General features: G+C 39.1%; 1 protein-coding gene across 1 annotated transcript; it reads left to right on the top strand.

Annotated features, from left to right (window-relative positions):
• Positions 1-24354: 24354 nt before the first annotated feature.
• Positions 24355-46208, top strand: FBXO30 (F-box protein 30). The gene is made up of 3 exons (XM_043592542.1): positions 24355-24563; positions 32663-34700; positions 39369-46208. Exons 2-3 carry the CDS (start codon positions 32679-32681, stop codon positions 39570-39572), a joined length of 2226 nt encoding a protein of 741 aa, XP_043448477.1. The 5' UTR covers positions 24355-24563; positions 32663-32678; the 3' UTR covers positions 39573-46208.
• The last annotated feature ends 10477 nt before the right edge of the window (positions 46209-56685 follow it).

Genomic DNA, 56685 nt, shown 5'->3' with positions numbered 1-56685 from the left:
TGCGTCGGGCTCTGGGTTGATGGCTCAGAGCCTGGAGCCTGCTTCCGATTCTGTGTCTCCCTCTCTCTCTCTCTGCCCCTCCCCCATTCATGCTCTCCCTCTCTTTGTCCCCAAAATAAACATTAAAAAAAATTAAAAAAAAAAAAAAGAATATATGCTTTCCATTTACCCAAACAAAAATTTGGAGGAAAAAAATGTATTCCGGAATTCGTCCTTTAGTGGAAGGATTTATGACCCCTAGTTTATGCTTAGACCGATCATAAGAATAATCTTAAATTCATTTGTCAATGCAGAATGCAGATACAATAAGAATCCTTACTTATTGTAGACAACTGGAATATTCCACTATTCAAAATGTGACTTTGTAGCATAACTCAACCTCAATTAAATCAGTCCATTTGTGAAAAGTTGGATTATATTTGATGATAAACCATAATGCTTTAAACACATTATAAAATGAAAAGAACAACTTTAAATTCAAATAACAGCCCTGCCTTAGTTTAAAACTAAGGTCTCCTTTCTGCTTAATTATAAATTTTTGATAAAAAATAATAATATACAATTGCTGAGAAGTCTGTTTTGCTTGCTGTTTGCTACGAGCATTGTGAGGCCTTTCCTGAACGTAACCCGCTGTGTAGTAGAATGGGTTGTAAACCTTCCTAAATGTAGTCTGATATGTGATGGAATGAGTGATTGTACATAAACTAACCGGCATTTCTCGCTTCTGTAAACCTGCTTGCTTAGCACATTCCTCACCTACCCTACCCCCTTCCCCCTTCCCCCTTCCCCCTTCCCCCTTCCCCCTTTCTCCTCCCACCACAAGTAACAGACAAAGCCTTCCCGCCAAAGGACAGACAAAGGACGCCCAATCAGAGAACAACAAATGTCCTTACTTTAAAATCAACCAATCAAGCACCTCATAATTTAAAACCTCCCCTGCGCTACTTGTCTCTGTCCATAAAAGCGCTGTACCAACCCTTGATTGTGGCCTCTTGCGTCACCGGCGACGAGTGCGCGGGGGACCAGGTTCGAACCTGCAATAAACGACCCTTGCCGCTTGGCTTTGACTTACGACTCTGGTGGACTTTTGTGGGAGGTTTCGGAACTTTGGGCATTACAAAAACTTATAAAGCTAAATGAGATTCCCTTTACTTATTTAAAAAATCAGATATTGCTTCATTATGTAAACAAATCAGATATTGATCTAGACTTGTTTGAACTCCTCTTTTGAAAATACCTTTAAAGGCTGTTTTTAAGCCACCACCAACACAGACTTCATTGCTTTTTAGCCATTTCTTAGCATTTTATGGGAAAAAAAAACAAAAGCAAAATTACTCATATTGATCATATATTAACCGCAAATTACTCTGTTTATTTTTTTTTAAAGTAAAATCCTTTTTCAAAGAACAAATATAAATCATACTTCTTCTTACTGCCCCTGAGAAGCTGTAAATACTGTCAGGTCACATGGTCTTGGGATGATGAGCTAGACACAAATAACTCAAAGACAGACCCGGATGACATAACGTCCCATGAGCTGATCAAAAGCCAAAGTAGGGGCTAGGGAAAGGTCTCAGACCATCTTGGAGGAGGCCCTTGACCTCTCTGGGCCTCAATTTCTTCACCTGTATTGTGAAAAAGCAGGTCTCAAGGATGTTCAAGATCTACTCTTGTTTTAACAAAGCCACTTACTTTCCTCTTCCATTGTAGAAGAAGAAATAAAAATAAATATTTCCAAGGTATAAAGTTGGAACATAAAGAAAAACCTAATCAGTATTTTTTTTTTCCATATTCACACAGAAGTTTGAGTTAGAGGAAATTAACAGCCAGGTGCAACCAAAAATGTGCTTAAGACATGCAGGTATGGTTGGAGTCCCTGGAGAAAAAGGACAAACAAAAAAATGGAATTCTTTGGGCCCTTTTCAATCTTAGATCTCCCCTTTAAACATCAAGTGCAAGGCTTTCCCCACAGGGGTCATTAAAACCTTCTGCATTACAATAGAAACCTTCTAGGTTCCCCCATCCCTCCCCAAACACACTTTTAAGCACATGTTGATCATATAAATTTAGCCCATTTGACTAAATATAATTACTGTCTTCTGAGACATTGTTTTTAATGGATAAGATAGACATTTTCAGTTTTGCAGACCATATACAATAGTGTTCCCTTTCTAAGCTGGAAAGACATATTACTAACATAGTAGGTATGACATCTATTCAGTTACATTCCTTATTTTCAAGTTAAATTCTTCATCTGGGTTCAAATCATTACACAAGAAAGAGTTGAGGGTATGGGACACCATTTATGGAAAATTCAACATGAAACTCTTCAGACCATATTCATTCATTCCTTTTAGTCAAATTCTAGACTTACAATTATCCAATCTGAAAATTGTTGAGGTGTCCTTCACATAATACCAGGTTTGATGTTTGCAAAACCCTGCTAGTGAAAGTGACAAATACAAACACAGACGAGTCTCCCCATGATATATGAAGCTCTGTAATAGAAGAAATCCCTAAATCCAGTTTGGGGACATTTAGAAAGTAGAGTCTGAACTGGAACCTGAAAAACGAATGAGGATTAGCCAGGTTTTGAGAGGGTTTGGGGGAAAGGGGAAAATGCTGGGATGGAAGGAATAGTATTTGCAAAGGTTGCAGAAGCGAGAGAGACCAGACAGTATTTAGGTATAAGTGTAGGGTTTAGAGGGATGAGGGCAGCTAATACTGAAAGGTAAGACTGGACAGGCAAGTAGGACCAGATCATGAAAGGACATGCTTGTTCAGCCTTAATTTCTAAACATTTCTCACATATATATTGAATCTTCATTTATTCTCCACAACAAGCATGCTTAGAAAGTGGACAGTCATTTCTGGGGTAGCTGGTTGGCTCAGTCGGTGAAGCATGCGACTCTTGATTTCAGGGTTGTGAGTTTGAGCTCTACGGTGGGTATGGAGATTACTTGGAAAATAAAATCTTGGGGCACCTGTGTAGTTCAGTTGGTTAAGCGCCCGACTCTTGATCTCAGTTCAGGTCACGGTTATGGTTATGGCTGGGCTCTGCACTGACAGTATGGAGCCTGCTTGGGATTCTCTCTTTCCTTTCTCTCTGCTCCTCCCCAGTTGGTGCTGTCTCTGTCTCTCTCTCTCAAAAAATAAATACACAAACTTTAAAAAAATAAAAGAATTTTTTTTTTAAAAAAAAGGAAGTGAATTGTCATTTCTATAAGAAGTTAAGGTTCAGAGTAAAGTGATTTGGTGGCATTTAATTAATAAAGTTGCTCTATATTCATTCATGAAACTGTTCCCTTGATGCTAAAAGGTTAAGTGGTTGGGAGAGGAATGTTAATAGCAGGTGCTCTTTTGCTTTTCATTCCTAAATCGCAGATTCCACACCCTTCTGCATAACCCATTAGGACATCCATCCGTGACTCTTGCAAGACTTTTAAATCTTAAACTGATTCCCCAGGGGTCGTTGGCAGAAATAAAAAGTGACTCATTCGACAGAATTAGGATCCTGAGATTCTTGCATCTATTTTTAAAGGTATTAGGTCTGGAAAATTCAAGTTATAATGGCAAAGCTACATGGGTAAGTTTAACTGAGAAAGAATGACAGACTTAATTTTTGGAAGGAAAAAACACTATTGGAAATAATGAATGAAAAAAATCTAGAAAATAAATCCAGATATCTAGATTCACTGAGATTTAGTTTTAATGTTTTATTTCTTTTTGAGGGAGCACAAGCTGGGGAGGGACAATGAGAGGGGGGCAGAGGATCCGAAGTGGGTGGGCTCTTTGCTGATAGCAGCAAGCCGGATGTGGGGCTTGAATTCATGAACTTCAAGATCGTGACCTGAGTCAAAGTCGTACACTCAACCCACTGAGCCACCCAGGTGCCCCTGAGATTTTTTTATATAGTGATCTGTACTCCGTATTATAGTCCAAATGTATCACAGCTCTCCTAGTAGCTAACTGGTAAGCTTCCCATCTAGGAAAGGCTTGGAGTTGAAAATGCAAAAAGAAATAAAAATCAAGTTCTGTTTTAAAACAAATGTGAGTGTGGGATACTGCACTTCAATTAAAAAGTAATGGGCATGTTGGAACTTTTTCAAAGTTAGGCTAGAAATCAATCTTCAACCATGTTAAGTAAAAAAAAAAAAAAGGAGGGAATTGATTTATCGTCTTTTAAAAATTTTTTTTAATGTTTATTTATTTTTGAGACAGAGAGAGACAGAGCATGAACGGGGGAGGGGCAGAGAGAGAGGGAGACACAGAATCAGAAGCAGGCTTCAGGCTCTGAGCCATCAGCCCAGAGCCTGACGAGGGGCTCAAACTCACGGAGGGCGAGATCGTGACCTGAGCTGAAGTCGGATGCTTAACCGACTGAGCCACCCAGGCGCCCCTGATTTATCATCTTAAACAACTGGACAGTCCACTGTGAGCAGCTACAGGAGACCACGTGTTTCCATCTCTCAATGTTCCTTCCTCTGTTGTCTTTGTTCTTAGGCTCTTTCTAATGGTTGGCAAAGATGGCACCTGGCCACTCAAGGCTCCATTATCCTGATGGCTTCAGATCCCAGGAAAAGGGAGCATCTCTCTGCTTGACAATTAGAATTACAATCAGTAACCCAGCCTGAAATACCTGTCATCCTGACATTTTGGGAACTGCCTAAATTAACAGGCTAGTGTCTGTTTCTGAGACTTATACATTGTGCTATACAACCAAAACCCACTAGCTTACTGCTGAAAATTCTTAGGATCACTCATAACTTTCTTTACATGAGGAACTTTCAATAAAATATTGACAAACATGTCCTGATACATAATTTAGAAAGAAAACGCTTTATTTCATTGCTGTTAAATGAATGTTTACCTAATCTATTCTTTTTCTTGAAGGTTTTTAAATTTAAGTTTATTTATTTATTTTGAAAGACAGAAAGAGGGCGCATGAGCAGGGGAGGGGCAGAGAGAGAATCCCAAATGGGTTCTGAGCCATTGAACAGAGTTCAACGTGGGGCTCGAACTCACGAACCATGAGATTATGACTTGAGCTGAAATCAAAAGTCGGAGGCTTAACCCACTGAGCCACTCAGGTGCCCCCCCCCCACCCTGCCCTCCGCCCTCTTACTGTTCTTATAGATAACTTTGAGACACAGGCATGGTGGGAAGGGGGAGAAAAGGCTGCAAAGACAGAGAACAGCCTGTATTTCATGTTAGATGTGAGAAAGAGAGGAAACACAAAAGAAACAAAGAAAGAAAAGAAAAAGAAGGGAATTGTGAAAGCTGGCACAGTATCAGACCCATAAACAAAATGCCTTCCAGAACAGATTGTATAAAAGGCATTTCACAAGTTAAACAATCCCCTAACTGTCAAGGTTGTGAAAGAGACCAGAAACCAAGAAAGGAAGCTGTCCCTCTGCAATGTTTTCAGCTCTAGAAACGGGCTTTTGTCTGGTGTTGCCTTCAGCAGTGAACACTGTGTATCAAGTTGAGGAAATATATATATATATATATATATATATATATGTATATATATATATATATATATATATATTTTTTTTTAATGCTGGTTTAGTTTTGAGAGAGAGAGAGAGAACAGGCGTGGGGGAGGACAGAGAGAGAGGGAGACACCAAATCTGAGGCAGGATCCAGGCTCTGAGCTGTCAGCACAGAGCCGGTGGAGGAGCTTGAACTCACAAACTGCAAGATCACGACCTGAGACAAAGTCGGACTCTTAACTGACTGAGCCACCCAGGTGCCCCTCCAGTTGAGGAAGTATGGACCTCATGGTTCTTTTTCACAGATAACAGGCAATGGGCTGTGCGGAATATGGGGTCTGAAAGACAGGGGTGTCTCTCACAAAACCCTACCAGAAGTGAGAACAGAAGCCTCAGCATGGAGTTACTGCCTGAAGGCTCATCTTTAGGGAGGCTAGAGCACAGCGTCCAACAAGTGTCAGACACAAGGCTACTACCCTTGTATGCCTGACCCGGCCATTCTCCATCTGAGGAACTAAGCTAGTGTGAGCCTTGTTGCATTTATTGTTCATACTCTGCTGCCTACTCCGGGAAAGAAATTGAGAATGCTTATTTATATAAAAGATAACCATAAAATGTGATCGCTGAAAGAATAAATTAATAAATGTTAAGTAGTTAAGGAGATAATAAGTAGATAGTTTAACCTAGTTTTATGCAGTTGAGCATTCAGTTTAGCTCTATTGTCACTAGACAAGGAGGGGGAAAGGAAAGAAAACAAAAACGATGGGGGAAGCTGAACAAAAAGAATCCACACAGTTTCTATCACTAGATACAAAAGAAATCAGCAATTCAGAAATGTCTTTATTTTTCCTGTAGGGCAAAATCCCAAGAGGGATACTTTAAGGATATTTCCGCAAAGGGATGTAAGTAATAATTATGCAGAGGATGCAGATACATAGATACAGCGTGTGTTACGAAAGCTGAAGGTAACTTGTTAAAGCTCTCAAAAGGTCCTTCTACGGGCAGGCAACAGAGTGATAATAGCTCCCACTTGTTACATGTTGATACTGCACTAGGGCCTTGCATACGTTTTCTCCAGCATTATGGGGTAGATGCTATAGATCTTCCACAAGTTACCTAAGAGGGACTTGAGAAAGACTGGGGAACTTGGCCAGTTGTATAGCTAAGACATGGATCCAGGTCTGCCTGATCTAAAAAGTCCATGTTCTTTCCACTTTACCCACCCCAGCATGTACAATTCTGTTGACTTGATATAGAGATAGAAGTAGAACAATCTGAAAAATGCTATTGTGTCCCTACATCTCTATTCACCACTGTCTGAGTCCAACTTTTGACACAATCAGGAGTACAAACAATTTGAGTTTGAGTTTGCTGAAAAATACCTGTGATACTGGTATCTTGCAGAAGAAAATTCAGATGTTTTCCAAACCAGATCTATAAGAGACCTAGCTGAATTTCCTCTAAATGAAAATTAGAACCAGATATACATCTTGCAAAATGAAGAGTAAGTCACATCCTTGTGCAAAGGAAGGCTGTGGGGCTGACTAGGACTAGAACAAAAGCTTTTCTTCGTAAGCAAGTTGATGCACAAGATTCCACACAACAAAGCTTGGAAGCAATATACATCAGCAAGGACTCTTGCTTGAAAGTGGCAGAAACCCACTTTGAACCAACATAGAAAAAAGAAAAAGAATTAGTCGTCTTACAAATGTAAAGAAGGCATGAACATCCAAACCACATGAAAAGCAAAGATTCCATTGGTTCTCAGGAAAGGATAGAACCAGGAATCAGTTGGGTCTCAGGAAAGGACAGAACCAGCAATTTCTGTTTCCAGATCTCTCCTCTGTCTTACTTATTCTGTCTTGCTTGCTATTTGCTCTGTGCCAGCTTTTTCTCACAGGAAGCTAGGTTTTCTCCATGAGGCAGGAAATGTAATCACTCGCAGTCCCCAAGTTTGACATCTCAATTCCATCATAGGATAGGACTGTCTCACCCGTACTACACTCCTGGCCCCAAGAAACAACCCAAGAAAGCCCTGAGCTGGGCAGTTTGGTTTAGTTGCCCATCCCTGGAGCACCCAACACTTCCTCAGAGGCAGAGTTGGTTAGATGACAGTATGAATGCAGTGGAAAGAAAAGCTATTTCCAGAAGATTGAGTTGCTTTTTCCAGAAGAAGGCGGTAGGTTGTTGGTGGAACAAACAGCAAATATACCCCACAAGATTGTCTTGTCTCAATGACTTCTAAAACCAGAGATTATGAACTGTCAAATTCTTCTATAAAGTAAACTTAATCTTTAATTTAACTGATGGATTAAATATTTCATTTGCTAATAACTTATTTTATTACAAAAAAGATTTGGAATCACTTAAAGGGATATATAAAAGACATAATCAACTATCAATCCAATGCTAATAAATCATAAGTTACAAATAATATGAAGGTAAGAAATGAAACACAAACATATAGGGAAAAAATAAAAGTAGAAATGAATTAATTGAAAAATGCAATCATATTGGCATTTTGAGCTACAGATTTTTCTTTATGGCAGGGAATGGGAAAAGGGAAACTGATTGGAAACACAATTCATGATATCCATAAAATAAAAACAAATTCATTTCTCAAGATGAGCAAGACTGTTTGTTATATGAGGATGAGAAAATAAATATTACTGAGGTGTTTCATGAAACAGAGAGTGTGTATTCTAGTAACATGAGTTCCACAGGAGGGTCGAGAGAGAAATTCTTAGTACAATCCCAGGGCATCATACCAAATACAACTCAGGAACAATTTTGCAGGGGATAAAACAATATATTCTGGAAATACATCTCTAAGCTCTTTTTACTTTATTTTTTTCATCTCTTAGCTCTTAAGCGATTTAATCCAGTGATAGATCTCATGCATTCATTCGATTAACAAATATTGTGAAGTACTTACTACTTGCCTGACACAGATGTTGGGATTACATTGAGAACAAAATATAAAGGAATGAATGAAATGTGTATCTTTGCAAAATCATCCACGGACAGACATTGTTTCTCCTAGTTGAGCTTTTAATAGACACTTGAGTAACAAAGAATTCAAGAATGTATCTCTGGCAAGTAGTTGGCAACTCTTCTATGTTGCCAATTAAGGACACATTCATATGGCTCCTGCAGGGAAGAGCTAGGGTAAGAATGGATAACTTGGTCAAAAATAAAGAACTTAAAGACATTTTCTTGAAGCCATTCCACTTCGTGTTGGAGGTGAAGAGGATATTTCCATAGGCCAAACCAAGATTATCCTTAGAAATAATAACAAGGAGTTCAAAAGCCCCAAATTTGTCTTCCAGATAATTTGACAGTTACCTTAGTTGACAAAATTATAAATCAATGTACCTGAATGCCAGTCCCAACATTATAAGATTCTTAAAATGCACTCAATTCTTATATTACCAAATTTTGAACTGCTCTCTGACCTAGCCCCCAAAACAGACTACTTGTCAAATGTACATTGACGTCAGTGGACAAGATGTCATGCTATATTGATTCTTAATGATAGTTTAAAGACAGAGTTATCGGCCAAAAATGACTTTGAAGTAGTTATCCTTTTGGGGGGTGGGTGGGGAGGCAACAGTTAATAAAACAAATGGTCTGTTAAAGATCCTACATTACGATTGACAAAGGTGTATCATGCATATCTATCAATGTAGTTTCCAAAGATCCATACGCAGGCCTGTGGGGTAGTTCTTTTTTGGGCACACTATATCCCGATGGGCCTGCCTGGAATAGGCAGTCACAAAAGAAATATCCCAGAGAACTCAGTGTGTTGTTAATGTTAAATTCACTCATCAAAATGAGGTTAGATAGCATTGACTGCACACCAAAATGACAGTTTGGGTTTGGGTATCATTGAGATTGATCAGCAGATATATAATAATTATTATTATTTAATTATATAATTATACCATATTATAATGATATATATTATATATTGTATATAATTATATTATATTATACATTATACAATTAAATAATAATAATTATTATTATTAATTTTACTGTCACTAGTCAATAAGTTAAGCTGGTCTATGAAACCATTACTGTGATTTCTATAAGGATGTATTCCTTATTTGCTTTGTCAAGAGAGTATACATCTTATTAATACACCAGTTTATTAACTGTGCCAAATTACTGATTCGATTTAGGAATGAAATTAACCAATCGGTTACTATCCACTCTTATTTTTGCAGGTAGTTTTCTGATAAACTTTGCATCCACATTGAAACTCTGCTACTTATTTTTAAATGACAAAGTCTAACCTGTAGCTCCCTATGAAATCAAAAGATGACAATAAATCAGAAATAATGCAAAAATTCTGAACTTGTTTCTAAGCTTTATTTTTTGTTAGGTATATGAGAAAGAATATAGGAATGATCCAACAGAAGATAAATTTTGCCTGATGCTTGTCCTTGTAAAGGAACAGTCATAGTCTGGCATTTTTGATGCACTCATATATGAGGACTGTTAAGTGAACTCCAATGAATAGATGACTCTATAACTTAGGAAGACAGATGGGTTCCTTATTGTAAATAAGTAGACTGGTTTTTTTTTGTTTTTGTTTGTTTGTTTAGCTCTTTGTGCAGAAATTGAGGTGAATTAATTCAGGTGATATTCACTTAAAATTTTTTTTTTAATTTTTTTTTTCAACGTTTATTTATTTTTGGGACAGAGAGAGACAGAGCATGAACGGGGGAGGGGCAGAGAGAGAGGGAGACACAGAATCGGAAACAGGCTCCAGGCTCTGAGCCATCAGCCCAGAGCCCGACGCGGGGCTCCAACTCCCGGACCGCGAGTTCGTGACCTGGCTGAAGTCGGACGCTTAACCGACTGTGCCACCCAGGCGCCCCTCACTTAAAATTTTTTTAATGTTTATTTATTCTGAGAGAGAGAGTGTACATGGGGGAGGGGTAGAGAGAGAGTGAGACACAGAATCCGAAGCAGGCTCCAGGCTCTGAGCTGTCAGCATAGAGCCTGACATGGGGCTCCAACTCATGGACTGTGAGATTATGATCTGAGCCAAAGTCAGATGCTTAACTGACTGAGCCACCCAGTGTCCCCAGGTGATTTTGACTTTAAATTGAGAGTGTCCCCAGGGATCTGTGTCAATCTAAGTTGATTAACCAAATGCGGTAAGCAGTATTATTAGTTCTGTTTAGAGAAAAGTCTATTATAAATTTCCACTAAAAACTTGACTATCCAGAAACCTCTGGGAATTAAATATTCTAAAAAGTTAAGTAATAAAAGTCACCAACTGTTACCCTTCTCAGCTTGAAAATGATTTGGTTGTAGTTTGTGTTTTGTTTTAACCATTTAAAATCGAAATGTTGATACATACGCATGCTTTTGTGTTCTTAAACAGAATCATCTGAACATGTCCACTGTTTCTTATATGCCACAGAATGTTATTATAACTCTCAGTTGTAACACTGTCCTCAGGACTGAATGAAGTGTGTAGTTGCAAGATACATTTTTTGTTGTTGCTGTTTTCTGTCTGAAAAGTACTATCAACTGTAGGCACAGTGTTGCACAGCAGATCTTTTGAATTTATTCATCTTGTGTAACTATAAGCATATACTGGTTACATCGCAGCTCCCTCTTTCCCCCTCCCCCAGCCCCTGGCAACCACTTTTGGGTATATATCCAAAAATCGAAATCAGGATCTTAAAGAGATATCCACCTTTTCATGTTCATTACAGAATTATTCATAATAATGGATGCCAATTATTCATAATAATAATGCCAAGATATGGAAACAATTCAAATTTCCAGTGATGGATAATTAATGGGCAAAGAAAATGTGGTAGATAGATACAATAGAATATCATTCAGCCTTTTTTTTTTTTTTTTTAATTTTTTTTTTTCAACGTTTATTTATTTTTGGGACAGAGAGAGACAGAGCATGAACGGGGGAGGGGCAGAGAGAGGGAGACACAGAATCGGAAACAGGCTCCAGGCTCTGAGCCATCAGCCCAGAGCCTGACACGGGGCTCGAACTCCCGGACCGCGAGATCGTGACCTGGCTGAAGTCGGACGCTTAACCGACTGCGCCACCCAGGCGCCCCTCATTCAGCCTTAAAAAAGAAGGAAACCTTGCCATTTGCAATGACACAGATGAACCTGGAGGACACTGTGCTAAGTAATAAATGAGTTGTGGGTTAAATATTGCATGCTTCTACTTACATGAGATATTTAACACAGTGAAACTTTAAAAAAAAATGTACAGTGTTTTTTTTTTTAATGGAACTTGCTCATTCTATGAAAAAATGAAAAAACGGCAGAAAAATAAATCTTTGTCAGAAAACTAGGGCATATATGAAAACTCAGCATGAGCTGTTCTTCAAATCCCCAGATGGTTTTGCACACACCCGCTCACATCTTAATTGGAAATCCATCGTGTCTGGCATCAGTCGGTGCTTCCACACATTTGGTCCACCACTAAGCTAGTTCTAGCCTGATAGTAAGATAAGAAGTCCTGAGCTTCTGAGCTATTATTAACACAGAATCACCACATAGTCTTACATTAGCCTAAGAAAAATTAATGTTTGGCACAAGCTGTAGCCTTCTGTAAGTTTCTGCCAGTTGTGATCCGTTACTAGAAATGTTCATTGCCTTGCGTGTTTAGATCTCTTTCTCTTCTATTTAGTGTGGCTATACCTATTGGATTTTATTTCAGGTCATCTTGCTTCAAACTCTTGAATATGCAAATGGTTCATAAAGGAAGATAGTATACACATATATTGGATCTTATTACAGAGTAGTTAATGATTTTATTCTACCGGGTCCTTTGTGATGGAGATATGTTTATTAATTAAAAAAACACAAAAAAACCTCCCAGGGTCTATGGTCGGCAGGCTTTTAGTATGCCTCTGTTTTTCATTCCCAAGAGAGTCAGGGAGGACAAGAGGCTGGATGGGACAGCCAGGGCCACAGGCAGTGGGAGACCACACTAGTGGACCAGGACCAGCCTGGCTCAAGCCAGAGTAGGAGGCCGCCGGCAACAGTCCCGCCAGAAACAGAAAGCTGGCAAGGGAGCTGGGGTCAGGCAGCCAGAGGCTGCAGGTCAGGGGAGGTGACAGCAGAGTGTAGCCTATCAGAGTTCTCAGGACGGAAGGCTTGGCCAGGCCCTGCCTTTCTCTGTGACCAGGCCTTCTTCAAGTGCTAGTATTTCAGGTGCTGATTCCAACCACATTGCTTTCCCTCCCCACCTCCAGGGCTTCTGAATGGCAGTGGATTCCTTGGTGTTTGCCCCTTCAGCAGCTCAATCTGAGTCTAAAGTTGATATTAATCAAATAGTTAACCGGTGTTAATGAGGGCAAATTGCAGAAACGTTATCAATAAACAGTTTGGACTGACTGATTTTTATGAGGGTCATGGGATTTTTTTTTTCATCAAGTGGCTTATTTCCAAACATAATCTCAAAGACTTTTTTCTTGTATTAAAAAGTAGTAAGTAATGTTTCTTTTTTTTTTTTTTAAGTTTACTTTATTTTGACAGAGAGAGAGCAAGCGAGTGAAGGACAGGCAGAGACAGAATCCCAAGCGGGCTACACACTGTCAGTGCAGAGCCCGATATGGGGCTTGAACTCACTAACTGTGAGATCATAACCTGAGCTCAGATCAAGAGTCACATGGTTAACCGACTGAGCCATCCAGGTGCCTCAGAGAGTAATGTTTCCTTCATGTGTAGTTGATAGCAGAACCCTTTTATGGCATGCTTTATTATTCAAATGGTTTGCGAATGAAATGGGACACAAAACCATGATTTTCTAAGTCTCAAATACAGCACAATTTTAATACAATGTAGATGAGTTTTTGAAATGCCTTTCAATCTAATCTTAAAAACAAAACGATCTTTTTAATGCACCTCAATATGAGCAGGTCTGTCCAACTGCGAACTAAGTGTTTTCTTTGTTTCCCTTCCTGGGACCTACTTATACCCAGACGTCCCTCTCCTCTTCCACCACCACACACCCTTGTCCCTGACCCATGAATCCCCACTTCCTATAGGATGGGTTCAGGATCTTGTTCCCGATCTTTCCATCCCCCAACGCCTCCTCGATTATCTATCGCCCTTTCCTCGTCTCTCCACAGGCACTCAAAGTTTTAAACAGTTTCCTTGCCACCCTAAGAAGTTATGATTTCACTTACAAGCGAGGAAACTTGATCCTTTATTAGCCTGTTTATGAGGTAGAGCAGCTATGCAGAAATAAGGCTTCCTGGGCGACCTCATTCAGAGTTGGTGGTTGTGAGCGCCACGGCTCCAGAAAGAAACCACTGGAAACACTGAGAAAAGAGGTTCTCAGTTCCCCACAGCATTGTTGCTCTTTTCAATGTAAGGTGCTGCTCAGAGTGGCCCGGGTGCCAGATGGTAGGTTTACTAAACCCCAGTTGTTCTCACTGTAATGACTAACATTGACCTTGGGCAGCAGTTCGTGTCTGCTTTCGGTGTCTTCTTTTACAAGATGATGGGTTAATCATCTCCAAGGTCCAACTTATTTGCACATCTTGTTCCTGCAAGAGGACAAATACAGAATCAGGGGATCCCAGCTCTACCTCCAGTTCTGTGTGGCAAGACCTGGAGGTCGAGTTGCTTCAATGCTCTTTGTCCCTATTTCCCCAAATGCTAAGTAGGGACCTTTGAGTAAGTCACGAAAGTGACAGTGGAGTTACAATAATTAGATTATAATGGTTTAAGATATTTATTTTTTAAAGTTTATTTATTTTTGACAGAGAGACAGAGAGAGCATGAGTGGGGGAGTAAGGGAGGGGGAGAAGAGAGACAGGGAGACAGGCTCTGTCAGCACAGAACCCACCACAGGACTCGATCTCTTGAACTGTGAGATCATGACCTGAGCAGAAATCAAGACTCAGACGCTTAACCAACTGAGCCACCCAGGTGCCCCTAAAGTAATTTAAAATATCTTTTACAGTTGTAAAGGGCTCTTTTCTTAAAATTAGCCTAGCTGAATTGTACTTATCAAGATGGAGTCACCTGACTTTTGGGGCAAAGAATTTCACTTTGCTAGTGAAAGTAGGGCAATAGTGTCCATGCCAGGACTTCAAGAACTGAGGCAAGAGCAGGGGATCAAAGGGAAGAATAGATTTCCTGACTTGGTGTGAGGTCCAGCCTCATCCCTTCTGGCCCAGGACACCTGCCTTTACAAAAGCAAAGTCTGGCTGAGGCCGGAACCTGTTGTGGATATTCACAGGTTCACATGTGCCTCGGAGGCTCTTAGGGAATAGAGAGGACTTTCTGCAGTAGCTCCCCATCTCAGGGAATTATTTTACCACCTCCCCCTCATCCCTGATCCTGAGATCTATATCTTCTCAGACATCTTAGGTCAACTCAATTCAAGGATGCTTTTTGTTTGTTTGTTTTAAGGATGCTTTGAAGTTGCTGTTCATGTTATGCCAAGTCAGGACCCTCTTAGCCATGAGTTTCTACAACCATTAAATCAGGTGCACTTACTTGGATGCACTTGGCATTAAGGCCATCCCTGAGTAGTACTATTTGCCTTCTGTCTCTTTCTGAAGCCTACTTTCTCAAATTTCACACATGTTTATATTCTTTAATAAACATTAAAAGCTTTTAGCCAAATGCGGGAAGCAGCTGAGAGTTATTCTAGTGCTGAGGCATCAGTCAGTTCTATTTTTCCAAATAACATTGTTACGTGATTTCACTAAGGAAAGGAAGAAATAGAAGCATATGTTGTTTATAATGTTTCCCTGCACATGATAAGCAGAGAGATTCTGGAGGGGCAGAATCAGGGTGTGGCCAGTTTATTCAATTCTGGAATGTCTGAGGGAGACGTGGGTACAGATTAAATACCCTAAGATGATGAGGCATTTGCATTGTAGTGACATAGGTTTTAATGAATGACCCACACAGGCTTGCATTCGGTCTTTCCAAATCACATTGGAAATGAAATTAAGCATCTGATAAGCGATCTGTAAGTCAGTTTAGGGTTAATTTAGTTTTTGTGCCAGTGTGTTTGTTTTCAATGTCTTCTTAATTAAATCACAGTATGTGGGAGCCAGGTCCTGGATGCGGGCCTTGGTTCAGAAATTGATTTTACTGTCCTTCCTACTTATAAAATACGGGTGATATGAACAGTCATAATGCCTTGGGGAACATATAATGTCCATGAAGCTAGCTCCAGAAATTCTGTGAGAAGGATATCAAGGGCAGTTAACTTTGGTTCTTCCTTTGTGTCCAAGAAACTCAATAAAATGTCTACGTGAAACAAAATTTTCCCAGGAAACTCCAGGCAAATTGGGCATGGTGATGTCAGCATTGTATGCTATGCAGTTCTGATTATGCCAGAATTAATGTGCAATCTGCATAAAACACACACACATACAGACTTAGACTTAGGGTGGTTGGGTGGAAAATTTAGCTTTTCACCCGAGGCCATAGGTGCAACAAAGAGGAGGTGAACTTTCACAGCTAAATTTGGAGACCTCTGCCACCCCATCCAGTCCCGTTCACCATCCTGAGGGTGCTGAGAATCTCCCACTCCCACACCTCAGATCTTCTATTGCTGCCAAATGTCCATAATCCTTAATAAAGTACTCCGATTCCAGGGTTATCTGTCTTTTAATAGGTGATTCTAGAAGACCTCATAATCTTCAAAGGAACACATTGGTAATTTCGTGTCCTACTTGACTTTCACACAGCTACATGGACCTCAGACTTTCCACTCCTGCGGGAGAGGACAAGACACATTGCTTGCCTCAGTTTTCCTCAAGGGAGACAGTCCAGAGAGAAACCAGCAGGCCGTTTGCCAGATACAAGCTTCAGCTTTGTAAACTGATAGAAATGAAGAATACTCTGACCCTTTAATCGTTGGAATGCTGGAAAGATGATTAGAAAGGCCCACTCCTTTCTAGGTCTTTCTGTTCTCTCATCTATTCATTAAAAGACATGTAATTCTTCTTCGAATGAGACAACTCCCCTAAGTTTGCATTTTTGCTTTCCAGACTTATCTGATAGAGCTTTTCCTACTAAAATGACTTGACCTACCTTGAGTGATCATTAGTATCAACTCATAATTATTGATTTGCTTACACACATTTTTTTTCTTCAGCCCCATCTTCCATACTCTGAACACATCCTGAATTATTTACATAGCTAAAGAGTAATGTTGGTTAATTTACTTATGTAGGATATTTTCTGTCTTAGCAAGATAAATCAATTTAGCTTGCCATTCAGATATTTATCTCCCTGGAAGTAGAAAATCACACACCCTGAGGACCAGCTTGTCTTTGCTCCTGGAAATATGCTATAGTAGCTGTGGGCAGGGAAGGTTCTGGCCCAATATTATTATGCATCCTTGTTCCATCACTGTCAAGTATAAGGTCAGGCAAGAGAAAGGTCTGTGAAAACTGTATTGTCATCTCCAAGTAGGAAGAAATAAGAATTTATATGTATTGGGGTAACACGAATGTCATTTAGCAAACGCTAATTTAACATCAACTATATCATCCTTCCCTGGATTCTGGGGATAGAAGAATACACAAGATAGACAACAGATCCCTCTCCTAGGCCATTGGGGGTTGCCTGATTGACACTAAAAGGCTTAAAGGAAGGAGTCAGGTACAATTCTTAATGGTAGGACTTACTGCCCTTCAGAGGCTCATCTCACAGGCTGGCTTAGTTGTTTCCGGTTTTCCCAGGAGTTCGTCACATATGCTCAAAAATAAATACACTGATGTGGGGCATCTGGGTAGCTCAGTCATTAAGCGTCTGACTTCTGCTCAGGTCATAATCTCGCAGTTCATGGGTTTGAGCCCCGCGTCGGGCTCTGTGCTGGCAGCTCAGAGCCTGGAGCCTGCTTCAGATTCTGTGTCTCCCTCTGTCTCTGCCCCTCCCCTGCTCATACTCTGTCTCTCTGTCTCTGTCTCTCTCAAAAATAAACATTAAAAATTTTTTAAAAATAGAAATAAAAAATAAACCCACTGACGAGCCTCTGCCTGGGTGCCTCTTCATTGCCCATTGGCTTACGGGAGAGACTGAGTGTCTGCTTTCTGTGTGGGCATGGCCCCCCTGGCTTCCACAGGCTCCCCTGCAGCTCTTCCCAGTTCTGTAGCAAAGTTGCCCTGGTGGTAGTACACAGATGGGAACAAACTTCCCTCTGTCCTGCACAATGTTATAATTTGTCACTTGGGTTTGAAGCAGCACCGAAACAGCTCTCTCAGTTTCTGCCTCCTATACCTTCCTTGCTAAGATGCCTGACTGGACTTCTAGAATCTGCCTGAGGAAAAGACACCCAGCACTACTGAGTGCCCATAAGTACTGGGCACCGTCCTAAGCACTTTACTTAGAATAGATGAAGCTCATTGAAGTTTCTCAATAGCCTATGTTGAGGGTGGGCAGGGAGTGCTATTATGTTTCCCATTTTAGAGATGAGAAAAGTAAGGTGGACTCTATTGGTTGTCTATCACTACACAACAAACAACCACAAAGTTAGTGGCTTAAAACAACAAACGCTTACTATATCACATTTTCTATGTGTCCGGGCATGGCTTAATGGGGCCTCTGTTCAAGGTCTCTCACAAGACTGCAGTCAAGGTGTTGGCTAGGGCTCAGGTCTCAACCAAAGGGCTGAGTGGGAAAGATCTGTTTCCAATCTCATGTACACGGTCGTTGGCAAGATTCAGTTCCTTTGGTATGTTGAATTGAGGGCCTTGATTCCTAGCTGGCTGTTGTCCAGTGGACACCCTCAGGTCCATGTCACATGGGCCTCCCCAGCATGATGACTAGTTTCATCAAAGCTCGCAAGGGGAGAGTCTTCCAGTGAGGCAAACGTCACAATCTTTTGTAACCTAATTATGGAAGTGATAGCCCCATGCCTTTGACATAGTCTACTGCTTAGAAGCAAGTCACATCCCCTGCCCCACTCAAGGTGGAGATTATACAGATGTATACATACTAGGAGACATGGGTCATTTGGGGCCATCTCAGAGTCTGTGTGGCAGTAAGGAGAGGGTAAGTAACTTACTTAGTCTTAACCCTTTCGGGCTAATGTAACAAAGCACCACTGACCGAGTGGCTTATAAACCACAGACATTTCTTCCCCCCCTCACAATTCGAGAGGCTGGGAAGTGAAAGATCATGACACTAGCAGATTTCGCGTCTGGTAAGAACCCACTTCGCTATAATCTCACGTGGCGGAAGGGGCCAAGGAGCTCTGTGGGGTCTCTTTATAAAAACACTAATCCCATTCACGAGAGCTCTGCCCTCACTACCTAGTCACCTCCCAAAGGCCCTGCCTCCTAATACTATAACCTTGGAGATTAGGTTGCAACATAGGACTTTTAGGGGGAACACAAACATTCAATCCATAGCACTTGACCACATTCGCTACTAATAGACAAGCCAGCATTTGAGCACAGGAAGTGCAGTTCCAGAGGAAAGTGAGACTCAAGTGGTTTGGGAATTGGCTACCCGTAGAAATAAGTTTGTACTTCTAGTTTGTCATCTTTTGGATGAGTCACTAAAACAAGGGTTGCTGAAGATGTAGGCTTTTTTGTAGTTGATATTTTACCCCACACAGGTTTTCCAAAAAATGTGAAAAAAACATTAGGTGGCTTTGACACAACTATCTAAATTTCCAGGAGCTTTTACAAAAATAACCAGATGATACGGTACCACGACTTCCTCCATTTTCAGGCAGCAACAACGATGGGCTAGAACTAAGTAAAAAACTTAGTAACGCTGTGCTGCTCTGATTCCAACAACTCCCTTTGAGCCCAATTGTTGTTACTAGCATGCCATTTAGCTGTAGGCATTCAACTTTGCTACTAGTGCAATTGAACAGAGAATGCGGTATGAGCACTGGATCGTGAACTCATTTGTGGGCAAATTTAAAGTGGTTTCTCCCAGGTATCTAACACATCTGAAATTGCTTTGAATAATGTGAAATTTATACATAGACATTAAAGATCACCTCCAAAATGCGAGGTTAGCTTCACAAAATTACATTTATATTTGTAGACAATTAAGATTACTTCTTCGCTACCCCCACTTGAGAGAAAGCTACCTGCTTATCTGCTCGTGAACCATCTAGTTCCATCTAGTGGCAGCTGACTGAAATATAAATGCAACACCTTGGAGGCACTCAACAGCCTTCCTGGAAATAGAATTATTTATGTGTTCCTTTATTTGGACAATGGGCATATGTTCTGTATGCTAGGAATTATATTAATAAACCTAATTATAATAACTGAAATTATGAACCATTGAAATGCACATGATAAATAATTTCAATGACGTCCTAGACTGAGTCCTGTGGCATACAGGAACACTACCTGGGTCTTCTACATTTTCCAACATTCCATGCTTCCTTGGTTCAAATTCCCTTGATTATTTACATAAAACTGCAAGGTTGATTTGGGGTTATGAATACTATCCTTGGCAGGCTCCTTCTAAATTACCATATAATTGCATGTTAATTGTCATATTCTTTATCCTTGAAAGAAACTTATATAGAAATTATAATTACAGCTATTAGATTCTAAACTCTGGCAATTAGGTGATTCAAACTGGCTCTTTCCCTCTTAGAATTCCTTAGGAGCATATCACAAAAGAGGAATGGTATTTCCCACCGCAGTCCCAGCTGGGAATTCTGATTGTCCCATGATTTCACAGCTGCAAATCAGCCCCCACCCTCTTACACTTGTCTCTGGCCAATGATGCTTTCTTTAATTAGTACATGACTTAACTTCAGTCCTGACTTATCTGTTGCCTTGGTCCCTGGGCTACCTGAGTGTGGGCTGGTCTAACTGGGAAATAATACCTTCTTGTACATTGATGTTATTTGCCCGACATTGAACAAAGGGAAGAACGATTCGTCTGGCTGTTGAATTTGCTTTATCAACTGAATTTGCATTCTCTGGCAACTTCTCTCTCTTATAATCTAGTCTGGTGTCTAGGCTTTGTACTTCTATTTGTGGTGTTATTATATTCTTATAGTTCTTTTATCTCCCCCATCCTGAGAATGGCCTCTAGAAAAAATCACAAGGCTGCACCAGTTTGCATTCCCACCAACAGTGCAAGAGGGTTCCCGTTTCTCCACATCCTCTCCAGCATCTATAGTCTCATCTATAGTCTCTTTGTTCATTTTAGCCACTCCGACTGGCGTGAGGTGATCATTGGGTGTTGTATGGAAACCAATTTGACATTAAATTTCATATGTAAAAAAAAAGAAAAGAAAAAAACCACCAGGTGCTGTGCTTCATCTAAGCCAGTGTGAAACAGCCTGCAGACTGTGGTTTAAGGAGCTGTAGGGCCCTCCTTTTTTTGAGGCAGTATGTAGGTCAAGCCTACTCAATTGTAAAACATTAAAATGCACGTGATAGGGGGTGGGTGGCTCAGTTGGTTGAGTGTTCAACTTTGGCTCAGGTCATGATCTCACGGTTTGTGGGTGTGAGCTCTGCATTGGGGTCACTGCTGTCAGCCTAAAGCCCACTTCAGACCCTCTATCCCTCTCTCTCTGTCCCTCTCCTGCTCTCTCTCTCCTTCTCTCTCTCTCTCTCTCAAAAATAAATAAACATTTTAAATAGATAAATAAACATTAAAATACATGTGATAGATAATTTCAACAATGTCCTATAGCAAGACCTCTTTTTTTACTTTAAATTTCCAGGGTCCCTTTCACTCCCCTGGGTGATTAAGCCACATAGATAATAGCTTTGCTGTAGAAGTCTATGTCAACTACATGTATACTAGAGAGGAGAGCATAGTTGAGGAAACCTGTGATTCCTGGCATTTCTCTCTGCTGGCCCCTGAAGTTTTAGATAAATTTCCTTGAAAGAAAACTTAGAGAAAGCTACCCAAGGGGTTAGAACATAGGACAGAAAATGAAAGTGGGGATAGGATGAAATGACAGAAGTACATATTTGGTTTTTGAAGTAGCAAATATTCATTAAGTGTCTACATTATGCATGGTAAGATATTGGACACTGAGGGGAGATATAAAAACAACGCAAAACATGTTTCCAGGGGCTCGAGATGATCTGCAAGCTGACATTTATTTGTGAAACAGTTAACAACGGCATGAGGCACAAGTCAAAGTGCTGAAAATAAATGGTATGTGCTACAGAAGTCTCTCATAGAGGACATGGGGTGAGAGCCTAAGAGTGAAGAAGTTCAGGCACTATCCTTACATGGGCACAGGTGACTTAGAATTGGGCTATGTATGGTATTTGGTGGAGAAAAGAAGAAAACTAATCAGGCTAGGATGATTTTCTCTGAGCAACTGAAGGCAGGAGTTGAGACTTTAGCCATGGACACTAGTCTTTATAGATATCTGAATAGAGACATAACATAGAAACACTGGAGGAGGAAAGACGAGTTAGGGAACAGCAGAAAGCCAAATTTGCCTAGGATGATAACTAGGAATGAATGGGAAAGACAGGAAGAAAGGATTTTTTTTCTTTTTCTTTTTTTTTTTTTTTTTTTTTGGTTGCCTGGACATGGAAAATTACTGAGATGGAAGGGGCAAAGAAGACTGAAGTTTACAGCCTGAATGACTCAGCTTGTGGGAGTGACCCAGTCAGTATCAGTTAGATGATTTAGTAAAGGGGAAAGCCCCAGAATTTTAACAAGTACAATCACAGAGTCATGAGGTGGTTTTGTTTTTGGTTTTTTTTAAGATTTTTTTTTTATTTTTAGAGGGAGAGAATGTGAGCTGGGGAGGGGCAAAGGGAGAGAGAGAGAGAGAAAGAGAATCTTAAGCAGGTTCCACACTCAACACAGAGTCCAACACAGGGCTTGATTCCATAACCCTAGGGTCATGAGTTGGGCTGAAATCAAGAGTCAGACACTCAACTGACTGAGCTATGTAGGTGCCACAGAATCATGAGGCTTTAAAGCTAGAAAGGGCATCTATTCTAGCCCCTTCATTCTGCAAGAAAGCAACTGAGGCATTGACTTGACTCAATCCAGGATAGCAAACAGGGTAGCATAAGAATGTAGCCACATCTGTATCTTCTCTTACCAGGTCATCCTGTCTGTTCCACTATCCTTTCTGCCCAGTTCTCTGTCTCTTAAACTATGGACTGAGGACCAGAGTCCATCCGCAGCCAAATATGACCAAATAAGAAAAAAACAGACTGAATTTTTTAAAACGCTAAATTTATTCATTTAAAGAACTGACCTTTACTCTGTGACTGTGTCCGGGCTAATGGTCATTTATGAAATGAGGAATTGATACAAGCGGTGCAATTTTTACTGTCTTAGCATAGTAAAAATCTACTAATCAGGGTGCCCGGTGGCTCAGTGTGTTAAGGGTCTGACTCTTGCTTTTTCTCAGGTCATAATCTCACAGTTCTGGGTTCAGCCTCACTTTGGACTCTGTGCTGACAGCACAGAGCCTGCTTGGGATTCTCTGCCTCTGCTCTCTCTCTCTCTCTCAAGAACAAATAAATATTTTTTAAAAAGCTAGTAATCTAGGGGCGCCTGGGTGGCTCAGTCTGTTAAGCGTCTGACTTCAGCTCAGGTCACGATCTCGCCCTCCATAAGTTCGAGCCCCACGTCAGGCTCTGGGCTGATGGCTCAGAGCCTGGGGCCTGCTTCCGATTCTGTGTCTCCCTCTCTCTCTGCCCCTCTCCCGTTCATGCTCTGTCTTTCTCTGTCTCAAAAATAAAAAATAAAAAATAAAAAAGCTAGTAATCTAAGTTCTTCTTTTTTTTTTTTTTTATAGTGCCCTTTAAAATCTAAGTCTGAGAGTCACTTCTCCGCAGGAGGGCAAATTGGGAGTGATCTATATTTTCCAAGACATACCCACTTGGGGGTAAAAATGTAGCCACAAAAAGCATTAGAAAACAGTGTTTTCAAGGTCTCTGCCCCCACCCAGGAGGCCAGGATTAGAGCCATTTTCTCTTTATCACAGTTCTCTTGCGCTGGGAGTGGGCAGGAGCCCACGGAATGGACACAGGTGTACGGGCGAGGGAATGAGAGGTACCCCCACCCCCAACCCAGGATTCTGAATCCGTTTCCTGGCATAGACCAAGGCTTAGTGGTAGTACCGGGATAATGAACCCCAATTCTTTGATATGGCCATCTGATATTTCTTCAATCCTCAATCATTTGTAAAGTCTCCAGCAGAAGTGGCTTCAAGGCATCCTTCCAGCTAGATTGTCACTTTTCCATGCAGACAACGTTGCTGCTGTGATCTGTGTGTGTAGAATGCCTCTGTCCCTTACAGAAATAGACCTGCCTGTGCTCCAGTGAAGCTTCGCAACGCCTGAATCCTGGGCTGAGCTCAGTCCCGGGGTAGGTGGAACATTACAAGGGTCACTAAGCTACAGGACTCAGGTGCACTGAGTTAGCGGGCACAAAGGTTTGCGGCAGGCAGCATCTTCAAAGATTCAGCGAGAGCTGCTCGCTTCTTCCTGAATATGACGTAAAGGGCAAGAGCACCGCACCGAGAATTAAGGGATCTGGCAGCTTATCCTACAATGTAGGGAGGGAAACAAGACACCGTACTTGGGCCTGCTGCCTCAATTCCAACAGTACAGGCCTAGGATTCCCCGCAGGAATACAAGATTCCAAAGTCCAACAGGATTTGAACTAGCACCGTCACGGCGGAGCCACGTGGGGCCCGGTGGGAATCCCCTGGCTGGGCGCTCGAAGCCCAGGACTGCAGAGACTCTACTCCCCCGCTACGCGTGGAGCATCAGTGGGCGGTGTGCGCGTCCCCGTCGGACTCAGCGTGCGCGTCCCCGCCGGGCTCAGCGTGCGCGTCTCCGCCGGGACTGCAGCCGCCGCCGAGGCCGGGCTCGGTCGGGTGGGCGGGGCCGAGCGGAGCGGAGCGGGGCGGGGCGCGCGAGGAGGGCTGCCGCCAGGGGAGGAGGCGGAGGAGCTGGAGGAGAGGAGAAAAGGCGGCGGCGGCCCGGAGGGGCTGAGAGGCCCGGAGAAGGACTGCACGGGGGGTGTGGGGCGCCGAGCGGCCGGGACCGCACGGAGCAGCCGGGCACGGCGGCCTCGGCAGCCAGGGCCTGGGCCGCGGTTCGGCCGCGCGGGGCGGTGAGTGTCGGGAGGCCGGCGGGGGAGGCCGGCGCGGCGCGGGCTGCGCCGGGGACGGAGGCGGCGGCCGGGCAGTGCGAGGCCCGCGGCCGGGGCGGCGGCGGCCTCGGGGGGCGGCGGGCCGGGCCTGGGCGGAGTAAACACGGCCCGCGCCGGCCCCGCGGGTCCCCGGCCGGCCTGGCCTGGCGCGCCCACAGGGCGTCCGCGGCGTGGGCGTCCGCGCAGGTCGTCCTGCCCGGCCCGCGGGGGAGGCAGGCGGTCAGCAATGGCGACCCACGCGCGAGCCGCGACCCCCGTGTCACCTGGCTGGCGTGTCCGTCCGTGTGCCGGGGAGGGAGGGGTGAAGCGGGGGGTGAACTTGGGAAGCCCTCCGAACCTTGAACACCCGGCTTCTCTTTCCTTTTGCCGTTGGGAAACTTGGGTTGTTTGGGGACAGACGGGTTAAAGGAAGATTGGGAGGCATTATTTACTGTCTTCACGGGATGAGTGAAGTTGGTAACTTTTCCATTCATGGTAGTGAGCGGATCTTAGCCTTAGCCTCTGAGAGCCCTTATTAAAGAGAAACTTCCTGATTTTCTGGATCTGAGGGGTATGGCCATTTCCAAGTTATTTGTGTCCTGTCCGTGGAGCAGTGCTTGGAAGGAGGCCACGGAGTGCACGTTGAATTCAAAGTAACCTCCTTTGAGTATGTTTGTAACGTGTGTGTTTGGGAGGATAGAGACAGACGGGCAGAACAGTATGTTGTTTACCATGGTTCTTGCACTCCGTTCCCCTCTCTTGTTTTTCTTTCTGAGCTCTGTCGTAAGTCCCAGATAAAAGATGGTTGGGAAGGAATTGACCTTTTATTCCGTAATTACTTTGTTGACTCTGATCCAAGAGGAAGCTATTTATGGGCATTCTGATATCCGTGTAGATTAACTTAAAACTCTTTAAATACAAACCTCCCAAACTTTTTAAACTTAATTTAATTTAATTTAATTAATTAATTTATTTTTTTTTTTTTTGCTGCATTTCAATACTGTGTTGTATCCTTTAGAGACCTAGTAAGTTACATGAGCAGATTTTTGCCTTTGCTCATGTTTGCTAAGGTTTTACAAAGTAGCACTCCAGTTTTCGACGCAGCAAAGGGAAAAGAATAGCATAAAATGTATGTTTAGGATTTTTCTAAGGGTTTAATTTTTCAGTATGCAGTTTTCGCTGAATCACTGTTCTTTATGCTTAGTCACTGTTTCTTACTCCAGAAGCCTAATTGAGGATAACATGGTGTTTTGGCAACTTTTACATTGCCAACTTGTTTTTACCTAGTACTTTAATGCAGTGACATAAGCTTTTTTTGTGGTTCTGGACTTGTTAGCGGGTGGAGTTCTGTGAGTGTTACCAGAGAGCTGAAGTTTCTGGTATAGGCAAACTTTTATGCATTCCAAGTGTGCTAGGTGTTTAATTTCAACCCAGTATTTCTCCCTGTCTACCATTGGAGACTTTTAAAAAATACAAAGTATCCTAATACAATACCTATGAAAGAGTGGTAATACTTTGAGATAATGTATATAGTTAGAGGGGTACTTTAAGGTCACCACATATGCGTGTTTACTCTTTGATCTAGTATATTACAGAAATGTGACTTTCAGTGGGGTAAGCCCTGTGCTATTTTGTATGATTTTGGATACATCTTTTAACTGAGTTCCTATGCATGTTTCATTCAAAGGACATTGTATTTGTAGAATTCTTTGACAAAGTCTTCAATGAAAAGGCTATATAAAATATTTAATTTCAATTTCAGTTTGATGAACTATGCGAGATGAACTATGAACTATGTTCAGTTTGATTGAACTTTGTGAGAACTATGTGAACCATTAGACTAATGGTTTTTATGCTGTAGGCAGTTAGATAATTACAGACATACCCCAATTAAAACCCAGTCCAGAAATCTTTTATAAAAAGGATAGGTCTTGTTGTGTGTGTGTGGATAATGTTAACATAGGTTGTTTCCTCATGCGGTTGCTTTTGGTAAGCTTTATAATTATAAATGACTTGATATAAAACATTATTTTACATTAAGCTTTGTGTATGTAAATGTGGCTGTTGTGTAAAGTGAAGTACATCTTTTTCTGAGGAATACATTGTATCCTGTTGGGCGCATATAATTATAACTAACCTTTATAGAGTTCCAGGTTGTTTTAACAATAGAGTAATAGCCTCAAGGTCACAAAGCTGAGATTCCTTAGAAGCCCATTCCCCTCTGCCATGATGCTCATTTCAGTAAGCTGAGTACCACCATTTGGGTGGATTATTTTTATCTGAGTATCTGCTCAAATAGGTCTGGTCTGAGTATTAAGTATTTGTTAATATTATTTTAATTTAAGTCTGTAATAGTTTCATTTGCTTTTTTAGTGGAGAACATTGCAAGCAGTTAGAACTTCACTTTGGAATAAACTACTCATGACCATATTTAGACTAGAAGATATATGTTTTGATTATATCAAAAGGGGAATAGTTAAAAATTTGAAAAGAAATTCCATATAATTAGGTCATGATTCTATAAATAAAAAGGCCGAACCAAAATCGAATACAAAGAATGTATACAGTGTAACCCATTTAGCCATTTTGGACTCATCAGGAGGGCATGTGCTTTGAGTTGGAAGTTTAATGATAGAGGATTTTAAATCTTGCCTAGTCACTGCCACCCCCCCCTCCCGCTCCTTTTTAAACCAGTGAAATAAGATGTCCAACTGAGGTTATAGATTTATTATGGTCTTTAATACTGATTGCGCTTGATCTGCAAATCACCCAGCAGGTGTTTCTATTTAATATTACTTGTACAGTTAATTGTATTACTATGACCAGTGCCTCCAACTGTAGCATAAGACTTGCTTGGAGCCGCTTATAACTGATTGCTAAATGTCAGATTTCAGTTGTAGACTGGCTTGTGTTAACTAATTGAACATGTCTGTCTATTGTTCCTTTTCAGCCTTACATTGAAACAACATTTTATTGTTTAAGTGGAATTCTGTTTCATCTAGTACCATAGTAGCTGTAACATTAAGCAGTAGGCTGATGCCACTTCCTTTTTGGAGCTTCTTAACCATATAGCTACTCAGGCATGTGCACATGTGCACACACCTCCACCTCTCTCTGCTTTTCTTTTTGAAACGGCACAGAGTCGATTAGGGAATTAAAATAGTGGGACAATATACAGGCAAACATTTACGCCTGTACCTTTTATGACTATTATTTTTTAAGATTTTAAAATAATGAGAGGTTGAAATCAACTTTCTTTGACTTCCTTTTCCCTTTGATTTGCTTTTTTCATAGTCAGTTTACTCTGTATATAATGCTTGGAACATATAACTTAGGTCCTCAGTAAATGTTTGAGCATTACTGACTTTTTATAGCTGGTACAGTGAGGTAATTTTGGCTCAGTCTGATTGTCTAATACTAGGTCTGTAATGTTGTATTTTTTTGTGAAGTATGTAGACTCCCATGACATCAGGAATCTCATTTTGTTTTGGAATCCATTTGGCTCTTTCTTGTAGTATAATTCTTTCATTTATTCATGTTTCTAAAATAAGTGAAGCTCCAATTAGGCACAGTCTGGAATAAGGGAACACAAGAATGGATGAGACAGAGATGGCTCTGTCTCCTTCAGGAAGCTTGAAGTTTTCCTGTGCGGGTAGTTATTAAAGGATAACGATTTACTTAAAGAATTGCGACTGGTATTACCAAGGAAGAATGCAGAGTGTCCTGAGCCCACAGCATAATGTGAGATCCATACCTTGTCTTTGGTGTGTGGAAAGTAACATTTACGCTGCGACCTAAGATTCCAGGCGGGAGTTGGAGGGGAGGTGTGCGTGTGTGCATGGGTCTTGCCAGCAGAGACATACCTAGCAACAAGCTGCGTTGAGTGCTTTGGGCGACTTGACTTAGTGTTGTAACGTCATGCTAACTTGCAATGTTGTATTTATTTATCTCCTTACTTACTTTGATGAATTTGGAAAAATAAAGAAATGGGTTTTTGAGGGCAGTTATTTTTATGTCTAGAAATAGCCTTAAATGACAAGGCCTCATTTCACTGTATGGGAAAATGGCATGTCTTAAAAACTATTTTTATGGATTGCTTGTCAGTCAGAGAGTATGAGTTGGCCAAGAATTTCTGTTGGAGAAAATTGACACTATTGTAAAGCATTTAATCATTTACAAACATTTTGTAGTCTAATGAGACTTTTCCCAGTCATTCAATTTTAAGTGTAAATTAAAAGAGATGTTATATGGAATGTTAAGATTCTTTTTAAAGAGAGTTTAAGAAAACTTAATACTGAGTTTTCAGTTAAGCTTATCTTTAATTTGAAGGCTCAGTTTTAGCAACTTGTTTTCTACTGAGTCTGCTGTGTCACTGTTCAGCTGATAAGTCAGGGACGGATGCTTTAAACCCATTTCACAGGATTTATGACCAATTATAAAATACTTTATGGAGGTATATTTAATTTGGTGATGATCTTGATTAGAAAAAGAATGGATCTGGAAGTTTAAAATTTTTAAGCTGAGGATTCTACCCCAGAATACACTTTGGATATTATCTAGTGCATTTTCTTAACTTATTTTTGAATATATTCACTTGTAAAATGGAATTGAACTTGATTCCTACTTTATATGGCCGTTTTGAGAATTGTTAAATTTGTATTCTTGTTCCATAAGTTTATACTGAGTATTACAAATGTAGGTTATTTTAAAAGTAGTTTTAAACACTTATATTCAAAGTGAAGTTATGTGCTATTGTAATTACAAAGGACCAGAAAGACTTCTTGACCACGGGGGTGACTAAGTGTTGGAATAAACTACAAGCAAAGTTGTGTAATCTCCATTCCTCAAATAACATCTTAAAATTGGATCACCAGTTACTGAAGTGTACTGCCTATTTTCTTAAGCTTTTATGAGTAAACATATCTGTTGTTGTCCGTGTGCATTGATCAGATACAGACGTAAATCCTAGCTCTGCCACTTACTAGGTGGATGACCTTGGGCAAGTCACTTAAACCTTTTTGAACCTCAGTTTCCTCTGGGTTGTTGTGAGTATTAAGGGACATTACATGAAATGATATACATCAGGGATAAAATTGGTACATAATTAGTGTTTTTTTTTTCCTTCGAAGTCTACTTCAGTAAATAAATATTGTAGACTCATTGCTGTGGATGCTTTTATTTCTTTTTATTTTTTTAAAAACATTTTTCTTATTCCGAGGGGAGTAGTGTGGAACAAACTATTGTGAAGCTTGAGAGCCCTTCTGCATCTTCCTTTCAAAGTTGTCGCTGTTTTGCATTTAACTTAGTTGTTTGTAGCTGTTGCTATTTTAGAATTAAGTGATGTTTTTGAGATGTGTTCTGCCTGTGTGGTCATGTGATGTGCACATAACATAAAGTGTTTCTACAAGTTATGAGAGCAGTGGTCACTTCTTTAGAACTGCATGTATTTTTAGGTTCTCTCTTGGTAACAGTCAAGCTTATAACCCCTCAGCACGTGAGAAGAACTCAGTCTTATTGCAAAATAAGAAAGCTACAGCTGTTTTCACAATCTAATCACTCAGTAAAATTTGTCTTAATTCTTACTAACATTTCTCTTTGAACCTCTGCTCAATTTACAAATGTTTGTCATCATTAGTGTTGTCTTTTCTTCTATTATGACTCTGTGAGCATGTGTGTATTTAACATACAGGTTCTGTCTTAACCTGTAAAACTTATGGGGATAAACATGCAGAAGTATTTAACTCATAATTTGTAATTTTTAAACACAATTTAAAGATACAGTTTTCTTGTTAAATGTGTGCTTTGGTTTTTACCCTCCAGGCATCAGTAAGTGCCATAATACCAACTCAGAAATTTTTCCAGTTAATCAAGAGCTCTGTCAGTATTAGGTGGACTTTTGTTATTGTTTGGCAAAAATCAACCCTGGACTGGAGAAAAATAAAAAGCAAATTTGGGAGTAGTTAGTTTACATTAGCCACCTGGAACCCAGGTAGAATTTATGGAAAAATATGTCAGAGAGCTAGTAATCTTTTATGCCCTGAAGTGAAGAAAATAGGCTAAGAATCGACTTCTTCCCCAGAAAATTATTATCTGTTACAATGTAATTTAATTTGGGAAATGTTGAGATGAGTTGCTTGTGCATGTAGAAGTAGAGATGTATAATAAGCAATCGGCTGTACAGATCTAAAGTTTGGAAGAGGGGTCCGGGCAAGTGGTATAGATAAGCTTTCAGCATATGGGTGGTAATTGAAGCTTTTGAGAAATTGAGAGCACCCAAGGGGAATGTATAGAATGAGCAAGAAATGACATGCTCCCTGAAGAAGAGAAATATTTTAGAAGAAAAGATTAAAGAATAATCAAAGAGATGGGGGCAGGGGGGCGCACGAAATCCGGGAAATGTGACATCTTGAAAACTGTAGGAAAGATAAATATGTCAAAAGGGAGGGAATAGTCAGCATAATAAAGGAAATGGCCAAGGAAGGTGAGGTCTGGAAAAAATGCCCTTTGGATTTAGCATTGAGGATCTCAGAGCCATTTTAATGACTGGTGGTAAAAATAAAGACTGATTAGAGGGCAGAAGAGTACATGGGAGAGTTGAAGGTTTGTTTTTGTTTTCTTCCCTTCTGAAAGCTTGACTAGGAAAAAAGAATAGTAGTAGAAGGAGGATATTGTTTTATTATTTAGGTTTTTAAAGATGAAATAGTTTTTTAAGTTTTTACTGCTCATAGGAACAAGTCAATAAAGATGTTGAAGATTAGAGAAAAAGAATACAGTGCATAGTGTCAGTAATTATATCAGTATATTTTGCTGATGTTTTCTCTTATTTTTGTATAAAATTTTTCTTGATAAAGGCAGGGAAGACCATTAGGTATCTGTAAACCCCTCCTAATGTTTTATAGATACTATTTCTTTGCTCAAATCCTCAGTGACTTCCTATTACTTAAAGTTTGACCTCCTGAGAGTAGCATATAGCGCAGTCTTAATGATTTGCTTTATTTCTACTATCCTGCCTCATCTCCCACAGCTATGTAGTGTTTCACCTCATGATCCAGCAACACTAGGAAACTTCAAGTTCCCTGAATATGTTTTGCCAATTCTTACTTTTCTGTATTTACATGTCATTACTTCAACATTGAATAGTACTTCCCTACCTTTCCAAGTCTCCCCTCCTATGCTTAAGATTTCCCGTCTTTCAAGACTACTGTGAATTCTCTAGCCCCTACCACGCTGATAATTACGTTCTCCGTGTTACCATTCTACTTCTGTCAAATCGGTCACATAATGATGTGACATGATTTTTACTGTTGTGTCTCTGACCTGCTGTAGTTCATTGAGAGGAGGCACCACGTCTTACTAATAATCTTTATATTGCCACACCAAACACAGTGCCTGGTGCATACTAGTTAAACAATAAATAGATGTTTGATGGATGAATGGAAACTGTGACCCTCAGAAGTAAGTGATTTGCCCATAACCACCAATTGAACTGGAACTTAGGTTTTGTGGGTAAATTCCCTCTGTTCTAATTAAGGCTCACTATGATGATCACTATGTAGAAGGAGTGATCAATAGACGAAATCCTAAATGAATTCATATATTTAGAGGGAATAAAACAAAAGCTTCTAATACTTTTAGTTAAGTATATTCATGAAATTCAGATCATTCCCTTTTAAGAAATGATGAGATTTCTGCAGTCTGGGTGCTTCAGAATCAGTCTTAAAAAATAAAAGCTGAAACATTCTTGGAATTTAGAAGTTAGACATGCATTAATTTGTTTTTGGCATCAATTTATATACTACATAGTATACTAGAATTCAAGTATTACATTTTGAAACACTTGACCTCTTTAGGCATATTGTTATATGATATATGGAAATGAACTGCGGTTCTTTGAAGTGCTTAAATTGTTTCAAGACGGACTGATTGTATGTAAAGTAAACTTGTTAAATATGTTTATTGTATGTATTTCATCCTGCAGTAAGTCAGTACACCTTTATGACTTGATTTATATTATTCAACAATTTTTAAAAATCGACCACTTTTTGCCTAACTTCTTATCTTTTTTCCGTCTCAACAACTAGAGCTGGACTGGCCATTATGGAGGAGGAGCTGCAGCATTCACACTGTGTGACTTGTGTCAGTAGACGGTGTATGATCAGACCGGAGCCTGGGATTTCCTGTGACTTGATTGGTTGTCCTCTGGTTTGTGGAGCAGTTTTCCATTCTTGTAAAGCTGATGAGCATCGACTTTTATGTCCATTTGAACGAGTGCCTTGCTTAAATAGTGATTTCGGATGTCCGTTTACAATGGCTCGAAATAAAGTTGCTGAACATCTGGAAATGTGTCCTGCAAGTGTGGTGTGCTGTACTATGGAGTGGAACCGATGGCCAGTTAGTTACGCAGATCGGAAATCGTATGAAAATCTAAGCAGAGATGTCGATGAAGTGGCACAATTAGATATGGCCTTGGCCCTTCAAGACCAAAGGATGCTCTTAGAGTCTCTCAAAGTAGCCACCATGATGTCAAAAGCAACTGATAAAGTGGCAGAACCTAGAGAACAAATCTCAGTTAAATCAAGTGTCCCGGAAATACCACATACTAATGGTTTGGTATCTGTTGATGAAGAATCTTATGGTGCACTTTATCAAGCTACTGTAGAAACAACCAGAAGTTTGGCTGCTGCCTTAGATATCCTGAATACCGCCACAAGAGACATTGGCATGTTAAGTACAAGTCTTTGTGCTTCCCCAAATGAAGTGAATGAAGAGCAAAATGCCAGAGAAAGCTTGCAGAATAGACACTTGAAAGACCAGGACCATCTTTATGAGGAGGAGATAGGAGCAGTAGGTGGAATTGATCATAATGACGCAAGTCTGAATTTCCAGTCTGAACAAAATGGCTCAAGTGATTTATTGTATGACTCGAACACCAGTTCTTATGGCACTTCTGCTCTTTGTAATGGCTTTTCTTTGGAAAATATATGTACACAGGCCATAGACCAAAGTCAGAAATTACATGGTGATTCAAAACAAAGTAACTTAACAAATGGAGAATGTATAGCATCAGATGGCACTTCAGATCCTTCCAGTTCACTTTCAGTAGCAGCACAACTTAATGCTTTGCCTAATGGCACAGTTCAGCACATCCTCATGCCAGATGGTGAGCATGAAGGAGAATTGTGTTGGAGAAAAGTAGACTTAGGGGACTTGAGGAATGTGGATGTCTTATCTTTCAGTCATCCTCCTTCATTCAAATTTCTTTCTAATTCATGTTGGTCCAAACCAAAAGAAGATAAAGCAGTAGATACATCAGATTTGGAAGTTGCAGAAGATCCAATGGGCCTCCAAGGAATAGATCTAATCACAGCAGCATTACTGTTTTGTCTAGGAGATTCTCCAGGTGGGAGGGGTATATCTGATAGTCGCATGGTTGATGTATATCACATTGATTTTGGGACTCAGACTTTTTCACTTCCATCTGCAATATTAGCTACAAATACAATGGTTGGGGAGATAGCTTCAGCTTCTGCTTGTGATCATGCCAATCCACAGCTTTCAAATCCAAGTCCTTTTCAGACACTTGGGCTGGATTTAGTATTGGAATGTGTCGCTAGGTATCAACCCAAGCAGCGTTCAATGTTTACATTTGTTTGTGGACAGTTATTTAGAAGAAAAGAATTTTCTTCCCATTTTAAGAATGTGCATGGTGACATTCATGCTGGACTCAATGGCTGGATGGAACAGAGGTGTCCTTTAGCATATTATGGTTGTACCTACTCTCAGCGTAGATTTTGTCCATCAACCCAAGGAGCAAAGATTATACATGACCGCCATTTGAGGTCATTTGGAGTTCAGCCTTGTGTATCTACAGTATTAGTGGAGCCTGCTAGAAACTGTGTGTTGGGATTACATAGTGACCATCTAAGTAGTCTTCCTTTTGAGGTCCTACAACATATTGCAGGCTTTCTTGATGGCTTCAGTTTATGCCAGCTCTCATGTGTATCCAAGTTAATGAGGGATGTATGTGGCAGCCTGCTTCAGTCGCGTGGAATGGTCATACTGCAGTGGGGGAAAAAGAAGTATCCAGAAGGAAATTCATCATGGCAAATAAAAGAAAAGGTTAGTTTAATCTCAACTGTATCATCTCCTTAATTGACATATGGTAGACACTTAATGTTGCAGAATTAATAAAATTAAGATCTTGTTGAAAAATTGACCATTCTTCAATCTGACAGACTTTTTAAACATAATGATAGTTAATAGAAAACTAGGCTAGAATTGTTTGTCATAATCACATATTTACTGCAGACATCCCAGTATTGAGTTCTAATTTGGCATTCTGATGTGTAAGAGGCCACTTGTGTTTTTTTAGTTGAGCAGTTCTGTCCTTATTCAATTCTTCCGTAACAACTCCTTTTGAATCCATGTTAACCACCTTCTATTTTGAGTTCCATCTGAAACATTTTCACTATAGGACGATGAAGGAAGCGAGGACAAGGTTTTTCACTGCTTACAATTGGCAGTTTCTTTCCATTCCTAGCAATTTCTTTCTTAGAATTTGGTTATTTCAGGTAGAACTTAAATAGGGAGAGATGAAAAAAGTTACAAGTGCTTCTATTAGTAAGTGATCAGTGGAGTATTTGTGGGGATAGAGAGCATAAATGGATAGATGTGGAAATGTGTTAGGTTGAAGTGAGGTAAGAGTAGGGTAGTTGGACTTGATACTAGGGGTGGGGGCTCTGGATGTAGGACTGTACAAGAGAGTGTTGCATATTGGAGACTTGTGCTGGGGATTGAGGCCGACCTGGGAACGAATCCTGGCTCCACCATTTTCTCTTGTGAAAAGTCTACTTCCGTCCACCTTCTTTTTATCTTTATAATTTTTTAATTATTTTTTTAAAGTAATTTTTATGCCCATCATGGGGCTCAAACGCACAACGTTGAGATCAAGAGTCGCATGCTCTACCGACTGAGCCACCCTGTGGCCCCTACTTTTGCCCACTTTCTGAGGTACCATCTAAGAGAAACTAGAAGGCATTACAAGTATCTTCTGTTGCAGATTTTCATTTTAGAACATTTATAATGTGACATTTTGCATTTTATAAAGTGGAAGAATCTTCACCTTGGTTGCACAGGTTTCAAATCTCTAGCTACTTTGTTCTTATCACCTTTAGGTTTTCTCTGACTTTTATTCATTTGCTCCAGTTTTTCAGCATCTTTTGTGCTCTCGTGAAGCTTTGACCAACAAATGAATACACTATTTTATCATTTTTTTCGCAAATGGGAATTCTAGTGGCAGAAGGTTTCATACTTGCTGTGTACCTGCATACACATACAGGTGACGTGGTGTCTTTCTCCCATTCGGGATGGGATACTCTGAGCGTGGTCTCTTTTTGTCCTTGCTCATTAGTATTGACCTATGAGGTAACATACTTTCTGGGAATTCTGTTCCTGCAGAAAATCTCATCTACTCTTGGAGTTTAAATTGCCATCATTTACGCAGAGTACTCCCACATCTGTATCCTGGCTGCTTTCTCCTGAACTCTAGACTGTACAAGCATCTCCTGGACATTTCCACTTGACTGTCTCACAGGGCCATCAAACTCAGCATGTCCAACCTACTCTACATCTACATCTCTATCCCCCCTAATCTCAGCAGGTGGCCTTATCATCTATCAGATTGCCTAAACTAGGAGTTTGGGAGGTAGGGTTGACTTCTTTTTCCCCTCTTTATTTCCACGTCTACGTAATCACAAAGTCTTCCTGAGTCTCCCTTCTTCATACCACTCCGGTTTGTTTTATTGTTTCCACTGCCATTTCCTTAGCTCTGTCCCCTTCAGCTCTCTTGCTTACCGTAAGAGAGCCTAACTGGGTTTCTGTTCCTAATTGGGTCCTTCTCCAGCATATTCTCTCCGTAAGGACTAGAGTGAGAAATATTTTCTTGTTTTAAGTATTTTTTTTAATGTTTCATTGTTTGAGAGAGAGAGAGGTGGGGGGGGGAAGGGCAGTGGGGGGGTGGACAGAAGATCCAAATTGGGCTCTGAGCTGACAGGTTGACAGGAGCAAGTCCAGTGTGGGGATCAAACTCACAAATGGCGAGATCATGACCTGAGCTGAAGTCAGACGCTCAATCGGCTGAGCCACCCACGCACCTTAGAAATATATGTATTTTTTCAAATGTTTATTAATTTTTGAGACAGAGAGAGACAGCATGAGCAGGGCCGGAGGGCAGGTTGAGAGGGAGACAGACACAGGACCCGAAGCAGGCTCCAGGCTCTGAGCTGTCAGCACAGAGCCCGACGTGGGGCTCGAACTCAAGGTGACATCATGACTTGATCTGTCTCTCTGCCCCTCCCCTGCTCACAGTCTGTCTCTCAAAAATGAATAAACATTAAAAAAATTTTTTTTTTAAAAAACAAGATACTTTGGGGCACCTGGGTGGCTCAGTCAGTTGAGTATCTGACTTTGGCTCAGGTCATGATCTCACCATTCGTGAGTCAAGCCCTGCAACAGGCTCTGTGCTAAATGTCCAGAGCCTGGAGCCTGCTTTGGATTCTGTGTCCCCCTCTCTCTCTGCCCCTCCCCTGCTCATGTTCTGTCTTTCTGTGTCTCTCAAAAATAAATCCACATTGAGAAAAAATTTAAAAAACCAAAAACTTCCATGTTTGTTTATTGCTCCAGGATAGAGAAAGATTCCTTAATGAAACATTTAAGACTTTTTTATAATCTCAAATTGTAAGATTCATATTATAAATCTTAATGTCTTCAGTTTCCTCTTGTTCTTATATTCCACCTATGTTGACTTACTTACAGTTTCCTGATGTTTTCTTTCTTGCGTTCTTCACTTACAGCCTTCGAGTATGTTGTCCCTAACACAATACCTACATTTGAACATTTGCAATATGCCTGACAGTATGCTAATAAGCATTTTACTTCTGTTAATTTATTTAATCTACTGTCCCTGTTTTATGGATGAAAAAACTGAAGTTTAGAGAAGTTAAGTAACTTGTCCAACTAATTGATGCATTCAGACCTAGGGAACCTGTCTCTGGAATTTGCGTTCTTCATCTTCTCGCTATATTTCCTGCTTACTCTACAGATCTTACTTCCTCAGGAAAGCCTTCTGGAATCCCCACCCCACACTGAAGCCTTCAGGGAGGTGCGCTGCTCTGTGTTCGTGTGGCGCCTGGTTATGTTCCCCTACTAGAGCGCTCTGCTGTTTTGTAATTCACTGATGAATTGTCAGGTTTTTTTCATCAGACTGTAAGTTCCTTGAGAAGTGAGACTCTGGGAACTAAAATATCTACTGCCTAGCACAGCACCGCCATATAGCAGGCACTAATGTACTTGAGGAATACTTTTGAAAGAACAATTGGCTCATGACTAAGAAACCTTGTCATCAGGAGGTGGGAATCATCCAGTTTTTCCTGAGTTTGTTTCACCAGACTCTTAATTAATTGTGTGGAAGTAGGGAGGCTGTCTGCCACCATTGAATCTTAAACGAATTTGTTCTGCTGAAGTTTAACAAAACTCCTAATTCTTCCTCTAGTTTCATAGCTATAGGGGATCGTAAGGGATGCTGATGACATTTGTAATGTCTGTTGGTAGCTGCTCTCTCAGACTCATAGGAAATAACTCCATGCAGGAGGAATGGTTGGTATGACCCCAAGGGATACAGGGAGTAAGTACCCTCTGTGCTGAACAGCGGTGACCTCTATTGCCAGCTGACAACTAAGTGTTCCCACAGAATTTGAAGGCATCTGGCCACCCTGGAAGACATTGCCCTCCTTACCTGAGACGCTCTAATGAGTGAGTGCTGAGGTCTTTTCTGAAATCTGCTACTTTCTAGAGTTATCTGCTGTTTATATTGTATTCAGTGTTCTTCCACATGTGCCTGTTGATGAGCTTAGCTAGAAGGCCTAGGCCTGATCTGTCCCATTCATGCTTGTTACCTGAGTCTGTCCTCCATTCTTGCTTGTCACCTGTGTTCAGGTAGCTTTATATTTAGAACTGTAAAGATGAGAAGGGGTCACAACTGTCATTGCTAGACCAATAAGGTAACATTGTTCAGGGCTTGGAGCTGTTGAGTGAGCAAAAGGGGACGTAGCCCATATTTTTGCCAATAGACACATGAATAGGGATAGCAAGTGGATATTTTGCCTAGAAATGCATTTTACAATGATCTGGAATAAAATTTGACTCATTTTACAAAAGCTTTTTTATGTAAATTTTTTAGAAACATTTTGAATAAATTGAAGTACCTGTATTCATGAATATTACGAAGTACCTTGGGTACTTCTAAATAGTGTATTTTTTGGCATACTTCATATAGTGTAATAGGAATGGGAGAAACACTTGGGGAAAAAAATAATAATGTGTGTTGTCAGCATCTGCAGACTCTGAATAGTTCTCTGTGGCCAATTGGATAGGATGAAAGAATGTACAATATATTATTTTAGGAAGTAGCTCTGAATTAACAAGGTTATGATTTTTTAAAAATTGCTTAATAAGTCTAGTTGGATGTAGTTTTTAATGTTGAGTTTTTTCTTTTATTATTTTTGGTTACTGCATTTATTGAGATCATGATGTCATAGAAGTGATTTACAGGTATTTGATAAACAGATTTGCCTCCAAATGGATTTACTCATTTACAGTTTTGTAGCTAACTGCTTGAAACATTATATTGGCTATTTCTCTAACAGTACAAACGTCTGCAGTTGGACCAAGAAGTGTATTTTGATTCCTGTAAATTGACTTGTTTAAATCTGAAGTAGAATTTTCTTTTAGGTATGGCGATTCAGTACTGCATTTTGTTCTGTAAATGAATGGAAATTTGCTGACATCCTAAGCATGGCTGACCACTTGAAGAAATGCAGTTACAATGTTGTAGAGAAACGGGAGGAAGCAATCCCACTGCCGTGTATGTGTGTGACACGAGAACTCACTAAAGAAGGACGTTCACTTCGCTCAGTTTTAAAACCTGTACTTTAGAGACTGTAACTCCACTTGCACATACATGCAAGCACCTAGTATAATTTGTTTGTCATATGTGACACTTTATTGTATTAAAGATTACAACTAGCTAAATTTATTGCCACTATGTATATAATGTTTTGAAGTGACATATATTTTTATAAAGTCCTGTTTAGTTGGAAAAAAGTTGCCTTAATGTTTGAAATGTGTGAAATTTTTGGAACTTGCTGGACAGGGTGATTTCATTTTTAGCTACATAGTTTTCAGAACTAGTATTTTTAATGGTGTGCATATTTTGGTTTTTAAATTTTTTGCTTCTTAAACTAACAAGATCCTGACCAAACAATTTATTCCTCATGTTTTCTGTGGGTTATAACCCATGCATTCAAAAAGCAAAACTTTGAATCAGATTTTTTCAGCATTTGTTTTTCAGATGAAAACATTCAATTGCTTAAGGACTGCCGTAAGATCATTATAAGATTTTTATTTTCTAGTGCTCCCCTTATACAATTGCTGAAACACAGATGATCTTTAATATATATTTAGGTAATATTTAAAATCATGACAGATGTTTGGTAATGCATTTATCATGTTTTAAAAAGACTCACAAAAATATTTTCACCTTATATATTTGCAGCTCTCATACAGAGAATGACCATATGCAACTTTTCGTTTTTGTTAGACACCGCATCCAAAGACTCATGGCAGTGTGTTTTATGACAGGTCAAAGTGAAAACAAAAAGCCTGTGAATTTATTTTAATTTGAAACTGTTCATCATATTCTGCATTTGCTAGGTTCCTGATATTTGGAGAGAAGAAAATATACCTCATTTAAAGTTTGGGTTGGGCACATTGTGTGAATAAATTTCAAATATTCAGAATGCAAAGGGCTTAACTAAGCATTTAAAATTTTGCGTTTTTATAAATCACAACTATATTGTTTTAAGACGTTTAACAATGTGAAATTCGGTGTCTTTGTAAGATGACAATCATGAAATGGAGAAACCTGTCTTGGTTGACAATCTCTTTAAAACATTTCCAAGTTTATTTCCCGTAGACTTCACTACCAAAATAGTAAGAATTGCATCTTTGTGTAAAGATCAAGGTATAACAGAAAAATACTCAAAGTCTTATTGTTGAGGTACTTTATTATAGTTTTCAAATTGATATACACCATAATTCACCTGATGTTAATTAATCAGTTTAAAAAAATGAATATACGGTGTCAGTATTTAGAAATAAATTGCAAAGATGGGGACATATACTTAAATAATTTGTTTTAAGTAACTCCTGGCATTTAGTAGTCTGAAATGGTGACAAGTTACTTTGCTATAAAACATCAAACTTCTCTTATGTTTTCTTACATTTGTCCCTGAGAATGCTCTATTGTTATTAGGGTCTTGATTACCATATATGGCAATCAGACTGGGCAGAGGTGTTCCTTGGGCAGTAGCAAAAAAACTCTCAACTACTTAAGACTTCTTTTGGTTGGATCACATCCTTATTACAGTTGGAAGTATAGCATTAAAGGCTAATCAGTTGTTTTGCCTCACCTGTCATTTTAATTAATAGAATAATTATTTCTCCATGTTGAAACTTCAACTGTGAGATTGAATTCTATACCATTTCTGTGAAAAAAGTCAGAAATATGATGTCAAATACTGTAAAATATAACTCTGCCTTTTAAAGTTTTGCTGAAGAATGTGTCTGGTTAGGATAGCACAAACATTAACTTTTTGTTTTATGGTTGTGCTTGTTTGGTTTTTAAGTTTAGACTTTTTGTTTCCACACTGGATCATGAGATATTTAACAGTTTTCCACCTTATATTTCTTTTACACATCTTTGGCTGTTTTCTTTTTTGTTTGTTATGCCACCATATGATTTTGTTAAAATGTTTTCTTTGTGCAGCATTTGTTCAAATTCTAATAAAATTAATATTTTCCCTTTATGTGGCTCAGTAACTTAAAAAGAAAAACTTTCTTTGAAATAAACTTTTAATACTTGTTTGAGAAATTCCAAACACAGTGTTTCTAATAAGTGTACATTTTGTGCATGTTGTAAAAGTTTGTTGATTATCATTGCTCACCCTTGTTTTACTGGTGGGCATTTTTTTTTTTTTAATATGGAAAACTCATTGACTTTCTGTGCCTTTTCAGTGTCTTCCTGAAATTAGTCTCATCTAGGGGTATTGAAAGGCTGAAGAGTTTCTGGCTATATTGTTTTTCTAAAACTTGTAATGGGAACAATCTATCTAGGTGTTTAAGCGTGAAAAGGTTTGTGTGTCAGTTGTCATTTGAGAGTCTGTTGATTTCTTAGTTTTTTCTGACCAAGATAAAGGGCAGGTGTCAGGATGGAAGGAAATACCTGTATTAAATTTTATCTGCTGCCTCCTTCCCTAGAACTGCATGTGTCTGTTTTTCTCATTCTCTCTCTATCTTTTCTGTCTCTGTAATTGCCTTTTGAGACTCACAGGTCACTTAACAGTAGGGGTTCCTAGGATCATCTGGGAATTTGTTAGAAATGCAGATTCTTGGGTCTCTCTGTAGACTTAATCAGAAACTCTATGAAGGAAACAGCAGTCTGCTTTAACAAAAGCCTTCAGGTGATTCTGATGCACTGTGAGTCTGAGAACTTAGAGAAGAGCCTGGGACATGCCAGCTATTCTCCTGAATGATGTACTATTGGAGTCGGTATGTTTGAGTATATACACACGTGTAATCCAAAATTAAGAGTAATGGTAATTTGTTATTAATGGTTAAATTAGGTGATGTGTGTTGTGTCAATCTTATAGCTGTATGACAAAATACATTGGGTGCCATGGTGGTTGGACATTTTTTTAAAAAACTAGGACTTACTAGTGTTTCAGTTTTACTAGTGTTATTACTAGTATTTCACTTGTGTTTCTTCTGTTCAAAGTAAATTGCAGTGCAACTTACAGTTCATTAGCATTAACCTTTAGCCTTGTCATCATCCATTCTTGTTTAGTGGTTGCAGAGTCATGTGAACATATTAGATTTCTAGGATAAACAAAAAGAGTAGACGTAGACATACTGGATTAAATCCTACAAAAATATTTGTAGGAATCCTTTCAACCCTATCATTTAGAGATATTAAAGGTTGATAATCTGGTAATCTTTTTTTAGTCTTTGAGCCTATGCTACATATCCCATCAATGTAGTTGCTGTTATTGACAGTGGATATTAGGATCTTAGTAACTTCACAGATAATGAGGTTTTCAACAAAACTTCCGTATCCCTTGACGATATGGTAGTTTCCATTACTATATTGATAGCATATTGTTAACCTCTAGCAATTTGCAGTTTTTGGCATTTAGAAGCAAAATAGATTTCTTCATATTTTGTATCCCAACCTGAAAAGATCTAGGATTTATTAATTGTAAAAATTTTCTAAGGAATAGTTATGCAGACATTTAAAAATTGTTTCATGCATGACACACCATGTCAGAAGGTGACAGGATTGGGTCCCCTGCAGGTGGAGGTTTAGGGTTGCAGTAGAAGAAAGCAGCTAGCCCTCAGTCTCTTAGTAGACTGGCCAAAGGACAAAGTCTCCCCTGGGAAGGATTTCTCTCATATGTGTTTGATTATCTAGATACTCCTCTAAGTAATCTTACCTAACAGGTTCATGAGGCCTAGAAAGTAAGGGAATGTTAGTTATCCCTTTAAAGAAAATCAACTCATGAGTGACTCATCCATTGTATTTAATTTAATTCAGTGATGGGTTTTGTTAGGATTTGACCTAAATCTGATTTCCAAACAAGTTTTGAGCTGTGTAAGCAAAGACCAATTCTTGTAAACTTCTTTCTAAATAAAATAAGGGAGAGGAAGGATGGTTTTGTTTTAATGTCACTTTTTATGTAATTATTTTCTTTGATTTAAAAGATCAAAGTAAGTTCAAAAGATAAGTCCTTTCAAGTTTCTGTTCTAATGATGACAAAATCGAGGTACTCAAAGTTCAGGTACTGATGATTGTATGGGGATATGATTGTGTGGGGATATTTCAGAGAAATGTGTCCTCACCGGGTTTACTTTTCTACTTTACTAATCCAGAAAGAAGGGACATTTAGATATAAGGAAATTACTTTGGAAAATGTTGTTGCCTGGCATATTTGATTCCTAATAAGTGTTTTAGAAAGAAATATTGGGCAATACCAAGAGGAAAAAAACTAGAAAGAAACTAAGTATGTGTGTTGTTCGGAAAGTCCTTTACAAAAACTAGGTTTTTTGCTGAGTTTTTGCCAAGTATTTTTTTGCATCTGTGATTGGTAAAATTCTATATAGGCTTATTGTTTATATGTATATTTATTTGCACGTATAATCACGAATTGGCCAAGTAGATTTTAATACATCTTGACTTATATTAATGGAGATACACCTTGAGGTACTTTTTTTTTTACCTTAGAACATTTCAAAACTGACATTTTGTATTCAGAATGTTTGACATTCAAATATGTTATTTGGGGAGTGACTTTTCATTAATAACTGCAAAGAAATGGGCTACCAGGATGTCTCATGAATGTACTCTGTGGAAATACAGTAAAAAGTCATTGATATGAATCTCCTATAATTTTTTTTCTTTTTGACATTTTCTGGTCTGAGTGTTGTTTACTGTGAAGAAAAGTATTTTTGAAGCAAACCGACAACATAAGTGTTTCTTTTCACCGATAAAATTTTGGGCATCCTCCAAATCACTTTATGAATCTATTTGCATGCAAGTATTGTGATAGGAAGTGATTCTTCAGTACGTAGCTAGTTCTAGTGCTGCTAATAGTGCATGTGTTTGAAAGTCCTAAAACTGCATTTCCGTTGAACTCTTAAGACCCACCACCTCATCGAATTATCTTTTCCCAGTAAAAGCAAATTCATTACTTTTTACCATTTTCTATTATAAATTGCCATAAGTATCTTTTTCTCAGACAAGATCCTTAAAGAGGTACATAGGTTGGTGTACATGTTGGTTCATTCTTTGGCAAAGGTTAGAGGTAGCTTTCCATACCCCTTTCAAAGAGTAAAATTAATTGTTGCATTAATATTCAGTGATGTAATGATATAAAAACAGTAGCAATAATGTGTTATTGCTCAAAAGATTGAAGTTGAAGATCGGAGATATTGCCCTTTGCTGTCCTGCAATTTTTTTTTTTTTTTCATTGAAATCCCCTTTTCCATGTTAATTGTCATTAATGCTTCAATTTTCTGACCAGGAGATCAAAATAACGTAGATTAAGTATATAGAGTTTTTAAAAACTTCTTCTAATCAGCACATGTTTAGTAGTTTGGGCCAGTAAGTTTAGATTTGATTAAGTAACATATTTAGCTTCTTTTAAAGTCTCAGTTGACAAGTTGGTAGTATCGAAAAACTGAAGTATCAGCATTCAGTTTTAACTACATTATTTGATTAAAAGAAATCAAACCATAGAAATAGAAGTGATCACAAGTATAACATCTATTCAAGAATAGAATTACCCAGTGAATATTTAATGATGTCAAGTGGGTGTCTTTTATATCAATTGATAACTTTAAAAAACTAGGGCTTATATTAGAAAGGGATTTGAAATAGAGAATGGTATTAATTCCCTACAACATTCCAATAGCCTTGTGAGAAAAACTGACATGAAATAAATTGCTTTCAATGGTTACTAATTCAGTGGAAATGAATTCTTAAGATTTTAATGCTGCATATAAAATGTTAAAATTGTATTGTTCATTTGATCAGTGTCTAAACACCAGTCAGTCCTGGAAACTTGAATGCATTCTGAAAGATAATTGCACTGACTCATTCACTTACCTCAGGTGTCATTTAGTTTTCCAGTATATCCTTTTCCTCCATGGTTTACATTAATAGTTTCTCCTTAAGTGCTAAAGGATATGGTATTTCTTGAAAAATATGCTAAATGAAAGAAGCTAGATACAAAAGGCCACAAATTATGTGATTCCATTTACACGAAATATCCAGAATAGGTAAATCCATTGAGACAGGAATCAGTTTGTGAGGGGCAGGCAGGGAGGGGTGGGAGTAGTGGGAAGTGACTCCTTAATGGGTACTGGTTTTGTTTTAGTGATGAAAATATTCTAGAAGATGGTGTTGATTGTACAACATTGTGAATGTACTAAACGACACTGAAATGTACACTTTAAAATGGTAAATTTTATATGTATTTAACCACAATTATGAAGGGTAGGGGTAATTTTTACCAAAGCCAAAAAGTACCTTGTTCTCAAGGTTTATAAAATGCTCAAGTTATGGTTTAGAATTAATTTACAGCATTAGTAATCTGACAGATTTATTCAGCTTAAAGTCCTGATGAAATTCATGAATCCCATCACAGAAGTCCTGGTAACAGCACAGAAGTGAAGTTGTAATTCATCACGATTTCGTTATTTTCATACAATTTGGACAGTGAAAAATTGGCTTCCATGTCAATGTTCATCTTTCATCTTTTACCTTTTCTTATGATTCCTTGGAGAACATCACAATCACATTTTTTAAAGGTCTGTTTTTAAAATCATGCTTTGAAAACAATTTGTATAATTTTCAGGATCATTTTTTTATAGTTTTATACTTTGTGTTCCTTTTAAAGAGCAAATACATTGATGTATTACATAAGACTAAATTAATAAATTGAACCCTTGTATATATTTTGTATTCTTTCGTATTATCTCATGGGGAAAACATTTGAGTCTTGGGATTGGTAGGTACTTGAATGATCAGGTAGTGTCTCCTTTTCTGTTTGGAGAAATCAAAGCTGAGATTGTCAACGTGTTTGTTCATTCAACACACATTTATTGAACACTCATGCCATGCACAGTGGAGGCTAGATTTGGGAAGGTTGTAATGTGCTTAAGGTTACACAGGGAACTGCTACTTCTTCCCCTTCATCTCCTCTTTCTCCTCCTCCCCTTCCTTCTCCTCCTAATACCTAGTAATTATGCCAGACACATGGACGCATGGACAAGTTCCAAAGAAGGAAAGGGTTTAGGCAGAGATTCACTTTAGATGGTTCTTTACATAAATCTTCCCCAAATAGTTTAAAGCGATACTCTTTAGTGCAGTAAAATACACATGATCACAATACATTTATTTATGTATTTAGGAACACCCTTATTAACAAATTTACTTTCATGACTTTGGGAAGAAGTTATTTTCATATTCCTTTAAATTATTACAATTATTTTCCACTCTTTTCTAAGGAGCTGACTTTAGAAAATAATTTATTATATTCTATGTTAAAAAAAATTAAATTGTGGTGTGCCTGGGTGGTTCAGTTAGTTGGGCATCTGACTTCAGCTCAGGTCGTGATCTCGCTGTTGGTGGGTTTAAGCCCATGTCGGGCTCTGTTCTGACCACTCAAGCCTGGAGCCTGCTTCCGATTCTGTGTCTCCCTCTTTCTTTGCCCCTTCCCCACTCGCACTCTGTCTCTCTCTCTATCTCAAAAATAAACATAAAAGAAATTAAAAAAAAATTAAATTGCTTTGCAGATAACTGTGCCTCTGACATAATTGGGGATACATATGCCTTAAAGTGTGTATATGCTCCAAGCTGAACAAGTATAATTGAATTAACCAAATGACACAGGGAGACTTGCCCTGTAAGCTTTTCTCACTGCAACGGAGTCTGAAGTCGAAGAGAATGGGAGGAAGGAAAATAATTGTGATAATTTGTACTCTTTGTTGTATGTTCATAACTTTGTTGTGATTTTTCACGTAATGATTTCTTGTTTACTTAATTTGATGTTTCTATAATAGTTGGGGGCTTATTACCAAATACGTTATTTGACCCGTATTTCCTTAATCCTCACTTCTTATTCCATCTCCTTGCAGGTTACATTTCTGTATTTCCCAAACACCTTATACACTTTCATGTCTCTCAGCCTTATGCTTTTCTTTTGTCTAGAATGCCCTCTCCCCAACTTCTTTGTCTGGTAAAACTTTGGTTCATTGGTGAGGATCCAATTCTGATGTCACCTGTTAATTCCTGAACTATCCCAAGCCACTGAGTCACTCTGTTTATGACCCCCCACCCCACTTTTTTGTTGTTGTTGTTCATACCTCTTTTCAGTATTTATCACACCGCACTGCCATTATCTATTTGCTGGTATCTGTACACTTAACAGCTTGCGGATCCCTCTGGCTAGAAACCACGTCTTACTTGGCTTTGGATCCCTGTGCTTAGCAGAGGGGCTTACACACCTAGATGCCTGTTGAACTAATCATGAAAAATGAATACTTTTTAATGCTGTTTCAGTTAGCTTTTGCTGCATAACATGCCACCCCAAAACTTCATGACTTGAAACATGTTTAATTCGCTCATGATTACTTGGCTGGGCTATTCTAGACTGGCTTGACTTGGCTGATCTCTGTCCGGTTGGCTCACACATCCATGGTCAGCTGATGGGTCAACTGGAGGTTAGATGATCTAAGACAGCCTTACTGACATGTCTGGCAGTTGGCGGGCTGTTGGCTGGGGTCATGGGGATGATTAGGCCGTATGTCTCTCATCATACATCAGGCTAGCCCAGGCTTATTTCCATGACAGTGGCAAGAACAGCAAGAGAGTACGTCCCATTGTGCAAACCCTTTCCAAGTCACTGCTTGCCATATTTGTTAAAGTCCCATTTTCCAAAGCAATTACACGTCCAAGCCCACATTCAAGGGATGAAGAAATAGACTCTACCTCAATGGGAAGAGCAGCAAAGTCATGTTGCAAATGAGCGTGTATGTGGGAATGGGGAGAATCGTGTCCACTGAAGCCTACCACAAATGCAAATTTCCCAATTTGGTAGTCCCTCCTTCCCGCATTAGATTTTTCTTATAAAAAAAAAAAAAACCCTGAATATTTAAAACCAGGGACAATTAAAAACCAGAATTATCTTCTGCTTTTTTCTTTCTTGAAAACTGGAAAGAGAGTAAGAAAGTATTGAATTCTGTTCTTAAGAAAAATTTCATAAGACTTTTTGAGAGAGAGAATAGAAGAATCACGTTTTTGAAAGGCCTCTATGTTTCACTCCTCTGGGCTCAAGGGAGGACCTGGAAGTTACCACATCCTGTATTTTCCCCATACTGGTCCAGTGTGATGCAGAAACAGTGGGGAGATTTTCTATCAGGAAGGCTGGAGTAGTATGGGGTAAACATGCAAGGCATGGAGAAAAGAGAGTGGAAAAAAGTTTGGGAAAGTTTAGGGTCCAGGGTATCGGAATGGTAGGAGAGCCCCAGGTTGTTTTGAGAAATATTAATGTAGCTTATGATGTGGCATGTTTTTATGTTCTTTGGCAGAGACAAAAACCGCTTGGAATTCTTACTCTAAAACCACTTTGACTTATGAATCATGCTTCCTTGAATGTAACTCAGTGTAATGACTGAGCCACATAGAAGACCAATTACTTTCGGTTTACAAAATTAGAATAATAGTCCTGAGGATATAACGTTGATAGATTAGTAGGCTTCAGAGGGATGTTATGGGTTGGAGAATTTTATGACCAAAATTCACGTGTGGGGCTAATTCTGAATAGCAATGTAGTGTGGGGCTCAAGGGGACTTCATTCTCGATGGCAGCTGCCCGGACCGAGGGGCAGAGGCGGGGTCGGTGGGCGTGGGGGGTGGGGGAGCACCGAGCCGGAAAGGGACTCCTTCTTATGTTTGGGTTTCCAAGATCTGCAGTCATGGCCCATCTTTCATGGCTGATATTAGTAATTTGTGTATCCTTTTCTCGTTTGACTTTACCGCTTTTGATAGGAGATTAAGAATTTATTAATTTTTTCAAAGAACCAATTTTGCCTTTTTAATTTTTCTCCCTTGTTTGTCTGTTACATGCCACTGATTTTGCTTCTTCTCTTTGTTATTTCCCTTATTTTTACCTGTGTTTAATTTGCTCTCTACCAGCTTCTCATCGTGGAAACTTAGATCATTGATGTAAGCCTTTTTCCTTTTTTAATACAGGCACTGAAAGACGTCAGATTCCCTCTAATCACTACTCCTGTTGTATCCCATACATTTTGATGTCATTCCATGATCACTTAGCTCAAAACACCTTCTGGTTTCTCCTATGATTCCTTATTTTATTTATTTAGAACTATGTTATATTACATTTCCAAATGGGGGAATTTTATTGATATTGTTGGTACTGATTTCTAACTCCATTGTGTTCAGACTTCAAACTTTTGAAATTTTTCATGACTTTGATTTGATGGCCTGACATGTAGCCAATGTTGATGAAAATCCATGTGCACTTGGACAGAATGTGTATTCCACAGTTTGGACTATAGCATTTGTAAATACCATGCAGATGTTATATTTTCTTAACTGATTCTTTTGCATTGCTCTAACAATGATTGGGAGAAGGATGTTTAAATTTCCAACTGTGAGGGTGGATTTACTTCTGTTTTCGGTTCTGTTTTTGTTTCAGGTATTTTGAAGCTTGTAAAAGGTGTATACTTTTTATTATTAGGTCTTCCTGATGAATTGACCCTTTTGTCTTTATGAAATATTATGCTTGATCTCTGATAAAAGATAGGCTATAGAAAGGAAACACTGTGAAAAATAAATAAAAATAGGAGAAAGAGAAATCAGGAAGGAGGGGATGAGAGGCAGCCTGCAGTTAAAAAAAAAATCAGAGTAAGCTTCCTTAAGAAGACAATATTTAAGCAAAGACTTGAATAAGTTAGCAGAGAGGTTATCCAGGGGAAGAGTGTTCCAGCCAGGCGGTCGTGGCAAGTACAAAGGACCTGAGACCGATGTGCTGAGTATTTTCAAGAGGCAGCAGAAAGCCAGTGTGACTTGGGAGGAATGAGTAGTGGGGAGTGGTGGGGGGTGGGGGAGGATAGCAGGACAGACAATGAGAGAGGTAATGGGAGACCAGATCAAGAACCCTGAAGGTTTTTGTGAGACTTTGGCTTTTTGTGAAATGGGAAGTCATTACATGGCTTTGAGTCTGACTTACTCCATGCTCCGATGTACTCTTACTGGTGTGCAGATGTCCAGATCGTTCTGGCTACTGTGCTGAGTCTAGATTGTAGTGGAGCAAGGAAGAGAAGCAAGGCAACCTGTTTGCAGCCTATTGTAATGCAGGCAAAGGAAGGAGATGATGTGGGCCAGGCTGTCAGCAGTGGGTACGATGAAGTGTAAGAGAAAAGGAGGGATCAAGGTTAAGTTCAAGTCTTGGGACTGAATAAATAAAACTATCATCCCCATTGTACAAGTTAGAAACTAAGCTCTGCCTCGACTCATTAGTAACTCTCCAGAAAATAGGTAATGGGGCAGTTAACATTTAGTGAGGCTTCTGTTAGAATAGCTGTTGTATGGATGGGGCTAGAGAGAATACTGCTAAGCAAAATAAGTCAGTCAGAGAAAGACAAATACCATATGATCGCACTCATCTGTGGAATTTAAGAAATAAAACAGATGAACATGGGGGAGGGGAAAGAGAGAGGCAAACCAGAAAACAGACTATTTAAAAAAAATTTTTTTTTAATGTTTATTTATTTTTGAGAGAGACAGAGACAGAATGCAAGTGGGTTAGGGGTAGAGAGAGGGAGACACAGAATCCGAAGCAGGCTCCAGGCTCCGAGCCGTCAGCACACAGCCCGATGTGGGGCACGAACCCACAGAGCTGTGAGATCATGACCTGAGCCAAAGTCAGGCGCTCAACCGACTGAGCCACCCAGGCACAGAAAACAGACTATTAACTGTAGAGAACAAATTCAGAGTTCCTGGAGGGGAAGCAGGGGGTGGGGAGGCCAGATGGGTGAGGGCACTTGTTAGAATGAGCACTGGGTGTTGTATGTAAGTGATGAGTTGTTAGATTTTACTCCTGAAATTCATGTTGTACTGTTGCTTAACTGGAATTTATTTATTTATTTATTTATTTATTTATTTGTTTATTTATTTATTTATATTATGAAGTTTATTGTCAAACTGGTTTCCATACAACACCCAGTGCTCATCCCAACAGGTGTCCTCCTCAATGCCCATCACTCACCCACCCCTCCCTCCCACCCCCCATAAACCCTCAGTTTGTCCTCAGTTTTTAGGAGTCTCTTGTATTTTGGCTCCCTCCCTCTCTAACCATTTTTTTTTCCTTCCCCTCCCCCATGGTCTTCTGTTAAGTTTCTCAAGATCCACATAAGAGTGAAAACATATGGTATCTGTCTTTCTCTGTATGGCTTATTTCACTTAGTATCACACTCTCTAGTTCCATCCACGTTGCTACAAAAGGCCATATTTCATTCTTTTTCATTGCCACGTAGTATTCCATTGTGTATATAAACCACAATTTCTTTATCCATTCGTCGTTGCTTAACTGGAATTTAAATAAAAACTTGAATAGCTGTTGTGGTGGCTGTGTCTGGGGCTCTCAGCCAGGAAAGGGCACTGGGTGTCTTTGGTCAAATGTGATAGAAGCACTGAGAGGCATGCTTAAAAGGAAACATTTCATAATGTGAACCAAATTGCTTACAAATTAAGTGAATTCTTTCATTAGTAACAAAGATGCATGCTATTATTTGTAATATTGCCTTAAAATCCATACAGATTATACTACCCAAAGGATAATGGACTTTATAAAGAGTCAGTCTCATTAATGTGCTGCAGAGAAGATACCTCATGCATAATCCAGGTATATTCATGGGAAGCTTTGGAAGTGAACATCATAAGATACCTGTTGTTAATGTGAGAACATGAGATAAAAATGCTATTCTAAGAAGTAGATGTTTTAAAATGTTAGAAAATAGTACATGTGAAATATAGGAAAATATATAATACAGATAAACATGAGAAATATTACCATCAAATTTCTATCACCCAACAATGACTGCACTTAACATTTTAGTTTTTATATTTCTAGATTTTTCCTACATGTATTTTTTTTACCCAGATGATACTATACTATAAATATTATTTTGTGATTTACTTTTTCCAATTAAAGATTTCTATTTTCTAGTTCAGTAAATTTTTGTTCTGCCTACCACCCAAGCCATATTCAATTTTATCCAATTCTGCAAAATGTTCTTTATAGTTGGTTTGTCCAGTGCAGTATCTTATCTAAGCCTGCATATTACATTTGGTTGTTATATATTATGAGTGTCTTTTTAAACTAACAATCCTTTTTTGTGACACTGACTTATTGAAAAATCCAGACCAGATTTCTGTGAGAGTCATCTCCTGCCTCTGACTGCTTCCTCATTTTGCCTTTTCCTGTATCCCTTGTTTTACCTGGAAACTCAAAGTTAAATTGAATTAACCATTTTTGACTAGACTCTATCATAGTAGATTTTGTACTTATGATACCTCTGTTCCTTTTTTAAAAACATATGATGACAGAGGATACCATTAACATAAAAAATATATACATCGGGGCGCCTGGGTGGCGCAGTCGGTTAAGCGTCCGACTTCAGCCAGGTCACGATCTCGCGGTCCGTGAGTTCGAGCCCCGCGTCAGGCTCTGGGCTGATGGCTCGGAGCCTGGAGCCTGTTTCCGATTCTGTGTCTCCCTCTCTCTCTGCCCCTCCCCCGCTCATGCTCTGTCTCTCTCTGTCCCAAAAATAAATAAACGTTGAAAAAAAAATTAAAAATATATACATCAAGAAAATTCAACTCTTTCATTTAGTTATCAGACTCAATTCCATCATTATGAAATTCTTTATCACAGCCAGCCAGGAAAAGTCAAAGGTCAAGTTAAGTTTTATATCCTTTGCTTTTATTTTCTCTGTTTCTAGTGGAGGTGCACATGAGCAATGAAATGGCAAAATTGAAGAGCATTAGGAAAGAGAGAGGAAAAGTAAGAGACCTTGTCACTTATAAATTAGGTAATAGGTACCGTTAGAGTAATAAGCACACATGAATTTATTTCATTATTTAAAATTTCAAAATATGAGAGTGACATTATTGAGAATGCCAGAATAAGGACCTCAAATATCCTCTTTTCCATAAGAATAATGAAAATACTGGCAAATATTGTCAAAATAAACTTTTTTCAGAACTCAGGAGATTAACCAAAGAGTTGCAACAATCCAGGGAATATTTATTCAAGAAGAATGGCTGAATCTCACTAAGAACAACAAGCTTTGTAGCATTTTGGCCTACCCCAATCCCATCTTCCTCTCCTAAGCGCCATGGAAATCTTGGAAACCAACAGCTTTTAATCCTGGTGAAAAACTGACCGCCTAGCAGCACCGGGAGGGGTCAGAATCGGTTTGGAGGAACTTCAAAGTCCCATTTGCAGAGAAATGTAATTATTTAACCTATCTGGCTGTTCCCTGGCAAACTCCACTAGCAATGCATATCTTTATTTGATCTGATTGAGAGATCAACCAGGTGAACAAACTTCATCCAGGGGCATTTACTGGAAATAACCAGTGGTAGCTTAACTTAGTAGCTATGTGAGGCAGTGATAATAGCTGGTGCAAACTGTAGTCTAATGAAAAAATTTAAAAGGAAAGGCTGAGAAATGCTATGTTCATAGAGGGTGTTGCAGAGCTCTGATATATTGTAGGGAATTTGTAAGTCTATGTGCACATGTAGGTCTGTGTGCATGCTCCATAAAGACCCAAGAAGGCCATAGACCCTTACCTTTGCCTTTGAGGCTTTACATGGAAGGCTGAATATTGAACTCACGTCCCAACACCCATATGGGGACCTTTGAGAAAGAGTGGACTTCTGAGGAAGAACCTAGATAGTAAATCAAATTCACATGAGGAAATAAAGAGCACTAGTAAAAGTAACTATCTAGGTAAATATTAAAAAAAAAAAACCAGTATAAATGCAGTTCTTGCTTGTAACTTTTTTTTTATCCTAAAAGACAACCATATAAATTAATAATTAGAAATCTGTGTTTATGGGCATACAATGTATAAAAATGTGATTTATATAAAATAACAGCACAATGGAAGGGGAAAGAAAGGAGATATATGGGAACACAGTTTTTAATACACTTTATATTATATTGGTATTAATCTGAACTAGACTATTATAAGTTATGATGTTGTATTAGTTTCCTAGGGCTTTCTTATCAAATCACCACAAACTGAGTGGCTTAAGACAGTAGAAATTTATTCTCTCATAGTTCTGTAGTCTAGAAGGTGTCAGGAGGGCCATGCTCCCTTGAAGGCTATAGAGAACAACGCTTCCTTGCCTCATCATAGCTTCTAGTGATTTTTGAGAGTCCTTGGAATTCTTTGCCTTATGGCTGCATCACTTCAAGACCTGCCTCTGCCATCGCATGGTCTTCTTCGCTGTGTCTATCTCTTGGGTCTTCTCTTCTTACAAAGGCACCAGTCATTCAATTTAGGGCCCATCCCAATCTAGTCTGACATCATCTTAACTAAACTAATTGCATCTGCAAAGACTCTATTTTCTGAGATTCTGTATAGACATGAATGTCGGGATAGACATTCAACCTAATGCTAATTGTAATCTGCCAGGTAACCTTTTAGTTGGGAAAAAAAAGCTAAAAAAATGATAAAAGAGATCAAAATGGAATAGAAATGGTACACTGAAAATATTCACTATAAACAAAAGCAATAATGGAGGAATAGAGAAACATAAAAGATGTAAGACATTTACAAAACAAATAGTGAAATGGCAGACATAAATAGAAGAAAGAAATTGACAAAATCAATATAATCCAGTGATACGCTCTTTACAAGAAACACTATTGGGTTAAAGGAATACATAGATTAAAGGTAAGAGTACAAAAAAAGATATACCATGGAAACAGTAACCAAAAGAGAGCTGAGTTGCTATACTAATATCAGACAAAATAGACTTAAATTAAAAAAAATTGTTAAGAGATACAAAGAGGGAAATTTTGTAATGATAAAATTGGCAGTGCATCAATAAGATGTAACAGCTATAAATATATATGCATTTAACAAGGGATGGAAAAAATACATGAAGCAAAAACTGTAAGAATTGAAGGGAGAAATTTACAATTCAACAATAGTAGTTAAACCTTCAATAATCTTTTTACAATAATGGACAGAACAAGTATCAGAAAATCAAGGATATAGAAAACTTGATTAACGCTATTAATCAATTAGACCTAACAGATATTTATAGACTATTCCCCCTGGCAATAGCAGAATACCCCCTTTTCTCAAGTGCACAGGAGCATCCTCCAATATAGATGATATCTTAGACATCAAGCAATACATTTTAAGTCACTGAGCATACATAATATATCCTCTAACCACAATGGAATAGACTTAGAAATCAATAATAGAAGGAGATTTGGAAAAATCACAAATATATGGAAATCAAACATCACCCTTTTTTTTTTTAATGTCTATGTTTGAGAGAGTGAGAGAAAGCATGAGTGGGGGAGGGGCAGAAAGAGAAGGGGACAGAGAATTCGAAGCATGCTCTGTGCTGACAGCATAAGCCTGATGTGGGGTTCGAACTCACAAACGGTGAGATCATGACCTGAGCTGAAGTCAGACGCTCAACTGACTGAGCCACCCAGGTACCCCAAACATCACACTACTAAATAACCAATGGATGAAAGAAGTCACAAAGAAATTAGAAAATATTTGAGATGAATAAAAATGAAAACACAAAATACTAAACCATATGGGATGCAGCTAAAGCAGTGCTACAAAGAAATGCATAGCTGTAAATGTCTACATTAAAAAAAAAGAAATATCTCAAATTAGTAATGTAATCTACTTTAAGAACCGCACTCAAAAAAAGAGCAGACTAAAAGCAAACAAAAGGAGGAAATAATAAAGACTAGAGGGGAAATAAGTGAAATGTCAAATAGAAGAAAGTAGGAAATATCAACCAACCCAAAAGTTAGTTCTTTAAAAGGATCAACAAAATTGACAAACCTTTAGCTAGAGTGACCAAGTGAAAAAAAAAAAAAAGAGAGAGAGATGAGTCAAATTCCCAGAACAAGGGGTGGAAGAAAGGACATTGCTACCCACCTTACAGAAATAAAAACAATTATATTGGGAACACTGTGAACAATTTTATGGCAACAAGTTAGATAGCCTAAATGATATGGATAAACTCCTAGAGAGACACTAGTTAAAAATGACTTAAGAACAAATCGGATATCTGAGCAGACTTATAACAAGTATAAGGGATTGACTCATTTTCAAACTTGCCACAAGGAAAAACCCAGTAC

The sequence above is a fragment of the Prionailurus bengalensis genome, chromosome B2 (genome assembly GCF_016509475.1).
Source record: "Prionailurus bengalensis isolate Pbe53 chromosome B2, Fcat_Pben_1.1_paternal_pri, whole genome shotgun sequence".
In the NCBI taxonomy this organism is placed as follows: domain Eukaryota; kingdom Metazoa; phylum Chordata; class Mammalia; order Carnivora; family Felidae; genus Prionailurus; species Prionailurus bengalensis.
The sequence above is the reverse complement of the archived record's forward strand: the minus strand, read 5'-3'. Positions and strand labels throughout refer to the sequence as shown.

Excerpts from the sequence above, each read along its gene's own strand:
- FBXO30 (XM_043592542.1), top strand. The coding sequence starts at position 32,679 with ATGGAGGAGGAGCTGCAGCATTCACACTGTGTGACTTGTGTCAGTAGA. Across the intron at positions 34,701-39,368 it reads CATGGCAAATAAAAGAAAAG|GTATGGCGATTCAGTACTGC; the intron begins GTTAGTTTAATC and ends ATTTTCTTTTAG.